Below are 72089 nucleotides of genomic sequence, written 5' to 3'. Positions count from 1 at the left end.
CCCCCTGAAGTAATCTTGGGGGAAACCCAGCCAGCGTGCGTAAGCTGCACTACGATACAGCTGACAGGAGGAGAAATCACCAGGAAGCAGCAACTGGTTTTGGAGCATGGAAGGCAGCGTCCCAGCCAGAAAACCTTGGCACTAGGCTTTGGACTAGGAGTGGAGGAGCTGATCAAGGCTTCCTGAGATGGTGCAAGCATGGGGATGCAGGCATGACCCTCGGGGGCAATCTCAACCCAGCCAGTGCACACAGGCTACACACCCCTCTGGAATCTCAGATAAAACAGTCATCACCAAGCAAGAAAAGTAACTGTCTATATTGCCTGGAGCTACTCTCTCCTATCTATCTGATCCCTCTCCTCCCTGCCCCAGGTGGCTTCATTAACATTGGAATTTTCTGGGCCAGGGAGTGAAGTGCTTTGTGGGGTTTTTTTTTTTTTTTCCTAACCCATTCTCCGGGCCTGAGAGAAGCAGCAACTAACAACCCAGGGGGAAAAAATCCTTCCCTGACTTCCCTAACCTGGAATAAAAATACAGAACCAGCTCCAGCCAAGCATATGAGATCCACAGTCTGGCTTTCATCCCTACAGGGAACAAGGTGGCTATTATAATGCAAAGACATTCTGATAGAGATATGACTGTAGTTGTTTTAGTGGAGCAGTGGAAAGACAAGTTTTCGAGGTCTGATAGCTCTGTAGCTATTAAACAGAACTCTCACTGATCCACAGCAGGGAACTGAGGGATGAAGCTTCACCCACACCACCTAGCCACCTGCTAAAGGGTTCTGAGGATAGTGACTCCCAGCAACATTTAGGGGTACAAGCATTGGGTGCCTAAGGTACACCTGCAGAGCCCAACCACCAAAGTGCTCTAGGAATAGAGACACTCCTACCTGCTGGCACATGGGGAAAAGCTGTCAGCATCCTGCCTTCCTTGGAGTGTAACCCCTGCTGCTACTAGAATCTGGTGCACACAACTATCACCACTAATCCTCTAATAGGTGACAGCCTACACCACACACATGGTGACCCAAACTCAGAACACCTAAGCTGATTCTATTCAAGAATAGTGAATGGGCTCTTAGGTTTATATATCAGGTAACAGCTCAAACCAGCTGGTAATAGGACATAAGTGATTCAAAGGCTACAACAATCAAGACTGCACAATCTAGTAGCCCATACAGGTATATTGAAACAAAACAAAACAAGAAGATAAGACTCAGTGAGCAAATATAAAATAAATCATTACAATATCTTATAGATGGCTGAGAGACAGCAGTTGATATCAAATCACATAAAGAAGCAGACCATGATTGCTTCTATAAATCCCCAAATTAAAGAATCAAAATCTTTCCCAAATGAAGATACAATCCTGGAGTTGCCAGATGCAGAATATAAAAAAAGAATATATAGAATGCTTCAAGACATCGGGAATGACCTCAGAAATGAAATGAGACAATGTACAGAAAAAGCCAAGGAACACACTGATAAAGAAGTTGAAGAACTCAAAAAGATTATTCAAGGACATAGTGGAAAAATTAATAAGCTGCAAGAATCCATAGAGAGACAGCATTCAGAAATCCAAAAGATTAACAGTAAAATTACAGAATTAGGCATCTCAATAGGAAGTCAGAGGAGCAGAATTGAGGAATTGGGTGCAGAGTGGGGGATTTGGAGGAAAAGGCAATTGACACCAATATAGTTAAAGAAAAATCAGATAAAAGAACTTTTTAAAAAATGAAGAAACCCTAAGAATCATGTGGGACTCTATAAGAAGAATAACTTGTGTGTGATTCGGAGTTCCAGAAAAGGGAGGGATAACAGAAAATACAGAGAGAATATTTGAAGATCTGTTGGCATAAAACATCCCTGGCATCGTGAAAGATGAAAGGATATCTATCCAAGATGCTTATCGAACCCCATACAAGATTGATCCAAAAAGAAAATCACCAAGACATATTATCATCAAACTTGCCAAAACCAAAGATGAAGAGGAAATTTTAAAAGCAGCCAGGGATAAAAGAAAAGTCACCTACAAAGGAGAATCAATAAGAATAAGTTCAGACTACTCAGCAGAAACCATGCAGATAAGAAGGCAATGGGATAACATATATATAGAGCACTAAAGGAGAAAAACTGCCAGCCAAAGATCATATATCCAGCAAAACTCTCTCTCAAAGATGAAGATGAAATTAAAACATTTACAGATAAACACAAGCTTAGAGAATTTGCAAAACCAAACCAAAGCTACAAGAATTACTAAAGGAAATTGGTCAGAAAATCAATAATATCAGATATCAACACAAAAAAAGGTCACAGAACAGAACATCCTGATATCAACTCAAATAGGGAAATCACAAAAACAAAATAAGATTAATTTAAAAAAGAAAAAAATTCTCAAAACAAGGAATCATTGAAGTCATTATGTAAAAGATTACAATAATCAAAAAAGAGGGACTAAATACAGGAGGCAGAGATCTTCCATATGGAGAGGAAAACAAGGCAATATTGGTTGATACAAGTTAGGTTTTTACTTAGAAAAATAGGGGTAAATATTATGGTAACCACAAAGAGATCTAACAATTCCATATTTCAAAATAAAAACCAAGAAAAATGTACCACTCAGAACAACTAAAATTCAACTACAATGAAAAAGAGGAACACACAATTTACAAAGAAAAACTTCTCAGGACAAAAAGTAAGTGGAAAAATGAAAATGTCAACAACACACAAAAAAAGGGATCAAAATGACAGCACTAAACTCACACTTATCTATAATTACGCTGAATGTAAATGGACTAAATGCACCAGTATAGAGACAGAGAGTCTCAGACTGGAAAAAGAAACACTATCCTTCTATACGGTGCCTACAAGAGACACACCTTAGACTTATAGACACAAACAAACTAAAACTCAAAGGATGGAAAAAAAATATCAAACAAACAACAATCAAAGAAGAGCAGGAGTGGCAATATTAATTTCTGAGAAAATAGACTTTAAAGTTAAATCCACCACAAAGGATAAAGAAGGACACTACATAATGATTAAAGGGACAATTGACCAGGAAGATATGCCATATTAAATATTTATGAACCCAATGACAGGGCCACAAGATACATAAAACAAACTTTAACATAATTGAAAATTGAGATAGACACCTCCACAATTATAGTAGGAGACTTCAACACACCACTTTCGGAGAAGTATAGGACTTCCAGTAAGAAGCTCAATAGAGACATGGAAGATCTAATCGCTACAATCAACCAGCTTGACCTCATAGGCTTATACAGAACACTCCACCCAACAGCTGCAAAGTATACTTTTTTTTTCTAGTGCACATGGAACACTGTCTAGAATAGATCACATACTAGGTCATAAAACAAACCTTTGCAGAATCCAAAACATTGAAATATTACAAAGCATCTTGTCAGAACATAAGGCCATAAAGGTAGAAATCAATAACAGAAAAATCAGGAAAAAAAAATCAAATACTTGGAAACTGAAGAATACCCTGCTCAAAAAAGACTCAGTCATAGAAGACATTAAGGAGGGAATGAAGAAATCCATAGAATGTAACGAGAATGAAAAGTCTGTCTACCAAAACCTCTGGGACACAGCAAAAGCTGTGCTCAGAGGTCAATTTATATCGACAAATGCACACATACATAAAGAAGAAAGACCCCAAATCAGAGAACTGTCCCTACAACTTGAACAAATAGAAAGTGAGCAAATAAAGAATCTGTCAGGCACCAGAGGAAAACAACAAAAATTAGAGCAGAATTAAATGAATTAGAGAACAGAAAAACAATTGAAAGAATTAACAAAGCCAAAAGCTGGTTCTTTGAAAAAATTAACAAAATTGATAAACCATTGCCAGACTGACCAAAGAAATACAGGAAAGGAAACCAATAACCCGAATAAGAAATGAGATGGGCCATATTACAACAGACACAACTGAAATTAAAAGGATCATATCAGATTACTACAAAAAATTGTACTCTAACAAATTTGAAAACCTAGAAGAAACGGATGAATTCTTACAAAAACACTACCTACCTAAACTAACACAATCAGAAGTGGAACAACTAAATAGACCCATAGGAAAAAAAGAGACTGAAAAGGAAATCAAAAAACTCCAAAAAAAAAAAGCCCTGGCCCGGACGGCTTCACTGCAGAGTTCTACCAAACTTTCAGAGAAGAGTTAACACCACTACTACTAAAGGTATTTCAAAGCATAGAAAATGATGGAATACTATCTAACTCATTCTATGAAGCCACCATATCCCTGATACCAAAACCAGGTAAAGACATCACAAAAAAAGAAAATTACAGACTTATATCCCTTATGAACATAGATGCAAAAATCCTCAACAAAATTCTAGTCAATAGAATTCAACAACATATCAAAAAATAACCCACCATGACGAAGTGGGATTTATACCAGGTATTTTTTTTTTTAATGTAAGGTTGGTTCAATATTAGAAAAACAATTGATGTAATCCACCATATAAATAAAACAAAAGCAAAAACCACATGATCTTATCAATTGATGCAGAAAAGGCATTTGACAAAGTCCAACACCCATTCATGATAAAAACTCTCCGCAAAATAGGAATTGAAGGAAAATTCCTCAACATAATAAAGGGCATTTATACAAAGCCAACAGCCAACATCATCTTAAATGGAGAGAGCCTGAAAGCATTTCCCTTGAGAACTGGCACCAGACAAGTATGCCCTTTATCACCGCTCTTATTCAACATTTGTGCTGGAGGTCCTAGCCAGACCAATTAGACTAGACAAAGAAATAAAGGGCATCCAGATTGGCAAGGTAGAAGTCAAAGTATCTCTATTTGCAGATGACATGATCTTATACACAGAAAACCCTAAGGAACCCTCCAGAAAACTACTGAAACTAAAAGAAGAGTTTGGTAGAGTTTCAGGTTACAAGATAAACATACAAAAATCACTTGGATTCCTCTACATCAACAGAAAGGGCATCAAAGAGGAAATCACCAAATCAATACCATTCACAGTAGCCTCTAATAAGATAAAATACTTACGAATAAATCTTATCTAAGATGAAAAAGACCTATACAAAGAAAACTATAAAGTACTACTGCAAGAAACTAAAAGGGACCTACATAAGTGGAAAAACATACCTTGCTCATGGATAGGAATACTCAACATAGTAAAAATGTCTATTCTTACAAAAGCCATCTATATATACAATGCACTTCCCATCCAAATTCCAATGACATTTTTTTATGTGATGGAGAAACAAATCACCAACTTCATATGGCAGGGAAAGAAGTCCCAGATAAGTAAAGATAAGTAAAGCATTACTGAAAAAGAAGAACAAAATGGGAGGTCTCACTCTACTTGATTTTAGAACATATTATACAGCTACGGTAGTCAAAACAGCCTGGTACTGGTACAACAACAGGCACATAGACCAATGGAACAGAACTGAGAACCCAGATATAAACCCATCCACATATGAGCAGCTGATATTTGACAAAGGCCCAGGGTTAGTTAATTGGGGAAAAGATAGTCTTTTTAACAAATGGTGCTGGCATAACTGGATATCCATTTGTAAAAAAATGAAACAGGACCCATACCTCACACCATGCACAAAAACTAACTCCAAATGGATCAAAGTCCTAAACATAAAGTCTAAAATGATAAAGATCATGGAAAAAAAAATAGGGACACCGTTAGGAGCCCTAATACAAGGCATAAACAGAATACAAAACATTACCAAAAATGACGAAGAGAAACCAGATAACTGGGAGCTCCTAAAAATCAAACACCTGTGCTCATCTAAAGACTTCACCAAAAGAGTGAAAAGACCACCTACAGACTGGGAAAGAATTTTCAGCTATGACATCGCCAACCAGTGCCTGATGTCTAAAATCTATATGATTCTGTTAAAACTCAACCACAAAAAGACAAACAACCCAATTAAAAATTGGGTAAAGGATATGAACAGGCACTTCACTAAAGAAGACATAACAGATACATGAGGAAGTGCTCTCGATCATTAGCCATTAGAGAAATGCAAATTAAAACTACAATGAGATTCCATCTCATTCTAGCAAGGCTGGCATTATTTCAAAAAACAAAATAATAAATGTTGGAGAGGCTGTGGAGAGACTGGAACACTTATACACTGCTGGTGGGAATATAAATGGTACAACCACTTTGGAAATCAATTTGTCACTTCCTTAAAAAGCTAGAAATGGAACTACCATATGATCCAGCAATCCCAGTCCTTGGAATATATCCTAGAGAAACAAGAGCCTTTACACGAACAAATATATGCACACCCATGTTTACTGCAGCACTGTTTACAATAGCAAAAACATGAAAGCAACCAAGGTGCCCGTGAACGGATGAATGGATAAATAAATTATGGTATATTCACACAATGGAATACTATGCATTGATAAAGAACAGTTAGGAATCTGTGAAACATTTCATAACATGAAGGAACTTGGAAGGCATTATGCTGAGTGAAATTAGTCAGTTGCAAAAGGACAAATATTGTATAAGCCCACTATTATAAGATCTTGAGAAATAGTTTAAACTGATAAGGACACATTGTTTTGTGGTTACCAGAGGGGGTGGAGGGGGGTGGGAGAGTGTTATTTACTGATTAGATAGTAGATAAGAACTACCTTAGGTGAAAAGAAGGACAACACTCAATACAGGGGAGGTTGGCTCACCTGGACTGTACCAAAAGCAAAGAAGTTTCCGGGATAAACTGAATACTTCAAAGATCAGTGGAGCAAGGGCGGGGGTTTGGGGACTATGGCTTCAGGCAACATCTAAGTCAATTGGCAAAATAAATTCTATTAAGAAAACTTTCTGCATCCCACTTTGAAGAGTGGCGCCAGGGGTCTTAAATGTTAGGCAGAGCAAATAGGCTAGACAAAGAAATAAAGGGCATCCAGATTGGCAAGGAAGAACTAAAAGTATCTCTCTTTGCAGATGACATGATCTTATACACAGAAAACCCTAAGGAATCTTTCAGAAAACTACTGAAACTAATAGAAGAGTTCAGCAGAGTATCGGGATAGCAGATAAACATACAAAAATCAGCTGGATTCCTCTACACCAACAAAAAGAACATTGAAGAGGAAATCACCAAATCAATACCATTTACAGTAGCCCCCAAGAAGATAAAATGCTTAGGAATAAATCTTACCAGAGATGTAAACTACTTATACAAAGAAAACTACAAAACACTTCTGCAAGAAACAAAAAGAGACCTACATAAGTGGAAAAACATACCTTGCTCATGGAAAGGAATACTTAGCAGTATAAAAATGTCTATTCTACCAAAAGCAATCTATGCATTTAATGCAATTCTGATTCAAATTCCAATGACATTTTTTAATGAGATGGAGAAACAAATCACCAACTTGACAGGGAAGGGCTAAGAGGCCCGGATAAGTAAAGATTACTGAAAAAGAAGAACACAGTGGGTGGCCTCACTCTGCCTGATTTTAGAACCTAGTATACTGCCACAGCAGTGAAAATATCCTGGTACTGGTACAACAACAGATACTTAGACCAGTGGAACAGAATTGAGAATCCGGAGATAAATCCATCCACATATGAGCAGTTGATATTTAACAAAGGACCCAAGTCATTAATTGGGGGAAAGACAGTCTTTTTAACAAATGATGCTGGCATAACTGGATATCCATCTGCAAAAAAATGAAACAGGACCCATATCTCACTCCATGCAGAAAAACCAACTCGAAATGGATCAAAGACCTAAATATAAAATCTAAAAGGATAATGATCATGGAAGAAAAAATAGAGACAATGTTAGGAGCCCTAATACATGGCATAAACAGTGTAGAAAACATTACTAACAATGCAGAAGAAAAACTAGATAACTGGGAGCTCCTAAAAATCAAACACCTATGCTCATGCAAAGACTTCATCAAAAGAGTAAAAAGATTATCTACGGCCTGGGAAAAAGTTTTTAGCTATGACATTTCCAATCAGCACCTGATCTCTACTACAAAAAGAAAATAACCTAATTAAAAAATGGGCAAAAGTTATGAACAGACATTCACTAAAGAAGACATTCAGGTAGCTAACAGATACGCGAGAAAAAGCTCATGATCATTAACTATTAGAGAAATGTAAATTAAAACTACAATGAGATTTCATCTCACTCCAACAAGTCTGGCATTAATCCAAAAAACACAAAATATTAAATGTTGTAGAGACCTTGGAGAGACTGGAACACTTCTACACTGCTGATGGGAATGTAAAATGGTACAACCACTTTGGAAATCGATTTGGTGCTTCCTTAAAAAGATAGAGAACTACTATAGGATCCAGCAATCCCACTCCTTGGAATATATCCTACAGAAGTAAGAGCCTTTACACCAACAGATATATGCACATCCGTGTTCACTGCAGCACTGTTTACAACAGCAAAAAGATTGAAGCAGCCATGGTGCCCATTAATGGATGAATGGATGAATAAATTATGGTCTATTCACACAATGGAATACTCAGCATTGATAAAGAACAGTGATGAATCTGTGAACCATTTCATAACATGGAGGAATCTGGAAGGCATTATGCTGAGTGAAGTTACTCAGTTGCAAAAGAACAAATATTGTATAAGACTGATAGTATAAGAACTCGATAAATAGTTTTAACAGAGAAGAAAATATTCTTTGATGGTTACGAGGCGGGGAGGGAGGGAAGGTGGGAAAGAGGCATTCACTAATTAGATAGTAGATAAGAACTACCTTAGGTGACAGGAAAGACAACACACAATACTGGCAAGGTCAGCACAACTGGACTAAACCAAAAGCAAATAAGTTTCCTGAATAAACTGAATGTTTCAAAGTCCAGAGTAACAGGGGCGGGGGTTTGGGACTATGGTCTCAGGGGACATATAAGTCAATTGGCATAATAAAATCTATTAAGAAAATATTCTGCATCCCACTTTGGAGAGTGGCATCTGGGTCTTAAGTGCTAGCAAGTGGCCATCTAAGATGCATCAACTGGTCTCAACCCTCCTGGATCAAAAGAAAATGAAGAACACCAAGGACACAAGGCAATTATGAGCCCAAGCGACAGAAAGAGCCACATAAACTGGAGACTACATCAGCCTGAGACCAGAAGAACTAGGTGGTGCCTGGCTACAATCAATGACTATCCTGAGAGGGAATACAACAGTGAACCTCTGAGGGAGCAGGAGAGCAGTGGGATGCAGATCCCAAATTCTCATAAAAAGACCAGACTTAATGGTCTGACTGAGACTGGAAGGACTCTGGTGGTCATGGCCCCCACACCTTCCGTTGGCCCAGAACAGGAATCATTCCCAAAACCAACTTTTCAGACAGGGATTGGACTGAACAATGGGTTAGAGAGGGGTACTGGTGAGGAGTGAGCTTCTTGGATCAGGTGGACACTTGAGACTATGTTGGCATCTCCTGCCTGGAGGGGAGATGAGAGGGTAGAGGGGGTTAGAAGCTGGTGAAATGGACACGAAAAGAGAAAGTGGAGGGAAGGAGCAGACTGTCTCATTAGGGGGAGAGCAATTGGGAGTATGTAGCAAGGCATACATAAGTTTTTGTATGAGAGACTGATTTGATTTTAAAGTTTCACTTAAAGTACAATAAAAATTTAAAAAACAAAAAACAAAAAAAACAGGCTTCAGGAGTTGAATTAATACCAGTTGAAATGTTTCAAAAAACGAATGCAGCCTTGGAGGTTCTCACTGGTCTATGTTAAGAAATTTGGAAGACTGCTTCCCAGCCAACCAATCGGGAGAGATCTATGTTTGTGCCCATTCCAAAGAACGGTTTTTCAATAGAATGTGGAAATTATCAAACAGTATCATTAATATCAAACACAAGTAAAATTTTTCTGAAGATCATTCAACAGCATTTGCAGCAGTACATCGACAAGAAACTGCCAGAAGTTCAAGCCGGATTCAGAAGACGACATGGAATGAGGGTATCATTGCTGATGTCAGATGGTCCTGGCTGAAAGCAAAGAATACCTGAAATATGTTTATCTGTGCTTTATTGACTATAAATGCAAAGTCATTTGACTGTGTGAATCATAACAAATTACGAATAACATTGCAAAGAATGGAAATTCCAGAACACTTAACTGTGCTCCTAAGAAACCTGTATATAGATCAAGAGGCAATTGTTGGGACAGAACAAGGGAATACTGCATGGTTTAAAGTCAGGAAGGTGTGCTTCAGGGATGTATCCTTTCCCCATACTTATTCAATCTGTAAACTGAGCAAATAATCCAAAAGCTGGACTATATGAAGAAGAATTTGGCATCAGGATTAGAGGAAGACTCATTAACAACCTGTGATATGCAGATGACAAAACCTTGTTTCCTGAGAGTGAAGAGGACTTGAAGTACTTACTGATGAATATCAAAGACTACAGCCTTCAGTATGTATTGCACATCACCATAAAGAAAATAAAAATCCTCACAACTAGACCAAAAAGCAACATTATGATAAATAGAGAAAAGGATGAAGTTGTCAAGGATTTCATTTGACTTGGATCCACAATCATCACCAGTGGAAGAACAGTCAAGATGTCAAACAACATATTACATTGGGCAAATGCGTTGCAAAAGAAATGTTGAAAAGCAAAGATGTCACTTTGAGGACTAAGGTGAACCTGACCCACACCTTGATATTTTCAATCACCTCATATGCACATGAAAGCTAGACAATGAATAAGGAAGACTGAAGAAGAATTGATGTCTTTGAATTATGATGTTGGTGAAGAATATTGAATATAACATGGACTGCCAAAGAGTGAACAAATCTGTCTTGGAAAAAGTACAATCAGAACGCTCCTTAGAAGCAAGGATGGCAAGACTTCATCTTAAGTGGTTTGGACATGTTATCAGAAGAGGCCAGTCTTTGGAGAGGGACATCGTGCTTGGTAAAGTAGAAGGGCAGCAAAAAAGAGGAAGACCCTTAAGGAGATGGACTGACAAAGTGGCTGCAACAATGGGCTGAAGAGTAACAATGATTGTGAGGGTGGCACTGGACTGGGCAATTTCATTCTGTTGTCTATAGGGTCACTAGGAGTTGGAACCAACTTGACAGCACCTAACAACAACAAAAGTTTGTTTCTTATCATCAGTGAGTCAGGATCCTCTGTTTGTTGTTTTCTTAATTATTTGGGGGTGTATTCATGAATATTGTAAATTGTTTAAGGAGAAAAATCAAATGATACAGTCACAAAATCTAAATTTTAAATATTTCAAGAATGGCCATGAGTCAAAACCTTTTTTAATAGCAATAACCTATCTATGGAGAGTGGATTCAAGAGTACCTTTGGAAGTTATTTGCAACACATCACAGTTGTCTACTAACAGCATTGCCATCCTGAGCAGGAAGATAACTGCCTTATAGGGGGGACACATGTCACAGACACACTAAAAATGTATGAAAAAACCTTTGAGCAGCAATAAAATTATTCTTCTCAAAACTAGAACTTGAACAAGTTAGAAAAAGTGCCTTGCTGTCGATTCGGTTTCAAGTCATGACAACCCCATATGTTACAGAGTAGAATTGCTCCATAGGGTTTTCTTGGCCAATGTAATCTTTATGGAAGTAGAGTGCCAGGCCTTTCTTCCATGGCACTGCTGGGTGGATTCAAATGGATTTGAATCACCAACCTTCAGATTAGTAGTTGAGTGCAAATAAATAAGCATTTAATTATGATCAAAATAACAGATTAAAAAGGACAATTATTCCAATCAAATTCACATCTCAGAGACAACAAATGCAACTATGGCCTGTCTTTTGTAAGGATAAGAATGTTACATTCCAAAGATGATCAAATTGTATGACTTGCAAATTTGGAGGTCATCGTGTATTTCTGACATTTTGAGAGTGCTTTTATCAAAACACATTCTGACTCAAATTAATCACATGAAATGCCACTGGATGAACATGGCACAAACTTTAGTGTTTTATTCTATGCATTTTTATGGAGAAAGAAAATATAGAAACTCATTTTTAAATACTATGTATTTTGTTTCTGTTTTTACATATTGTACCACAATAAATATTATCAAGTCAGCTTTGTCAATTAAAGTGTCTATGACTGAGAACACTTAGGTTCTCAATTAGCAGGCCACCAAATATACTTACACACAGCAGATATCCAATTATAGAACTGCAGAACAAAACTAAATGAAGAAAAACAATCCACAGTATTCAACAAAGACAAATATTAGAAAAGAGAACAGTGGCATGGTATTCAAATCAGTAAAATCAGGAATGCATGAGGGACATTAATACCAACCTTAAAAAAATAAAACAAATTATAAGGGAATATTATAAAAAATGATTTTTTAACCAGTTGTGTAAACTAGATTGATAGACAAATTCCTAAGAGGCCACAAAGTACTGATGATTTTACACAGTGGGTTACCTATACTCATCTCTAAACATGAGAATGTATCAAACATATTTTCAAAATTCTTGGCCCACTCAAAAACAACTTAGCCATCTTTCCTGCCCATAAATAAAACAGAAAACACAGAATAAGAAGGAGATGAAGTAAATGAGAGTGTGGTCTCCTGAGAGGGGATTGGAAGAGGCAACAGAAATTCAAACTGTAAAGAAAAATAGAATCTACTCATCCTATAAATTTAGGAGTCACTAGAACATAATTCATGAAAATTGGTAGGGTTGTAGTCTGTATTAAGTTATTTCTCAGGAGGATAAGATTAAGTAGAGGCAACAAAGCAACCAGGACCTGGGCTGAAACATGCATGACCTGGCTCTAAGCTAATACGTGACCTGGTTCTAACCTGGCAGTCACGTGGGTCATGTGAAAGCAATCTAAAGCTTTCAGACAAGAAAGAATGAGGGAGAAGAGAAGAAAGGAAAAAAAAAAAGCAATAGAAATTCTGACATAAAGTCCTCTTATACCTAAAAAAAGTCAAGGTACAAAATAAAAAATAAAACCCAGCAATTTAAGAGAGCCCATTCACTCAACAAAGAGGAATTTGCTACTTTCATGTTAAAATAATTGAGAAATCAACTATAGAGGAAATGACTTTGAGAAATAGAATAAATTATGGAAAGAAAAAATAAGTATTGCAAGAGAGTGCTAGGAATTCACCCATAATTTACCACACAGAAATAAGGAGACTGGCATATTATACAAGATGCTAAAAGACATTGAGTTTTAGATAAAAAATATCAACATATGATTTGAAAGAAAACAACAAAAACATATGGAAAAGAATTAGGAAGCATGAGGGAGACAAAATCTTTAAAAACATGACTGAGAATTTTCCTGCATTTAAGAACAAAAAGAGTCTTCACTTAAAGAATATATATGAAGTGCTAAATAAAAAAAAATGAAATCATGTGTTCGTAAAAATTCATAAAAACATACAAAAATCATAGGATAGCAAAGATGAAGAGAAAAACATTAAACAACTGACAGGATGGCAGATTATACACAATGGAATGTCTCTTGGCAACAACAACATATCTTTAGCAATAATAATTGACTGAAAGTCATAAATATTTTGAAAGTGCTAAGGGAAAATACTGGCAATCTGTTATTTTAAAATGGAGAGCAAAATAATACTTCTAAAGATATTCACAAATTAAGACAGTTACCACCCTCATGTCTTCCAGAAATAAATACTAAAAGATGTATTTAAGCAAGTAGAAATGTGAATGCAGAGGAAATAGATGTAAGAACCAATGAGAAGCCCAGATATTGATAGAATGATAAAATTATCCATCTATTGATTATAAAGATAAATGATTATGACTGAATTTGGTTTTTGGAAAAAGTATAAATAAAATGTTAGGTACCTATGTTATGTAAGAAAAAGATATAAACAAAACAGTTCTGGTTCCACTTTGGTGGCTGATGCTGGGGCTGATGCTGAGAATTTCAGAAGTACTTGTTTAAAATAAAGAGGAGAAATAAACACTGACAAAAACAAAACAGGTGTCAGAAACATGATTTTACAAAAATAAATTTAAAAGTCAAAACTATTATTTGGATAAAGAGAGAAATTATGTAAGGATGAAAGAAATACTCCACTAAGAAGATATAAAACACTCTCAGAATTATAAGAAATAATAAAATTCACAATAATACTGAGAGATTTTAATATACTCTTCTCAAAAACTGACATATTAAGAAGACAAAAATTTACTAAGGATAGATAAATATCGTACACCATAACAGATTACTAAATAGTCGTTAGTGATAAATTTAAGGCTTCAAATTCATTTATTTTAAAAGTAAATTAAGTCTATTCTACTAAGAGCGATTTATAGATACAATGCAATTCCGATCCAAATTCCAACGACATTTTTTAATTAGAAACAAATCATCAACTTCATATGGAAGTGAGAGAGGCCCCGGATAAGTAAAGCATTGCTGAAAAAGAAGAACAAAGTGGGAGGCCTCACTCTACATGATTTTAGAACCTATTATACTGCCACAGTGGTAAAAACAGCTTGGTACTGGTACAACAGATACATAGACCAATGGAACAGAACTGAGAATCCAGATATAAATCGATCCACATATGAGCAGCTGATATTTGACAAAGGCCCAAATCAGTTAATTGGGGGAAAATACAGTCTTTTTAACAAATGGTGCTGACATAACTGGATATCCATCTGCAAAAAAAATGAAACAAGACTCATACCTCACACCATGCAGAAAAACTAACTCAAAATGGATCAAAGACCTAAACATAAAGTGTAAAATGATGACGATCATGGGAGAAAGCCTTCCCCTGGAGATGATACCCTGATTGTGGACTTCTAACCTACTAGACTGAGAGAATAAATTTCTCATTGTTAAAGCCATCCACTTGTGGTATCTCTGTTATAGCAATACTATATAAGTAAGACAGCCACTTTGGATATTTCATATAAATTCAATCATGCATTGTGTGGCCTTTTGTATCTGGAGTCTTTCACTTACCACAATGTTACAGAGTCCATCTATGTTGTATTGTGGATGTAATACTTCCTTTTTTATGGCTGAAAAATATTGTATTGTATGGATATACCACATTTTCTTTATCCAATCACTTATTGATGGACTTTTGGGGTGTTTCCATATTTTGGCTATTACGAAAGATGCTGCTATGAATATTCACGTACAAGTTTTTGAACATATATTTTTAGCTCTCGGTAATATATCTATGTTTTACATTGAGGTCTTTGATCCATTTTGAGTTAATTTTTATATATTGTGTGAGGCTTAAGTCCAACTTCATTGTCTTACAGACATCCGGTAATCCCAGCACCACATTTTTCTTTCCTCATTGAATTTTCTTGGCACACGTGTGAAATATAAATGGACTATAAGTGTGAGGATATTTTTCTGGACTCTTAGTTGAATTCCATTGATCTGTATGTTTTCTTATGCCACTACCGTATTTTCTTGATGTTGATAACCTTGAGTAAATTTTAAAATTGGGCAGTGTGAGCTCTACGAATTTGCTTGTTTTTTATTTTGATCGAGCTTTAAGTGAAAATTTGCAAATCAAATCAGTCTCTCATACAAAAATTTATACACACCTTGCTATATACTCCTAATTGCTCTTCCCCTAATGAGACAGTCTGCTCCTTCCCTCCATTCTCTCTTTTCGTGTCCATTCCTCCAGCTTCTGACCCCTCTGCCCTCTCATCTCCTCTCCAGATAGGAGATGCCAACAAGTCTCAAGTGTCTACTTGATCCAAGAAGCTCATTCTTTACTAGCATCTTTTTCTATCCCATTGTACAGTCCAATCCCTGTCTGGAGGGTTGGCTTTGGGAATGATTCCTGTCTTGGGCTAACAGAAAGTTTGGGAGCCATGACCACTGAGGTCTTCCTAGTCTCAGTCAGACTACTAAGTCTGGTCTTTTTATGAGAATTTGGGTCTCAATCCACTGCCCTCCTGCTCCCTCAGGGGTTTGCTGTTGTGTTCCCTATCAGGTCAGTCATCGGTTGTAGATGGGCAGTTCTTCTGGTCTCAGGCTGATGTAGTCTCCGTTTTCTGTGGCCCTTTCTATCTCTTGGGCTTATAATTACCTTGTGTCCTTGGTGTTCTTCATTCTCCTTACTCCAGGTGGGTTGAGATCAATTGATGCATCTGAGATGGCCACTTGCTAGCGCTTAAGACCCCAGACCCCACTCTCCAAAGTGGGATGCGGAATATTTTCTTAATAATTTTATTATGCCAATTGACTCAGATGTCTCCTGAAACCATGGTCCCCTAAACCCCGCCCCTGCTACGTTGGTCTTTGAAGCATTCAGTTTATTCAGCAAACTTCTTTGCTTTTGGTTTAGTCCAGTTGTGCCCGACATCTCCTGTATTGTGTGTTGTCTTTCCCTTCACTTAAATAGTTCTTATCTACTACCTAATTAGTGAATACTCCTCTCCCTCCCTCCCTCCCTACCTCTCCACTCTCTTAACCATCAAAGAATATTTTCTTCTTTGTTTAAACTTTTTCTCCAGGACTTATAATAGTGGTCCTACACAATATTTGTCCTATTGCAACTGACTATTTTCACTCAACATAAAGCCTTCCAGATTCCTCAATGTTATGAAATGGTTCACGGATTCATCACTGTTCTTTATCTATGCTTAGTATTGCATTGTGTGAATACACCATAAATTATTTATCCATTCATCCGTTGATGGGCACCTTGGTTGCTTCCATCTTTTTGCTATTGTAAACAGTGCTGCAGTGAACATGGGTGTGCATATTATCTGTTGGTGTAAAGGCTCTTATTTCTCTAGGATATATTCCAAGGAGTGGGATTGCTGGATCCTATAGTAGTTCTATTTCTAGCTTTTTAAGGAAGCACCAAATTGATTTCCAAAGTGGTTGAACCATTTTACATTCCCACCAGCAGTGTAGAGGTGTTCCAGTCTCTCCACAACATCTCCAACATTTATTATCATGTGTTTTTTGGATTAATGCCAGCCTTGTTGGAGTGAGATGGAATCTCATTGTAGTTTTGATTTACATTTTTCCAATGGCTAATGATCGTGAGCATTTCCTCATGTATCTGTTAGCTACCTGAATGTCTTGTTTAGTGAAGTGTCTGTTCATATCTTTTGCCCATTTTTTAATTGGGTTATTTTTCTTTTTGTAGTTGAGTTTTTGCAGTATCACATAGATTTTAGAGATCAGGCACTGATTGGAAATGTCATAGCTAAAACCTTTTTCCCAGTCTGTAGGTAATCTTTTTATTCTTTTGGTGAAGTCTTTGGATGAGCTTAAGTGTTTGATTTTTAGGAGCTCCCAGTTATCTGGTTTTTCTTCTGCATTGTTAGTAATGTTTTCTACACTGTTTTTGCTGTGTATTAGGGCTCCTAACGTTGTCCCTATTTTTTCTTCCATGATCTTCATCATTTTAGATTTTATATTTAGGTCTTGAGTCCATTTTGAGTTCCTTTTTGTCCATGATGTGAGGTACGGGTCTTGTTTCATTTGTTGTACCACTACCAGGCTGTTTTGACTACTCTGGTGGTATAATAGGTTCTAAAACCAGGTAGAGTGAGACCTCACACTTTGTTCTTCTTTTTCAGTAACGCTTTACTTACCCGGGCCTCTTTCCCTGCCATAGGAAGTTGGTGATTTGTTTCTCCATCTCATTAAAGAATGTCATTGAAATTTGGATAAGAATTGCATTAAGTCTGTAGATCACTTTTGGTAGAAATGACATTTTTACAATGTTAACTCTTCCTGTCCATGACCAAGGTATGTTTTTCCACTTATGTAGGTCTCTTAGTTTCTTGCAGAAGTGTTTTGTAGCTTTCTTTGTATAAGGCTTTTACATCTTGGTAAGATTTATTCCTAAATATTTTATCTTCTTGGAGGCTACTGTAAATGGCATTGATTTGATGATTGCCTCTTCGAAGTTCTTTTTGTTGGTGTGGAGGAATCCAACTGATTTTTGTGTGTTTGTCTTGTATCCCAATACTCTGCTGAACTCTTGTATTAGTTTCAGTAGTTTTCTGGAGGATTCCTTAGGGTTTTCTGTGTATAAGATCATGTCACCTGCAAATAGAGATACTTTGACTTCTACCTTGCCAATCTGGATGCCCTTTATTTCTTTATCTATCCTAATTGCTCTGGCTAGGACCTCCAGCACAATGTTGAATAAGAGTGGTGTTAAAGGGCATCCTTGTCTGGGTCCCGATCTCAAGGGAAATGCTTTCAGGCTCTCTCCACTTAGGATGATGTTGGCTATTGGCTTTGTAAAAAAAAAAAAAAAAATACATATATATATATTTTTTAATAAATGCCCTTTATTATATTGAGGAATTTTCCTTCTATTCCTATTTAGCTGAAAGCATGTCCCTCTTCCCTAGAGCGTATAGGTGGCTTGGTTCTGCAGATGGACCATGGGCACCTGATGGTTTGGTTTGTTAGGACTGGGAGGTACCAGTTATCTTTGGACCCCTTTCACAGGTGCCTGGGTAACCTGAGTGGAGCCACCAGTTCTGAGGCCCCTGACGTGGATAGGTGAGGACCCTGTTTAATAGGCAAAGTGGTGTCAAACACCCCGGTTAGTGGAGCTGGCTAATTATCTTTTCCCCCGTTTGCTAATTTATTCCTCCTCCAAGGCTGGAAGGATGGCTCTAGGCCCTCAGTAGGGCCTATCTCAGGCCCAGGAAAATCAACAGCCAGTGAAGCCAGCTTGGGGGTGGGGGGCACGGTAAAATATACACAAGTACTTAGTTTTGCTGAGAACGCCATTCTTCTGTGGTTCTGGAGGTGTGTGTAGGCTGTGTGGCTTTCGGCTCCTCCCTGAGGAAACCGCAGCCGAATGCCAGTATCAGCCTGCCACAGCAGCTACTGGGAATGATGCCTGAGGGCTCCCAGCGATTCAGGTCCAGTAACTCCTCTCCACTTCCTCCCCCTGCAGGTCAGTTCATTTTCTAACTTTGCCTTTGATGTTCAGGGCTTCTTGATTGTCGTAAACATACTCATTTCACTTTCTTTTGGTCTTTGTTGTAAGAGGGCTTGCTGGAAGTGTCTGTGTATTCTGCCGTCTTAGTCCCGCCTCCTGCTTTTCTTTATAAATATTGCATCTTTTGGATTTCATACTTTCCAATTTTCATTTTAAGATCAGATTGCCAATTTCTGCATACAGGGAAGATGAAATTATGATTGAGATTGTGCTGAATCAAGAGCTTAAAGAGAAACTCAAGTTTTTAGGAGAACTTATAATGTGATAGAGGTGATGTTATAAATCATTCGGTGATGAACTAGTGCATAAGCACGTTAAGATTACATCATGGCATATACATGTGAAAATGCCAAATGAATCAGAGACCCAGTTGTGTGGCGGATGAGAGAACTTTAAGTCTTTTAAGAAAGAATGAGGGAATACCTTTAGGGCCCAGGATATGAAAAACAGAGCCATAAGGGGGATTGTATAAAAATTGACTAAAATGTACCATTAAAAATTTCAAAGATAATGCGCAGACTAAGAGATAATACATGCATCACTGGTCACAGCATATTAATATCCATGATATCTAAAACAACTGCCACATATTAATGAGGAAATGACAAATGAAACTATTCAAAAATATCAAAAACATAAATACACAAGAGAAAACCTAAATTTGCCTAAAAGCACGTGAAAAGATTTCCACTTTGAGTATTTCCAAATACAATTTGGATACGAAAAGGTATTTGATAACCATCATATAGAAAAATCTAAGTCTGAAAATACCAGTACAGGAGGATATGAGGGGAAATTATTTTCTCTTATATCCAGTTTATGGTGTAGTCATTTTAGATGAAAATCTAGAGATACTTTGAGGTGCTATAATAAGAAGAATATGAGATACAAAGGAAGGGCTGAATTGAATGGAAGCTGTATGCGTTTATTAAATACTACAAACAATTACCAAAACTAAGTAACCTTACTGTTTTTCTGAGTTAGATTTAGTCCAACGAAGGACAACCATTGTTCGACTAGAGTGTAATTTCTTTGCATGAAATTCTACATTATGATGTGTGTGTATTTAATATTTTAAAATGAGGTAAAAGCTGTACTAATTCAATAACAAGCCTATAAGAATTTTTTTCTCCATTCTTGGGGGAACAGGGAAGAAGCTTCTGGCCTAATTTCTAGTACATTATGAACATTACAGGTGTATTTGTTGAATGAATAAATTTCTGTTGTCCTCTGTCATCTCTATCCTTCCAACAAATAAAGCAATACGTCTTTATAAATATCTTTGTGTATCCAGAAAAAAATGTATTTGACCAAGACTTGAAGCAAAAACCTCTAGAAGAGAAAAAGCAAACGTGGAGATAAAAAAGAAAGCAATGGAGATGTTTCTTTCTAAACTTAAATTTAATGTTTTAGGAAAAAATTAAGGCAGATGTGATTTCCTTTCTCATTACAAAAGAAAAAAAAAATGCTTTCTCCACTGAAAAAGGCATAAATATGGCACTGTGAATACAAAGAAGAATAATCAAATGCACTGCCTTTGTCTTCAAGAGAAGTTTCAAGGGATTATGTCAGAAGAAATAAATGCTTCCATTGATTCCCCACAGGCCAACCAACAGCTGTCTAATAGTTTCTGTTCATTCCTTTCATGATATGTGTCAACAGCAACAACAAGTTCAAACATGATCACTCTTCCTAATTCTTCACCAACAAAAAAGCCACTGACTAGATGCAAAAGAATGCATGCTAGCATTTTTCTGAATAAGAGTCTTTGCCCAAAATCATGCAAACATTGCCTCTACTTATGGCATGGCATAGATGAAAATCTGAGCCATCATAACAGCTTCCATACAAAGTGAATTGATGCTGAAAAGGAAGTGTGACAAAATATGCTGTGTCATGAGTAAACTACGTCTGACTGATGATTGGATGTTATAGCCTTTATAATAAAACACGATATGGAAGGCAGTAAACTCTGTCTTTGGTCTTTAGAAATTGACAACCCATTGCCTGCCTACTATGAAGTCTGAAACTGACAGGTGTGGTTTTTTTCCGTAAGTCAATCATAAATGTTATAAAAGCTTACAGAGTGATAGTCTCAATTGTATTCAGATACAGCAAGTAATTGTTTCATTTTAAAAACCACTTGCCAAGCCTTTTCTATTTGTAGAGAGTTTTTACTACCCGTACGCAACTTTAACCTCCATCCTGTTTTATATTACTTCCGGAAGGTGCAGAGTCCATAAAAACCAAACCAAACCAGTTGCTATCAAGTCAGCTCTGATTCATGGTGACCCCATGAACGGTGCTCCATGCGGTTTTCAATGTTTGATTTTTTGAAAATAGATCACCAGGCCTTTCTTCCAAGGTGCCTCTGGTTGGATTCAAACTGACAATATTTCAGTGGCTAGCTGAGTGGTTAATCATTTGTTCCCCCCAGGGACTCTACTCCCCTTTTAATTCCCAAATGAAATATGAAAATTAATGAAATCAGACAGACTGAACAATATCAGAATAATGAAGTAAGCTTTCTCATGAAACAACAACTTCCCCCACACTGGAACATTTGAACAGTGGCTGGTGACCACCTATTAGAGATGCTGTCAATGCTATTTGTTCCTAGAGTGAAAAGCCAGACTAGATGCCAGCTAAATTCTAACGCTGTAATTAAAAGCAATTACTTAAAGGAGTCACTTGATTTTTTCTTTCCCTTTTTTCCCCTTAAGAATGTTTTCCTGATTGTAGCTATTTTCACATATTTTACAAGAATTCTTTGAGGATTTATGTAACTTAACATTTATTGAATACTCTTTAGGTTCCTAACACTTTATGTCACTAAGTATCATTGATTTTTCTTCTTTAATCTATATAGAATGCAGAATCGAGGAAGAAGGAAGAGTGCCATGTGACAGGTTTCTAACAGGTGTTTGTTGAAAGGTGCTACTCAGTAGTTAAGGTAGAAAACCAAGGTGAAGAGAAGAATGAGCTGGACCTTGACATGCTGATGGGCATCAGGAAAAGGTGTCAATGTGAAGGGGAACTTTAGAGGAGCGCTTGACATTGTAGGGTCAAGTCATCTGAATAAAAACCCTCTTGCGAAATGTCAGCCGTATGGTAATCAACAGGCTCAATAAAAAGAAAAGGGGATGTAGAAAGACCTATTCATAACCTTGACAGGAGCACAGCCTTCATAATTTGGTTTTTGGGAGCTTCATTGACATGGAAAGCTCACATAACTCTTTATTGAGCATACCTAGGCTGTTTCTTGCTGTGATGGAAATCAGAGTTGGGGGCAAGGAGGAAATGATGTGTTGTGAAAGAGGCAATAGAGCAGTTATGGAAAATAAAGGCATAAGATTCTTTTAGCATGCATTAAGCTAGGTTTACTAAAAAGCTGTTTTCTTAGTCATTCTTCGTGGGACATCGTTATCCCAGCTACCCATTCTGAAGTTGGCATGGGATTCTTTGGCTCCTGTCCACCTTGGGAAAATGACCATGGTTAATATTGTGCCCTGGAATTTATAAACTATCATCTTTCTATTTACTTATTTAGGTGGCAATCCCATTTATATTATTAAAGAAAAATGCGAGATGGCATTATTGTTTTACCCAGATATCAAACAAATTTGTGGTGCCTTCTAATTTGTGAAATTAAAAACTAGAATTATTCAACTTTAACTATATAATGACTACCCCTGACAACATAGAAAAAAACCTTAAAACTTTAATTTTTCTGGTGAATATTAAATCTTATGCTCTGATGCTACAAGATGAGTTCTTTCATAACAGGTTTTATTTATCTCATAAGCAGATATTTCTGTTTGTAGTTGTTGTTAGGTGCCGTCAAGTTGTTGTTAGGTGCCATCAAGTCAGTTCTGACTCATAGCAACCCTATGCACAACAGAATGAAACCGTGCCCAGTCCTGCGCCATCCTTACAATCGTTGTTATGCTTGAGATTATTGTTACAGCCACTGTATCAATCCACCTCATTAAGGGTCTTCCTCTTTTCCACTGACACTGTACTTTGCCAAGCATGATGTTCTTCTCAAAGGACTGATCCCTCCCGACAACATGTCCAAAGTACGTAAGACATAGCCTTGCCATCCTTGCTTCTAAGGAGCGTTCTGGTTGCACTTCCTCCAAGACAGATTTGTTCGTTCTTCTGGCAGTCCATGGTATCTTCAATATTCTTCACAAACACCACAATTCAAAGGCGTCAACTCTTCTTCAGTCTTCCTTATTCATTGTCCAGCTTTCACATGCATATGATGCGATTGCAAAACACAGGTAAACATCCTTCTGGTATTCTCTGCTTTAAGCCGGGGTCCATCTGACATCAGCAGTGATATCCCTGGTTCCATGTCCTCTTCTGAAACTAGCCTGAATTTCTGGGAGTTCTGTCTATATACTGCTGCAGCCACTTGTGAATGATCTTCAGCAAAATTTTGCTTGCCTGTGATATTAATGGTATTGTATAATTTCCACATTTGGTTGGATCACCTTTCTTGGGAATAGGCATAAATATGGATCTTTTCCAGTCAGTTGGCCAGGAAGCTGTCTTCCATATTTCTGGGCATAGATGAGTGAGCACCTCCAGCGCTGCATCCATTTGTTGAAACATCTCAATTGATATTCTGTCAATCCGTGGAGCCTTGTTTTTTGCCAATGCCTTCAGAGCAGCTTGGAATTCTTCAGTGCCATCGGTTCCTGATCATATACTACCTCTTGAAATGGCCGAACATCCAGATGGAACACATAGGAATCAAACTGACTACATCTATGGAAAGAGATGATGGAAAAGCTCAATATCATCAGTCAGAACAAGGCGAGGGGCTGACTGTGGAACAGACCATCAATTGCTCATATGCAACTTCAAGCTGAAACTTAAGAAAATCAGAGGAAGTCCACTAGAGCTAAAATATGACCTTGAGTATATCCCACCTGAATTTAGAGACCACCTCAAGAATAGATTTGATGCATTGAACACTCGTGACCAAAGGCCAGATGAGTTGTGCAATGACCTCGAGGACATCATACGGAAGAAAGCAAGAGGTCATTGAAAAGAGAGTAAAGAAAGAAAAGACCAAAGTGGATGTCAGAGGAGATACTGAAACTTGCTCACGAACATCGAGCAGCTAATGCAAAAGGAAGAAATGATGAAGTAAGAGAACCGAACAGAAGATTTCAAAGGACTGCTCAAGAAGACAAAGTAAAGTATTATAATGACACATGGAAAGAGCTGGAGATAGAAAACCAAAAGGGAAGAACATGCTCCATGTTTCTCAAGCTGAAAGAATTGAGGAAAAAATTCAAGCCTTGAGTTACAGTAGTGAAATAGTTGTTTGTGTTTACCCAGATAGAACTTAGAGCAAAGTTCTAATTCTGGTGACTTTGATTTTTCTGTGACTTCACTATGGAGTAGGCTTGAACATATGTTTCAAATTTTTTTTCCCTGAAGTCTCCTGAGATGATCACCTATCATTCCTCTTTTCCTATCAAGTTTAAAAAGAATAATTGTATCGATCAGCTTGACCATAGAAGGCAGCACATTTAACTGCATGTTCAATTTTTTTTTTTTTCAATGCAAGTTTCCTCTGTCTAAATTCTCCTACAAATGAATTCAGTGTTGTAAAAGGTTATCCATCCAAATTATTTGCCACCTGTAATGGTGGAGTTTTTTGTTGTCGTTGTTTTTACATTTTTTATTCCAAGCCAAAAAATTCCAAATTATTTACTTCAATAATTACTACTGTTTATGTAGCACCTTTTCTATATGTTCATCATCTCAGTAGCTCTTCTTTTAATAATCCTGGATTGCAAACATCTTTCTAAATGTTACTACACTCTGGAGAGTAGAAGTAAAATCCAAATACAATGCCACCTAATTTGGCAGAAACACAAACTGAAAATCCACAAAAGGAAATGCAGCCTTTATAAAGTTCTCCTTTTTCAAATAAATAAACTTTTTATTTTGGAATAGTTTTATATTTCAAGAAATATTGTGTAGAGAGCACAGAGAGGTCCCATGTAGCCCACAACTAAACCCATTGCTGTCAAGTCGATTCCTACTCATAGCAACCCTATAGGACAGAGTAGAATCGTCGCCATAGAGCCTCCAAGGAGCAGCTGGTGGATTCGAACTGCCTACCTTTTGGTTAGCAGCTGAGCTCTTAACCACGGAGCCACCAGCGCCCCAGGTCACACCTAGTTTTCTCTACTATTAACATCTTGTATAGTACATTTGTCATAGAAGAATCACTAGGTGGTGGTGCAAGTGGATAAGCACTTGGATGCTAAATGAAAGGTTGATGGTTCAGGTCCACCCAGAAGTGCCTGAGAGGAAAGGCCTGGTGATCTATTCCCCCCCACCAAAAAAAAAAAAAAACAGCCACTGAAAACTGTAAGCTCTACTCTGACACACATGAGATTGACTTGACAGCAATTGGTTTGCCTGGACTGAAAACATTTATCACAATTAATGAACCAATACTTAATGCCTTACTATTAAATAAAGTCTATGATTTATTTAGATTCATTAGTGTGGTGGGCAGACTAATGCTCTCCAAATATGTATATATTCTAATTTCTAGAACTTCTGAGTATGTAAGTTTACATGGCAAAGAGGAATACATGTTGTAGGTGGAATTATGGTTGCTAAGCAGCTAATCTTATAATAGAGAGATTCTCCTGGATTATCCTGGTGGGTCCAAAATAAGCTCAAGGGCCCTTAAATGTGAAAAGGGACACAAAAGAGGAGGTCAGTGTGATGTTATATGAGGGCTTGGCCAGCTGCTGCTGGGTTTGAAGATAGGAAGACGATCAGGAGCCAAGGAAAGTTGGCAGCATCTAGAAGCTGGAAAGGACAAGGAAACAGATTCTTCCCTTGAACCTACAGAAAGGAATGCAACCCTGCCAACAGCTTGATTTTAGCCCAGTGAGACCCATTTTGGACAACTACAGAACTAAGAAAATGAATTTTTGTTGTTTTTAAGCCACAGAGTTTGTAGTAGTTTGTTATAGTATCTTTAGAAAACTAATACTTTATTTATTTATTTTTATGAATGGCCTTTTTGTGTTGAGGATTGCATATTATATTTAGATGTCACGTGCCCTTAGGCTCCTCTTGCTATGACAGTTTCTCAGACTTTGTTTTGGATGACCTTGACAGTCTTGAGGAATACTGGAAACTTAGTACAAATTCAATAACATTGAGAGGAAAAATGAGTGGAAATAATGCAAGAATAGCCTGAGAAAAGGAAGAACAATTGGAAGTCTAGGAAATACTAGCTTTGCAAATGTGCAGAGAATGACACTCAGAGATCAATTTAAATTTACCCGGTGTCTAGCCTTGATGAGTCAGAATTGACTCAACGGCAACAGGTTTGGTTTTTTGTTTGTTCATTTAATGTAATATATTTTGCATATGTTAGGAGATATTTTAAATATTTTAAAATTTGGCCAACAATTTTGTCCATTGATGATTATTAATTCCAAGTAAATTCATTTTATTTACCCAGAAGTCCTGGTTATGAGCCCTTCTGGAATATTATTGGACATCCTCAAATTACCCAAAAAACGGTTTAGTGCTGACTACCAAGTCACTTGACTTTCAGAACTCCTGCCCTCACCCTCTTGCTCAACAACAACAAAATAATTACCTTTACAGTGTATCTTTAGCTTATTAATCCTATTTTAGTACCATTTCTCAATGGTCAGTATATCTATCTTTGGAGTATTTATGCTGAATTCATATCCAGTACTACTGGCCAATGAAAATGATCTTATGAGGTTAATATACACAGCCTTATTATTGTCATAAAAAAATTAATTCAAAATATAGCAAAAGCTAAACATTTGTCATAAATTAATTCTTATGGTGACATAGAAGCTTTCTGTTTATCCTAATGTTTACATTCCAGAATTTGATTATCAGCTAATAATGGATGATGGCATTTGGTGCAAAAAAGTGAAAAACATCTTCCCTAGAATGTAAAATCTGCTGATGAAATTCATTTGAGTTAAAAGTATATATAGATATTGACATTTTAAATGCTAAATGATTCAATACAACAAATATGAATTGAGTTCCTACTCCAAATGGGATTACGGCGGGGGGAAAACCACAGACAAACAAGACGTATGTAGCTCCTATAATCTCAGGATATGAAAAATAATGAGGAGATAGTCAATGCATGAGAAATTCTAAGGCAAACTGTGAAAAGTGTTATAATAGAGCAAAAGAAAAATGACCCTATTGATAACAGGGAGCTAGAAATCAATTCCTTTGTGGAAGAGAAAAACACACTGATCCTTATCCCCAGAGGAGAATACAAAATCAATTTTTTATCTTTGAATGATTTTCAGTCTTTTTTAGATTGATCTACATTTCCTCTTTTAATCTTATAACTAAAGCACTGAGATAAAATTACAGTTAACTACTATCCTCACTTCTTATGTCAGATGATAAGGCAATGAAAGAGGCAGAGAAAACAAAAATATTTGATATACACACATTCACATCAAAATAAAGAAGAAATAATCACTACTATTATAGTCTTCATTTTTTTTTTTTATTATAGTCTTCATTTTAGTGACTGGTCATGGGATCATAGCTGGTATTTATAACTACCTTCTTCCTTCTTCCACTACCTATTTCGTATTCCCTTTGCCTTAAACAAGTAGCCCAGTTGTTTGTGACTCTTTGCCTGGTGAGGTGACCCAAACACTCTTTCCTGAAGGGTCTGGGCCATTAGCAGTCCTGCCATAATTGTTTGTATTTGTTTGGCTTAGTATTATTTAGTTTTTCATTGTTTCAAATCCAATCACAGAATATGAAATGAATAAGAAAGACCTTAGAGCATCTCCTGCATTCCAGACATGCTTTTCCTTATCCTCATCGCATATCAGAAACTCAATTTTTATTTGATAGAATCAGTTATTCCAGTTTTGTTGATTCAGTGGCATGAGGAGTCTTAAGTAGCTAGATGGCAGGCTCAAACTTCCAGTCAAGTGGAATCATTGCTGTCCCCTGATAGAAGAAACTTCCCTTTGCAATTAAGACTTCTAGACTACCACATTCTAAAGTCCTTTGAGCAAGAAGCAGTATTTTGTCAGTGGATCACTAGGGATAATATTGAAAGGTGCCACTCGATTGTCCATCTCTTTATTCCTAGACCGTGTATCCCGGTTAGGGGAGAAAGAGCATTGTATTTTGAATGATGATTTAGAGCATATACCACATCCTGAAGGACATGACTCAAGCCCTGAAGGCGGTGCCACCTAAAGCTCAGTATAATTGAGTGAGTATTCAAAAGGCTATTGCATCATTCTAAGAAGCCAGTGCTTCAAGGTGATGGGGACATGGTAAGAACAGTAAATTTCAGGAGCATGGGCCCATTGCTGCACTTAATTTGCTGTGAAATTTATTCTTCTTTAACAGCAATGCTGTGTGGAATAGCATGCCAGTGGATAAGGCATTCTTTAATTTTCCAGATGTTAAGTTTAGCAGGAACATTGTAGTCAAGGAAGGCAACTCCACATTCACAGTAAATATCTTTTCCTATGAGAGTAAAGCATTGTCTCTTTCATGATGCAAACAGTTCATTATAATCAACTTTCCTTGAGGTAACTGGTTATTCCCTCTGGGGAATGGTGGCATATTGGGAGCTCCAAATTGGTCTTTGCTGTTGGCACTTTGGGTGGGCACTCTGCAGAACTTGAAGCCAAGTTGGCTTGGTGAGTGAAAGTCCATGACGCTGAGCCTATGCATAATCTTTATTCCTGCATTTATGACTACTTTATTCAATAGGCCATTCCACAATGGCAGGGATGACTGGGGAAAGGGACTAACTGACATCTAGAGAATGGTTCATCCTATCCTCCTGATTATTAAAATCCTCCTCTGCTGATGTCAGCTTTTGACAACCAACCGTTCACATGGGACAAAAATACCTTCACTTTCTATGTCTTTCAGAGAGCTCGATCCACATACTTTCTACCACGCTTCCTCATTACCAATTTTCCAATCATATTTCTTCCAAGTCTCTGATCATCCAGCCAAACTACTTGTTACAGCTCATGAATTGACCCATACTTCTGGTGATCTCTCCTTCCAGGAAAAATGACCAGTCAAGAGCACTGCTCAAAATTCTGCCCACCAAGAAGATTTCTCTTTGCCACTGTTTTTTAGAGCCATCCCAAAGTGGGGCTGTAAGGCTGCAGCTGTTCACTTTTGAATGGTGTCAGCATATTGTGCAGAAACACCTGTAAGCCAAGGTTGTGTTTATTCACCTTAATTCACCTGGTCATAAACAAATTCCCATGAGCCCATAAATGCAAGCTGAGAGAGAGCAAGTGAGAGAGAGAGAAAGGCACTGTACCAGGAGCAGGGGCCACAGGGACCTGAACCACTTGCTCATGCAACTTACTTTTACCTTCAGGGTCTGCTTGAGCCTAATTCTTATGTATACAACTTACATCTGATGATTAATGCTTCTGCCCATCCTCAATTTTATTGTTACATAGATCAGCCAAAACTCACTTAATGATGAGCAGCTCTGGTTGCATGGTTACTGAGAGAGAATGTAATCGAAGGAGCAAAAACCTTGTAAAAGAAAGAAGGCATAGGATCCAGGGCTTAGGTGGAGAGCGTGTCACTTAATCAGGTCAGAAGAAGTTTCTTCCAAGTGACCAGAGAAAACAGTTAGAGCGTACGTCTGTATTATGGGGTTTTGATTGCGAAAAGATGAGGGAGTTTCATTTTATCTGCTCCTATTTTCTCAACAAAGTTTGAGAACATGTCAAAACTTTTCAAAGTTCACCTTCCAAAATTTAATTCAGATAACTACTTTACCAAAAAGCCATCGCTGCCCCCTGGCCTGGCTTAGGTAACTGTCTTATTGATTCCAAAAAATAAAAAAACCAAACCCAGTGCCGTGGAGTCGATTCCGACTCACAGCGACCCTATAGGACAGAGTAGAACTGCCCCATAGAGTTTCCAAGGAGCGCCTGGCAGATTCTAACTGCCGACCCTTTGGTTAGCAGCTGCAGCACTAACCACTGGGCCACCAGGGTTTCCTATTGATTCCAGGGCAGCCTATTTTCATCTCTTTTATAGCTGGGACCACATTATAATGTAATATTTTGTCTGTCTCCCTATGTGAATATGTTATCCCTTGAGGGTGAGGGCTATGCTTTGTATCTTTATATTTCCAGCACTTTCCATAATATTTCGTGGTTATCCATGTTTGTTAAATGAGTAAATAAATTGATAATGTAGAGCAAACAGTACATATGGGATTATGCACTCTGCCACACTGAGTTCACATACATAGGCCCCCCCAGATGAATTTCAGGAGTACTGACACTTGCTCATCTAATTACAGAATTACTTTTTTGTGAGTTATGAGCCATTGTGAAGACTTGCCAAAAGGCCAGACATCAGCAAAAATTGGCCTGCTTCTTACCATGCTTTACGAAAATAATATTCATGTCACGGTAAACAAAACAAAAAGCATATCAAAAATCCTTTAGTAAAGTTTCAATAGGGGAACAAGATCTGGGTACCCAAAGCAAATCAACTTTAAATTAAGACTATATATTTTATAACTTTCATGTTTTTAATTAATTTTTGTTATTTAAATTCAGAAATTTGTTTTATTAAACTTTTATGGAAATCCCTAGAGTTGATATCCTGTTTTTGGTTTCATTGTGTTTACTAAAGGAATGAAAATTTGGTCAAAGGGTTTTTATATATTTTAGTAATCTTTGAATTGTTGAAATGGAAATCTTACATAAATTTATCAATGATTCTTTATGTAATGGAATCCCAATTCTTATACTGGTCTATTATTTTCTCTTGAGGAAATCAGCTGATAAAGTTTTTAGAGTTTTTAAAAACACATCAAGTGCAAGACATTTTTCATTAAATTTCATATAAATATGTTTTTGTCCAATAAGGCAAAATATTTTTAAAAATCTTATATGTAGACTCAAATGCCATTCACTTAAGGATCTATATAGTCTGAGAAAAGTTAATTTTGTATGGATATCTATATCATCGATATAGTACATTTTTACTTTTTCTACAGTTATAGTAACAAGTACATGCATGAAAGAATTAAACGTTTAATTTTGAAAATTACTTAAGCATTGTTAATTATCTGCACTCAAGATTTAATGCTTCAATGTCAGTGAATATTATTTTTGTAATGCATGGGATATGGGTTTAAAATTTTCATATGAGAATTAAAGGTAGTCACATACTGTGATTTCTTTTGTGTTATAGTGAGTACACAACTGTTTTAGGAACAAAATGACATCTTTGTTCTTTTACAAAGCTTACCTTTAACTGCACATCTCTAGAGCCGCAGCAGTATATCGACAGGGAACTGCCAGAAATTCAGGCTGGCTTCAGAAGAGGACGTGGAACCAGGGATATCATTGCTTATGTCAGATGGATCCTGGCTGAAAGCAGAGAACACGAGAAGGATGTTCACCTGTGTTTTATTGACTATGCAAAGGCATTCAACTGTGTGGATCATAACAAACTATGGATAACGCTGCGAAGAAAGGGAATTCCAGAACACTTAATTGTGCTCATGAGAAACCTTTACATAGATCAAGAGGCAGTTATTCGGACAGAAAGAGGTGATACTGATTGGTTTAAAGTCAGGAAAGGTGTGCATCAGGGTTGTATTCTTTCACCATACCTATTTAATCTGTATGCTGAACAAATAATCCGAGAAGCTGGACTATATGAAGAAAAATGGGGCATCAGGATTGGAGGAAGACTCATTAACAACCTGTGCTATGCAGATGACACAACCTTGCTTGCTGGAAGTGAAGAGGACTTGAAGCAATTACTAATGACGATAAAAGACCACAGCCTTCAGTATGGATTACACCTCAACGTAAAGAAAACAAAAATCCTCACAACTGGACCAATGAGCAACATCGTGATAAACGGAGAAAACATTGAAGTTGTCAAGGATTTCATTTTACTTGGATCCACAATCAACAGCCATGGAAGCAGCAGTCAAGAAATCAAAAGACGCATTGCATTGGGCAAATCTGCTGCAAAGGACCTCTTCAAAGTGTTGAAGAGCAAAGATGTCACCGTGAAGACTAAGGTGGGCCTGACCCAAGCCGTGGTATTTTCAATCACATCATATGCATTTGAAAGCTGGACAATGAATAAGGAAGACCGAACAAGAGTTGACGCCTTTGAATTGTGGTGTTAGCAAAGCGTATTGAATATACCATGGACTGCCAAAAGAACGAACAAATCTGCCTTGGAAGAAGTGTGGCCAGAATGCTCCTTAGAGGCAAGGATGGCGAGACTGCATCTTACATACTTTGGACATGTTGTCAGGAGGGATCAGTCCCTGGAGAAGGACATCATGCTTGGCAGAGTACAGTGTCATCGGATAATAGGAAGTCCCTGAACAAGGTGGATTGACACAGTGGCTGCAACAATGATCTCAAGCATAACAATGATTGTGAGGATGGCGCAGGACTGGGCAGTGTTTTGTTCTGTTGTGCATAGGGTGGCTAGGAGTCGGAACCGACTCGACGGCACCTAACAACAACAACAAAGAGCTAATAAGACCTGGTGGTGCAGTGGTTAAGTGCTATGGCTGCTAACCAAAAGGTCAGCGGTTCAAATCCACTAACCACTCCTTGGAAACCCTACTGGGCAGTTCTACTTTGTTCTATAGGCTCTCTATGAGTCAGAATTGACTTGAAGGCAGCAGGTTTGGGTTTCTTTTTTTTTTTATTTATTTAGAGCTAATGAGATAGAAACATGAGTTTATGGCAAAAATGCAGTAAGAAAATAATCTTTAATCTTTTTAGCAGGCAACACCTCAACTGTGAGTTTTATAAAGATTAATAAAGTACAGATATATAAATGGAAACTCAATTTAGTATGAGTTAAACATATCAACTTTTTTTTAAAAAAAATGGACAGCTGTTTCTTGGGAAACAAAATATATAGCTCTGTCAATTTAACTGTCTCTCTCTGTAAAATGGGGACAGTAATCATAAACTTCATATGATTCATTTAAGATTGAAAAATACAATATATTCATTAGCACAGTGCCTGGTCAAAGCAAGCACTCACCCAAGTTACCTACACAAGTCAAGGGAAGGGCCTATGAATGGTCCTTTTAGTGTAACCTGTAATTCGAGGTATCAGTTTTGCACCAAGCACTGTGATAGGTGCCATTGTCACAAAGAAGAAGATGTATCATTTTTTGAAATTTGTTGTTGTAGTTGTTGTTAGTTGCCATAGAGTCAATTCTGACTCTTGGCAACCCCACATGTGTGCAGTAGAACTGTTCCATACAGTTTTCAAGGCCGTGACCTTTTGAAAGCAGATCGCCAGGTTTGTCTTCTGAGGCGCATCTGGGTGGGTTCGAACTGCCAACCTCTCCGCTAGAAGTTGAGTGCTTACACGTTTCCACACCCAGGGACTTCATTTTGTGAAACAGATAGGTAAATAAATCTGGCATGCTAATGATATGGTAGAAAAAGATGAAAAGGGTTATGGGGCATGCAAGCAGCTGCTAAGGAAGGCTTGGGAAGCAGGGAGATTCTCAGAGACCATTTTCCTGGGATTAGATGCCAAAGAAAGAGAAGAGGGTCATCACTGCAGAAGGAGGATTCATAAAGAGATTTTCTGTTGATCTTATACATGCACAGGTTAGAAACCAGTTTTGACCCTGTTCGTCCAAACATATTGGGCACAACTAAGAGCTTTTCCACTGTGCCACAATCTGAAATACATTCTTCAATCCTATAATGCAGTGCTTCTCAAAGTGTGGTCTCTGGTCAGCATGCCCAGATTTTTTTCTTGTACTGGAGAGGAAGTGGGGCAATTAGTTGATTGGACATGGTGTACAGGATCAAAGATTCTTCCCAGATATAACAGTGATAAGGAAATTTATCCAGGTTAGCAAGAGCAATATGTTTTAGAAGATATGGCTGACATTGGATCTCTAATTTAACGTGGGAAAGGATCACCTAAGAGCTTGATAACAGTAAAGCTTCACTGAGCCACACAGCCAAACTACTGAAGCAAAATCTCTGGTACATTGTTAGCAAACTCTTCTTGATTCTTTCCTGTGTTAAATTAGAGAATCAGCGTTAGAGCAGTGACTTGTAACTCCCTTTGTGCTCCTGCTAATATGGATGACTTCCCTGTTCTTTGTTATTTCTTGGGAAAGATCTTTGGCCCTACCTGGTGTCCTCCTTCCTTTCAACATGAAATAGATTCCTGAACTACTATTCTGCTCAATAGGACCTAGATTTAAAAAAAAAACCCATTGCTATCAAGTCGATTCTGACTCATAGTGACCCTGTACATCTAGATTAGATCTTCTTAGGACCTAGACTGGATCTTCTACATGATTCCTTCATATTTCATTTAGTCAGATCATAATCGCTTTGATTCCCTAATGAATGACTATTACACTTATCACTCTGTATGCTTAGTTTGGCAAGGAGAACATCTATTAACTCATGTTGCAAATTAATACAATGTGACTAGGATAACAATAGATTTCAGAGAGAAAAGGATGATAGGATAATATGAATATATTCATAAAAGGGATTAGTTCTAAGAAAGAAAGAGAAAGACTCCCCAGATCCAAAGGTGTCAAAACATTAAAGGAAAAATAAGAACTGTTGGCAAAAGGCCGAATTTGGACCACAGGCCAACATTTGTTTTCTTCCTGCGTGTAATTCTCAGTTTGGTTTCAAGAAAAATCTCCCTTTGGTTCCTGTCAACCACATAGCTTTGATCAATGTTTTCTCATGGATGGACACAGGTTAAGCACTTTTGTCCAGAGTATCACAGAAGTGATCCTGTGTTCTTCCATTGCATCTTACCAGACAATACACAATGTTGATTTCTCCCAAACCTGGTGGCCTTACTTTAATCACTTGGTTAAGACAGAATCTGCCAGGTGTCCCCACTGTAAAGTTACATGTTTTTCCTTTGTAAATAATAAATATGTTATGAGGATATACTTTGAGACTATATAAAATCTTATTCCTAATCCCTTTCACCCATTATTTTAGCATCCTTTAGTATTTTTTTTGCATAAATTATTATTACAATGGTCACCAAATACTGATTTTCTGATTCTACCATTCTTTCTACATTTATTAACTGACATTCTACTGTAAGAAAGAGCATTCACCATTTGTTTCCCTATTTGTTTATTTATATTATTATTTATTTACTTGTTTATATGAGAGGACTAATGGATTCCTAGTTTATTCAGTATGACATTATATATTTCCTGTTCAGATTGTTTAACATTTGGCTGCTAGGAGCTCATTTAATCTAGCTTCTGAGTCTTTTTTTTTGTCATGTTCCCATAATTTTCTGAGCGCTTTTTAGTTTAAAATGGAAAAAAATTTTAATTTACCTCTAGGCACAACAAGATGTTCCCAACTCATTTTATAATTTCCAAGTTCCAGCCCTGGAATCAGCCATTTTTTTAAAGAAGTTCTAGATTATTTTAGTAGACAGTATATTTACAAACCACGGTCTATGCTGTAGATGTACTCATTGCTACTGGGCTATACGTGCATATATGCATTTATTTACATGTATACACATCCTCTCTCTGTTCATATTCATATTTCTATCTCTTTTTATTGAAAAATCATAGAATTACACCGAAAACCTCAAGTTCAGTGAAAACTACAGGGTTCATTGTGGATTTATTTCTTCAATGTGTACATCCCTTCTCCAAATTAAGAACTTTGGCTCCCATTTTCCTCAATATATTTTCTTATTTGCTTACATTGCCAGTTGAGTAGCCAGAAGGCCATCACTAGGTTGTGTGGGGCCGCCAAAAAATATTTTTGTGGAGCTCTTGTACATATAAATACAACTTGATTAAACATGATTTAGAAAATGCATGGGGTTATGTAAGGTATGTTGTTGTTTAGTTGCTACCGGATCTGTGCCATTGTTATTCATAAGATTTTCATTGGCTAATTTTCAGAAGTACGTTGCCAGGCCCTTCCTCCTAGTCAGGGACAGATTATCCAATAATCAAGGTATGCTCAGGCTTAGTTGTGCTTACTTACTAACCTGTAGTGAAATTGAACATGCAATCAAGATGCATTGATAACTACTGGTGATTGGAATGCGAAAATTGGAAACAAAGAAGAAGGATCAGTAGTTGGAAAATATGGCCTTGGTGAAAGAAAGAATGCCTGAGATCAAATGATAGAATTTTGCAAGATCAACGACTTCTTCATTGCAAATACCTTCTTTCACCAGCATAAACGGCGACTATACACATGGCCCTCGCCAGGTAGAAAACACAGAAATCAAATTGACTACATCTGTGGAAAGAAATGATGGAAAAGCTCAATATCATCAGTCAGAACAAGGCTAGGGGCCAACTGTGGAACAGGCCATTAATTGCTCATATGCAAGTTCAAGCTGAAACTGAAGAAAATAAGAGCAAGCCCATGAGAGCCAAAATATGACCTGAATTTAGAGATCATCTCAAGAGTAGATTTGATGCACTGAACGCTAGTGACTGAAGGACAGACGAGTTGTGGAATGACATCAAGGACATCATACACAAAGAAAGCAAGAGGTCATTGAAAAGACAGGAAAGAAAGAAAAGACCAAGATGGATGTCAGAGGAGACTCTGAAACTTGCTATCTCTTGAAAGCCAAGCAGCTGAAACAGAGGGCAGAACTGATGAAGTAAAAGGACTGAACAGAAGATTTCAAAGGGTGTCTCGAGAAGACAAAGTTAAGTATTATAATGACATATGCAAAGAACTGGGAATGGAAAACCAAAAGGGAAGAACACATTCGGCGTTCCTCAAGCTGAAAGAACTGAAGAAAAAATTCAAGCCTCGAGTTGCAATAGTGAGGGATTCCATGGGGACAATATTAAACTATGCAGGAAGCATGAAAAGAAGGTGGAAGGAATACACAGAGTCATTATACCAAAAAGAATTAGTTGATGTTCAACCATTTCAAGAGGTGGAGTGTGATCAGGAACCGATGGCACTGAAGGAAGAAGTCCAAGCTGCTCTGAAGGCATTGGTGAAAAAACAATGCTCCAGGAATTGATGGAATATCAATTGAGATGTTTCAACAAACAGATGCAGCGCTGGTGGTACTTACTCATCTATGCCAAGAAATATGGAAGACAGCTTCCTGGCCAACTGACTGGAAAAGATCCATATTTATGCCTATTCCCAAGAAAGGTGATCCAACCGAATGTGGAAACTATGGAACAATATCATTAATATCACACGCAAACAAAATTCTGCTGAAGATCATTCAAAAATGGCTGCAGCAGTATATTGACAGGGAACTAGCAGAAATTCAGGCTGGTTTCAAAAGATGACCTGGAACCAGGGATATCATTGCTGATGTCAGGTGGACCCTGGCTGAAAGTAGAGAATATCAGAAGGATGTTTATCTGTGTTTTATTGACTATGCAAAGGCATTTTACTGTGTGGATCATAACAAATTATAGATAACATTGCAAAGAATGGGAATTCCAGAACACTTAATTGTGCTCATGAAGAACTTTTACATAGATCAACAGGCAGTCGTTCAGACAGAACAAGGGGATAGTGATTGGTTTAAAGTCAGGAAAAGTGTGTGTCAGGGTTGTATTCTTTCACCATACCTATTCAATCTGTATGCTGAGCAAATAATTCCAGAAGCTGGACTATATGAAGAAGAACAGGGCATCAGGATTGGAGGAAGACTCATTAACAACCTGCGTTATGCAGATGACACAACCTTGCTTGCTGAAAGTGAAGAGGACTTGAAGCACTTACTAATGAAGATCAAAGGCCACAGCCTTCAGTATGGATTGCACCTCAACATAAAGAAAACAAAAATCCTCACAACTGGACCAATGAACAACATCATGATAAGCAGAAAATGATTGAAGTTGTCAAGGATTTCATTTTATTCTGATCCACAATCAACAGCCATGGAAGCAGTAGTCAAGAAATCAAAAGACGCATTGCATTGGGCAAATCTGCTGCAAAGAACTTCTTTACACTGTTGAAGAGCAAAGATGTCACCTTGAAGACTAAGGTGTGCCTGACCCAAGCCGTGGTATTTTCAATCACATCATGCATGTGAAAGCTGGCCAGTGAATAAGGAGGACCAAAGAAGAATTGATGCTTTCAAATTGTGGTGTTGGTGAAGAATATTGAATGTACCATGGACTGCCAAAAGAACGAACAAATCTGTCTTAGAAGAAGTACGGCCAGAATGCTCCTTAGAGGCAAGGATGGCGAGACTGCATCTTACATATTTGGACACGTTGTCAGGAGGGATGAGTCCCTGGAGAAGGACATCATGCTTGGCAGAGTACAGGGTCAGCGGAAAAGAGGAAGACCCTCAATGAGGTGGATTGACACAGTGGCTGCAACAATGATCTCAAGCATAACAACAATTGTAAGAATGGCTCAGGACCAGGCAGTGTTTTGTTCTGTTGTGCACGGAGTCTCTATGAGTTGGAACAGACTCGAAGGCACCTAACAACAACAACAACAGTGCACAATTTCACCTGTTTTTCATCATATCAAAAATCTTCAGATCTCCCTAATCTGCACTGCAGATTGGTAAGTCAACATAAGCCTGTGCAAAACTTGTTTACAAAGTAAACATGTGCAAAGTATCCATGCCTACTTTGCTTACTAGTGTTTCTTTGTGTGGCCTTTGTAGACACCGTCTTGTAACTCTCACCCCAGTGATTGTGTGGGACTGTGTGATAGAACTACTGTAGCTCACTAAGGGGATTGCTCAGTTTTGCCATCTCACTGGAGTTGATTTGACCCACCGCAGAGGTGGGAGAGAGAGGATCCCCCTATCACCAAGGAAGAATAGCCAGGAGCAGAAAGCATGTCCTGTGGACCTGGGACCCTTGCGCTGAGAAGCTCCTGGAACCAGAAGAACCAGAGAGAGAGAGAGCTGTAACACCAAAGACAGCAAGAAATGGTGGAAGAGACCCAGCAGCAGAGACCCAGCAGGAGGAGACAGTGTGGTGGGCTTCCTGGACCATGGATCCAGAAAGCTGAATGTCTTTGGGCAGAGGAAAAACAGGTACAGTAGAAGCATTTGTGTATTTGTTTATTGCCCAATCAGTGCATGTGAATATCCTTGGTAATGTCCAGGCACCATCTGTATATCTTGTTCTGGTCCAGGAACCACTCTTTCCTGTTCTTTATTGTCAAATGTACTGTTCCTGATTGATTCACAATCCCTACGGGGAAAAAGAAAACCCTGATGGCATAATGGTAAACGCTACGGTTGCTAACCAAGAGGTTGGCAGTTCGAATCCACCAGGCATCCCTGGGAAACTCTATGGGGAAGTTCTACTCTGTCCTATTGGGTTGCAATGAGTTGGAAATGACTCAACGGCAATGGGTTTGATTTTTTTGTTGTTGCTGTTGTTTAGGGGGGAAAAGTGGCAACGTTATTATTCCTTACAATGCTGTGTCTCTTTGCCTGTTTGTATTGAAACAATGCAGTTCCCTAACAACACTCATTGCTGATTACATTATTTCTCATGACACTGCATTATGCATTCTGTAACTCATAGATACTGGTTTCCAATGATTCTCTCAAAGTTTGTTATTGTGCTTTCTTGACAACTGTAATGCAAGTCTTACTCAGAGTATGGAGGAAAATATGAATGATGATTTATTTTCTGGTCATTTTACATTTACCATAAATAATTTTATAGTGTAAACATAGAACAACACATATTCCAACCCTTTCTTCTCTTGATTCTCTTGAACTCTGCAGGTTGTAATCACTGTGTATCAGTTTCCTGTGGGTCCTATAACAAATTAACACAGATTTGGTGGCTTGAAGAAACAGAAATTCATTCTCTTACAGTTATGAAGGTCAGAAGTCCGTAATCAGCTTCCCTGGACAAAAAAGCAAGATGTTAGCAGAGCTGCACTTCCTATGGAGGCTCTAGGGGAGAATCTATTCCTTGCCTTTTCTGAATTCTGGTGCCTTCTGGCATTCCTTGGCGTACGGCTGCATCACTACAATTTCTGCCTCTGTGATCACATTGCCTCCTCCTCTTCATTTCCTTTTTCTTTTCTTTTTTTTTTTAAATAACACTTGTGATGGCATTTAGGGCCCACCTGGATAATCCAAGATAATCTTTCTATCTCAAGGTCCATAACTTAATCACATATACAAAGACCCCTTTTCCATATATAGTGGCATTTACAGAATCCAGGAATTAGAACTTGGTATATAAAAAAAAAAAAAAAAAAAAAAAAAAAAAATTGGGGGAACCCTGGTGGTACAATGGTTAAGTGATTGGCTGCTAAGCAAAAGGTCAGCAGTTCAAACCCACTGGCTGCTCTTCAGAGGAAAAGACCTGATTATCTATTCCCATAGAGATTATAGCCTAGGAAACCCTATGAGGCAGTTCTACTCTGTGCTACAGGGTTGCTATGAGTTGGAATTGACTTGACAGCACACAACAACATTTTTTTTGGGGGGGGGGCATTTTTCTGCCTATCACACTACATTTCTAGAATGTGATGTCTTTAAGCATTAACTACATCCTTGTCTTCTACACACTGCACCACTGAAAGGAGAGGTGATGGGTCATGGATAGAGTGAAGACAGCAGTCCTGTTTTTGCACAAAGAATGTCTAACTTAGAAGAGCATGACATTACATCAATCAACAGAAGAGAGGACGTGAATTAGAAGGGCTCATCAAAGGTTATGAAAGCGCTTGAAGGAGAAAGTATGCGTCACTTCTGGAGAATGGCCTTACATGTGGCACAGAACCTTGAAGGAGTGCCAGTGTCAGTGGCTCACATGATATGTCTGCCAGCACAGTCACAGCAGCCCCCAGATGCTGTAAACTAGAAGCAGCACCACAGTAAGAATGCTGAAGGTCGAGAGCAGTGCACTGGCAGCACATTTTGCTGAAACCGGTAGACTGTCAGTAGCCCAGAGCCCTAAAATTCACTTGGCCCAAAGTGAGTGAGGGTCAGCAGGACTCAACATGTCACCTTCATTCTCCCACTTTGATCTGCCTCAAGCCATTTGAAAGAAACTATCACTGGCCAACGGCAGCTCTCCACTTGCCAACTGCCTTTCTGATGCCCCTGAGCTGCCTTTCTGCCTTTATATTACAATTTTTAACTATTTTAAATTTCTAATATCTGGGTTATTTTCAAAATTGCTATTATAAATACTTCTACGTTATATGGAATACTGAATATCATCTTACACAATTCTTGCAAACATCATTGATTATTTACATTCCTGGAAGTGCATATCTATATCAAAATAGGAACTTTGACGACTTAGGTGAATATTAAAGAGGGCTTGCAAGGTAGCTGAGTAACTCTGAGGTTTAATTCAAAATTGTACTTTGATATTTCTAAATTTACTATATATATATTTTATTTTATTTTCCACTATTTGTCATTCAAGAAAATATTTTCCTTTCTTTTGTTATGTAATTGTTTTACTTTTGCTTATTCATTTTTAGTGAAATTGTTTTTCTGCTTGATGTTTTTTAGAAATGTTAGTATTACTTGTATGACTTCAAATAACACAGGGAAGCATAAACCAAATGCCACCGAGCTGTAAACCTCGAGTCAAACATCTTTATACTCAGTGCTAGGTGAGCCATATAATAGCTTAAAACTGACAGGTGATCATATTTGTGAAAATCATACTAATTTCCAAACTAGAAATGAAAATAATTATTCTTAACAAAAATTACTTGGAGAAAACACAATAGCTTAGTGACCTACTTAGCTGATGGTTACATCTACTTATATAAAGAAAATATATATCTATGTTTACGTAATACACATAGAAGAAATGAACATAAAAACTTGAAATGTATTTTCAAACTTGCAATTTGATTTTTTTCTTTCTAGTTACAGATGCTGTAATAAATCTACACTTTATATATATCCTTGATTGATTTATCTGGTTCTTTTATTTATCAAAGCCAAATTATTCAACCGTAGAAGTGGTTTATTACTCATTTTTTTAAATGTCACAAATTATGTCTTTTTTATCACTAGCCAAAATTTGACAAATGTTTTTGATGCATTTTTTTTTTTGTCTACCACCCCTAGAGATGCTTTCTTTCTAGTCTCATTTGATTTAATATCTGGTTGAGATCGTATTTTTCTACTAACCTTTCAATTGTATTTTTTGAAATTTAGAATCTGCTCTCTTGACTTCAGTTCATCTTTTTTCTAGCTTCTTTTTAGAAATTATACACATCACTTCATAAATACATTTACACACCATTTAACTTATTTTCATTTGTTAATTGTGTTCTTTGGAAATTTACTAATCTGAGGTTAAAAAAATTTAACACTGGCTAGCTCGTTTAATTGAGTTCAGTATATTTCTTTCGTCACTTATACGATTTCTCACCTCTTTTAATTTTCCCTTTTCATCTTTATTAAAATTTCAAAATTTGACATTATTTTATATACACACATGCACACATAAAATCGCATAAACATATTTCTATGCTTTTAAACTGCTTAGTCATTAGACTTTGGGTCACTATTATTTTGAAATGCTCGCTGTCCTTCATTACTGATGCAAGTTGACACTTTACATTTGGTAAAAGTTTAACAAAATATCTATACACAGAAATGTAAAGAAAGATTTCCAATTTTTATAATCTGGCCAATTAAGTGAATTCCAAACTCTCTCAAACTCTGAAAACCTAGATTAAACTAAAAGAAGTGAGTGAACATGTAACTGACCTTGCAAAAAATAAAGTGAATTTCTCAGGTATCTAAACAGAAAAGAACTTCTAGTACTATAAATGTTGCATTTAATGAGGGAGAAGGTGTGTTTAAATGCACATAGAAAGGGTTTAAGAACAGTTACTTGAGTTCTAACACACAGGGCAGTGGTTAGGGTCCTCAGACAAGTAAGACAAAAGCCTGGAACATTTGATTTCCAATGAGAAAACTTAGCAACTTAGAGAGATAATAAGAAACTGGTTTTCTCCAATGGGTTCTCGGTGGGAAATGCATTCTCTTATGAGACACTGACATACAAAGCATTTCCCAAGTACTGGTTAGTGCTTAAATTTTAGTCAACTTAAGTGGAGTAGGAAAAATGAAATCTGTAAGACTAGATGTATCTGAGCACAGCACATTCTAAGGTGTAGGAAACTACTAAATTCCATTCAAACAAAATTCAGGATATATGAGAGTGTATTTAGTAATATACAGTCTCCTTTATTAACCTTGTTCTGTAGGAGGAGTGCCAAGGATTATATATGGAAAATAGTGAACCTCGTTTTATGTATTTAAGTCTTGCCTTAAATCCCTATTATGGGAATTCCGATTCTGGCCAAGATAGAGTAATAAAGAATAGCGTTACTCTCACACTTTAAACAACTAAAACAAACAAACAAAAAACAAATATATGCAACAATGATCTGCAAAATACTGGACATCATGTGATGAAGGACAGAAATCCTTGAGACATAGGAAACAACTGACAAGAGAGCTGTAAATGTCCCGATTCATTGCATTAAGTGACTTTCCAGGCTGTGGTACAGGGACAGGGAATCCAGACAGAGTTCGGTGGAGGATATGAAACTCAGAATCCAGGGAAACTAAGGCTGCTAGAGTTTTCAGGTCAAAACACCACAGAGGAAAGTGTTTCATAGAAAGAACCCCAGAGATCTGCAGAGAACTCTTCCAGTTTTCAGCTAAATAATGATTAGCATATGTCTATAAGGAAAGCACCTGTGGCTAGGAAAAGAACCACATGAAAGCATTAGAGAGAAGAGTAGATGACATAGTGCCTATTCCAACTAGTCCTCCTGGAAAGCCTCATGATTCACAGGCCATCACACAGAGTACAAAGAAGGATCTTGTCTCAGTAAAAAAAAAAAGCAGTGAATAATTACCCCCAGACTGAAAACTTTTCATGTTGCTCCTTCCAAATCTTAAAATCAAGACTTGACAAGATCAATTTAACTTCAAGTGATTTAATTCTACCTATCAATCATCTGTATCTATCTATCTATCTATCTATCTATCTATCTATCTATCTATCTATCTATCTATCTATCTATCTATCTATCTATCTATCATCTATCTATCTATCATCTAACTATCTATCTATCATCTATCTATCTATTTATCTATCTATCTATCTATCTATCTATCTATCTATCTATCTATCTATCTATCTATCTATCATCTATCTGTCTGTCTGTCTATCTATCAATCATCTCTCATCTCTCTATCATCTATCTATCTCCACCATGTGCCTGTCAGTTTGTCCTACTGCTGTGGCTTGTCTTACTGTGATGCTGGAAGTTATGCCACCAGTATTTCAGATATCAGCAGGATCGCCCATAGTAGACAAGTTAGGGCAGAGATTCCAGACTAAGACTAGGAAGAAGAAGTGGTCTACTTCTGAAAAAAGTGACCAGGGAAAACCTTATGAATAGCAGGTGAATATTTGACATAGTGTCAGAAGATGAGCCCCTCAGGTTGGAAGGCATTCAAAATATGACTGGAGAAGAGTTGCTTCCTCAAAGTAGAGTTGACCTTAATGATGTAGATGGGGTAAACATTTCAGGACCTTCATTTGCTGATGTGGAATGACTCAAAATGAGAAGAAACAGTTACAAACATCCATTAATAATCGAAACGTGGAATGTTCAAAGTATGAATCAAGGAAAATTGGAAGTCATCCAAAAAGAAATGCCAATATTCTAAACATTAGTGAGCTGAAATGGACTAGTACTGGTCATTGTGAATCAAACAATCATATGGTCTACTATGCTAGGAATGACAAATTGAAGAGGAACGGCATCACATTCGTAGTCAAAAAGAACATCTCAATGTAAATTTTGAAATACAATACTGTCAGTGATAGGATAATATCCACATGCCTATAAGGAAGATCAGTTAATATGATTATTGTTCAAATTTATGCACCCGCCACTAATGCCAAAGTTGAGGAAATGGAAGTTTTTTTTTTTTTTACCAACTTCTGCAGTTTGAAGTAGATCAAACATGCAATCAAGATGCATTGATAAATACTAGTGATTGGTATGTAAAAGCTGGAAACAAAGAAGGGTCTGTAGTTGGAAAATATGGCCTTGGTGACAGAAACGATGCCTGAGATCACATGATAGAATTTTGCAAGATCAATAACTTATTCATTGCAAATAACTTTTTTTCAACAATATATATGGCAACTATACACATGGACCTCACTAGAAGGAAAACAGAGATAAATTGACTACATCTGTGGAAAGGACAACAGAAGAGCTCAATATCACCAGTTAGAAAAAGGTCAGGGGACAACTGCAGAACAAACTATCAATTGTGCATATACAAATTCGAGTTGAAGCTGAAGAAAAATTTTTAAAAAATCCTTAAGAACCAAAATAGTTTCTTGAGTATATCCCATCTGAATTTGGAGACCATCTCAAGAATCGATTTGATGCATTGAACACTAATGACTGAAGAACAGACAAGTTGTGTGATGACATCAAGGACATCATACACAAAGAAAACAAAAGGTAATTAAAAAGACGGGGAAGAAAGAAAAGGCCGAAAAGGATGTCAGGAGAGACTCTGGAACGGGGTCTAGAATACAGTAAATGGAAGAAATGATACAGTAAGAGAGCTGAACAGAAGAATTCAAAGGGCAGCTCGAGAAAGTAAAGTAGTATAATGAAATGTGAAAAGACCAGGAGTTAGAAAACCAAAAGGGAAGAACATGCTCAACATTTCTCAGGCTGAAAGAACTAAAGAAAAAATTCAAGCCTTGAGTTGTGATTGTGAAGGATTCTATGGGCAAAATATTGAATAATGCAGGATGCAACAAAGGAACATCGAAGGAATACATAGAGTCAATACGCAAAAAAGAATTTGTTGATATGTGTCCCTTTCATGACGTAGCATATGATCAAGAGCTGATGGTATTGAAGGAAAAAGTTCAAGCTGCACTGAAAGCATTAGTGTAAAACAAGGGTCCAGGAACTGACAGAATACCAACTGAAATGTTTCAGCAAATGAGTGCAGCACTAGAGGCACTCACTTATCTATGCCAAGAAATTTGGAAGACAGTTACCTGGCTAACCGACTGGAAGAGATCCATATTTGTGCCCATTCCAAAGAAAGGTGATCCAACTGAATACAGAAATTATTGAACAATATCATTAATAACACACACAAGTAAAATTTTACTGAAGATCATTCAAAAGCAGTTGCAGCAGTATATTGACAGAGAACTGCCAGAAATTCAAGCTGGATTCAGAAGAAGACATGGAACAAGGGATATCTTTGATGATGTCAGATAGATTTTGGCTGAAAGGAGAGACTATCAGAAAGATGTTTACCTCTGTTTTATTGACTATGCAAAGACATTCAACTGCTTGGATCGTAACAAATTATGGATAACATTGAGAAGAATGGGAATTCAAGAACACTTAATTGTACTCATATGGAGCCTGTGCCAAGAGGCAGTCATTCGATCATAACAAGAGGATACTGTGTGGTTTAAAATCATGAAAGGTGTGCATCAGGGTTGTATCCTTTTACCGTATTTACTCAATCTGTATGCTGAGAAAATAATCCAAGAATCTGGACAATGTGAAGAAGAATGTGGCATCAAGATTGGTGGAAGACTCATTAACAACCTGTGATATTCAGATGACACAACCATGCTTGCTGAGTGCAAACCTGTACTTGAAGCACTTACTGATGAAGATCAAAGACTACAGCCTTCAGTATAGATTACACCCTAACATAAAGAAAACAAAAATCCTTGCAACCTGACCAATATGCAACGTCATGATAAATGGAGAAAATTTTGACTTTGTCAAATATTTCATTTTACTTGGATGCACAATCAACACCCATGGAAGCAGCAGTCAAGAAATCAAGCAGCATATTACATTGGACAAATCTGCTGCAAAAGACCTCTTTAAATTGTTGAAAAATGAAGATGTCACTTTGAGGACTAAGGTGTGCCTGACCCAAGCTATGATATTTTCAATCGCATCATATGCATGTGAAAGCTGGACAATGAATAAGGGAGGCCAAAGAATTGATGCCATTGGATTATGCGTGGCACAGAATATTGAATGTACGATGGACTGCCGGAGTAGTGAATAAGTCTGTCTTGGAAGAAGCAGAGCCAGAGTGCTCCTTGGAAAGAAGGATGGTGAGGCTTGTCTCACATATTTCGGACATTTTATTTGGAGGGATCAGTCCCCGGAGAAGGGCATCATGCTTGGTAATGTAGAAAGTCGTTTAGAAACAGGCTGCAACAATGGGCTTAAACATAACAGGGATTGTGAGGATGGTCTTGGAGTGGGCAGGGTTTTTGTTGAAAATAGGGTCATTATGAGTCAGAACCAACTCAACAGCACCTAACAACAGCAGCTACATCCATCCTTCATCTATCTATCTATCTATCTATCTATCTGTCTGTCTGTCTGTCTGTCTGTCTGTCTGCCTGCCTGCCTGCCTGCCTGCCTGCCTGCCTGTCTGCCTGTCTATCTATCATCTATCTATCTATCTATCTATCTGTCTGTCTGTCTGTCTGTCTGTCTATCTGTCTATCTATCTGTCTATCTGTCTATCATCTATCAATCTATCTATCTATCTATCTATCATCTATCTATCTATCCTCTATCTGCCTAACAAAACCAAAGAACAGACACAGATATTAGATTTAAAGATACATTATAAAAGTTCTTATAACTATATAATATATACTCAAAAATTTTTAGAAATGGGAGATACAAAAATGACTCAAAGTAGACTTCAATAAATGAAAAGTATAATGTTTGAAATAAAAAATACAAAGAATCAGATTAATGGCAGATCAGGCTTTGAGTAAGAAAAGATTAATAAACTTGAAGACATCAATTTATGTAATAAATTATTTCAAATTTTATTTAAAAATATTTTTGAAAAATTAATTTATGATTTATGCCAGATAGCAATATTTTGCTCTTATTTGCCCTTGTCTTAAGATATCTTTAATGATGTTACTTATTGGAATGTTGTTTCATGTTTACAGCTATATCATATTTTCCTTATTTTAGTTTGATTATTTTGCCACTTTAAATAATGCTTAAATAAATATTCTTGTATATTGCTATTATGGCCTAACCCTGCTTATTTATTTAGTGTAGAAAAAATCCTGATTACAGTGTCATTTCCTACTTCTAAAACTCAATGGATTCTTTGGAGAAACACTCTTAATCTACAGTAAGCTGGAAAATTGTAGACACTACATCTATCTAATTCTTCTGTATTCTTTCCATCTGGCATTGGTGCCAGGAGCATAGAGGGTATTTAATTTTATATATATATATATATATATATTTCCCCAAGATCATGAGTTTTTGCAGTGAGTGACATCTGGGTCAAGTACAGTTGTACTACCTGTTGACCTAGGGCATTTTTTTAATCTAGAGATGGAGATTTAGGTTGTCTAAATAATAAATATTTTCTCACACTAAAAGCAATAACCATAGCCTGAAATTTAATCAATCAATGGATATCAGCTACAACCAATAAGTAAAAACGAAAACTCAGCTAAAAATGTAAGAAAGTCACAGGTTTCTGTTATCTTCATTTTATGAATACCAGGGATTAAAATTACAAAAACCAAACTCTTACATATTTTTATAACAGTTATATATTAGAAAAAATATAACACATTTTTATGACTAGTGTATGCAGGTATGAAATCTAAAAGCAATTATTAATGGTGTTCATTTTACCTACATAATTAATTAAGAACTATATAGAAAAAATTTTTTTTTTTTTTTATATATGGGGCATGGCTTCAATCTACTGTTGTTGTTGTTAGGTGCTGTCGAGTTGGTTCCAACTCATAAAGACCCTATGCACAACAGAACGAAACACTGCCCTGTCGTGCACCATCCCCACAATCGTTCTTATGCTTGAGATCATTGTTGCAGCCACTGTGTCAACCCACCTCCTTGAGGGTCTTCCTCTTTTCTGGTGACCCTATACTCTGCCAAGCATGATGTCCTTCTCCCGGGACTGATCCCTCCTGACAACATGTCCAAAGTATGTAAGATGCAGTCTCGCCATCCTCGCCTCTAAGGAGCATTCTGGCCACACTTCTTCCAAGAGAGATTTGTTCATTCTTTTGGCAGTCCATGGTATATTCAATATTCTTCACCAATACCACAATTCGAAAGCATCAATTCTTCTTTGGTCTTCCTTATTCGTTGTCCAGCTTTCACATGCATATGGTGTGATTGAAAATACCATGGCTTGGGTCAGGCACACCTTAGTCTTCAAGGTGACATCTTTGCTCTTCAACACTTTAAAGAGGTCCTTTGCAGCAGATTTACCCAATGCAATGCATCTTAATTTCTTGACTGCTGCTTCCATGGGTGTTGATTATGGATGCAAGTGAAGTGAAATCCTTGACAATGTCAATGTTTCCTCCATTTATCATGATGTTGCTCTACTGCACTAGATTATGTAATTAACACTTAACGAGGCTACTTCTCTACAGAAACAGCTAAAAAAAGAATTGTAATTCAATACTACATGTATTGAAAATGTTTTGTAGATAAAAAAGTGCTAAATAATTTCAACAGTCTAGCTGTTTATTACTGATCTTAAAAGTTAAAACAAAAACATTCCCAGTTTACTTCTTGGGTAACTGCTAACATGCATGGCTGAGAAATATTGAGATCATCTATATTAATACAAATTCTATCATCTATCTTCTTTAATGGAATCTCAGTTGTAATGAGAAGAGGCATAAATATGGATGTGTGGGGTGTTTCTTATAGTTTTGAGTTGCTAATGTAATAAAAATATGGCTGCCTTTTCCACTGACAGGTACATGTCAACACCTAATTGAGAAGGACTGTATTTAGACATTAGCTTATAGAAGAGTTGTGATAATGTGATTATGCTGCCTGTGTCCAACATATTAAAAAGCAAGAGGATAGGAAGGATGGTGGAACTTGGAATTGAGATAATTATGCCCTAATATTGGCTTTGTCCTGAAAGCAGTGAGACCTTTGATAAATGTCTTCACTTTGGTTGATCTTGATTTCATCATCTGTAAAGTAATGGGTTTAAACTAGATAATGGAGAAAGTATATTTCAGCTGTTAACATGCTATGAATATATGTGACCGAATAACAAAAAAGTTTATATTCTTTTGTTTTTTGGGGGGGGTTCTAAAAAAAGTATTAGACAGGCGGGGCCAAGATGGCTGACTAGGTAGAAGCTACCTCTGATCCCTCTTGCAACAAAGACTCAGAAAAACAAGTGAATCGATCACATACATGACAATCCACAAACCCTGACCATCAAACACAGATCTAAAGAGTTGACCCGAGTGACAGAGGAGTGAAAAGCTGTGCCCTGAAGCAGTGACAGCCTCTGGAACCCGCATCCCGCGCCACAGCCTTGAGCCCTCACGGTTCCCTCGTGCCGAGTGGCGGGGTTGATTGAGGCTTGCTGAGGTGGGGCAGGCACAGGACACAGCCGTAACCCCTAGCCCCCTGGGGTAACCTCAATAGAGACTCAGCCAGAGCAAGAAGGCTGCACACTGACACGGCTAACGAGAGAACAAGCAACCACGGGGAAGCAGTGACTGTATTTGGAGCCTGGAGCCAGCATCCCAGTAAGAAAACCTTGGTGTCAGGCTTTGGACTGGACGCAGGGGAGCTGAGCACGGCATCCTGAGACAGTGCAAACACGGGATGCAGCCCTAGCCCCCTGAAGTGACCTTGGGAGATGCCCAGCCAGTGCATGCAGGTAGCACAACAACTCAGCTGACAGGAGGAGAAGTCACTGGGAGGCAGTGTCTAGTTTTGGAGCCTGGAGTGCGGCATCCCAGCTGGGGAACCTTGGGGCTGGGCTTTGGACTGGGAGTGGAGGAGCTGACCATGGCTTCTGAGACAGCACAAGCATGGACAAGGGCCTGACCCTCAGGGGCAATCTCAACCCAGCCAGCGCACACAGGCTACACGTCCCTCGGGAATCTCAGATAAAACAGTCATCACCAAGCAAGATAAGTAAATTTGTCTATATTGCTGGGTGCCACTCTCTCCTATCTATCTGATCCCTCCCCTCCCTGCCCTAGGTGGCTTCATTAACATTGGATTTTCCTGGGCCAGGGAGTGAAGTGCTCTGCATTTTTTTTTCCTAACCCATTCTCCTGGACTGAGAGAAGCAGCTACTAAAAACCCAGGGAACAAAAATCCTTCCCTGACTTCCCTAACCTGGAATAAAAATACAGAACCAGCTCCAGCCAAGCGTATGAGATCCACAGTTTTTGGCTTTCATCCCTACAGTGAACAAGGTGGCTATTATAATGCAAAGGCAATTCTGATAGAGATCGGACTGTAATTAGGGGATTACTGGAAAGACAAGTTTTCCTGGTCTGATATCTCTACCTATTAAACAGAGCCCTCACTGATCCACAATGGGGAACTGAGGGCTAAAGCTCCACCCAAACCACCTAGCCACCTGCCAAAGGGGTCTGAGGATACTGACACCTACCAGTCTTTAGAGGTACATGCATTGGGTGCCTAAGGTACAGCTACAGAACCCTCCCACCAAAGTGCTTTAGGAATAGAGACACACCTACCTCACTGGCACGTGGGGGAATGCTGTCAGCATCCTGCCCCCCCTGCAGTGTGACGCCCTGCTGCTACTAGAATCTGGTGCACACAACTATCACCACTAATCCTCTAATAGGTGACAGTCTACACCACACACATGGTGACCCAAACTCAGAACACCTAAGCTGTGTCTATTCAAGAATAGTGAATGGACTCTTAGGCTTATATATCGGGTAACAGCCCAAACGAGCTGGTAATAGGACATAAGTGATTCAAAGGCTACAACAATCAAGACTGCACAATCTAGTAGCCCACCTGCATATATTGAAAGAAATCAAAACAAGATAAGACTCGGTGAGCAAATATAAATGAAACCATTACAATATCTTATAGATGGCTCAGAGACAGCAGTCGATATCAAAACAAATAAAGAAGCAGACCATGATTGCTTCTACAACTCCCCAAATTAAAGAATCAAAATCTTTCCCAAATGAAGATACAATCCTGGAATTGTCAGATGCAGAATATAAAAAACTAATATACAGAATGCTTCAAGACATCAGGGATGACCTCAGAAATGAAATAAGGCAACCTACAGAAAAAGCCAAGGAACACACTGATAAAGAAGTTGAAGAACTCAAAAAGATGATTCAAGAACATAGAGGAAAAATTAATAAGCTGCAAGAATCCATAGAGAGACAGCATTCAGAAATCCAAAAGATTAACAGTAAAATTACAAAATTAGACAACTCAATAGGTCAGAGAAGCAGAATCAAGCAATTGGAATACAGACTGGGGAAGTTGGAGGATAAGGCAATTGACACCAATATAAAAATAGCTGAAGAAAAATCAGATAAAAGAATTAAAAAAAATGAAGAAACCCTAAGAATCATGTGAGACTCTATCAAAAAGAATAACTTGAATGTGATTGGAGTTCCGGAACAGGGACGGATAACAGAATATACAGAGAGAATAGTTGAAGATCTCTTGGCAGAAAACTTCCCTGGCATCATGAAAGACGAAAGGATATCTATCCAAGATGCTCATCGAACCCCATTTAAGATTGATCCAAAAAGAAAATCACCAAGACATATTATCATCAAACTTGCCAAAACCAAAGATAAAGAGAAAATTTTAAAAGCAGACAGGGATAAAAGAAAGGTCTCCTACAAGGGAGAATCAATAAGTTCAGACTACTCAGCAGAAACCATGCAGTCAAGAAGGCAATGGGATGACATACATAGAGCACTGAAGGAAAAAAAACTGCCCGCCAAGGATCATATATCCAGCAAAACTCTCTCTCAAATATGAAGGTGAAATTAAGACATTTACAGATAAACACAAGCTTAGAGAATTTGCAAAAGCCAAATCAAAGCTATTGGAATTACCAAAGGAAATTGGTCAGAAAATCAATAATATCAGATATCAACACAAAAAAAGGTCACAGAACAGAACATCCTGATATCAACACAAACAGGGAAATCATAAAAACAAATTAAGATTAATTTTAAAAAGAAAAAAATGCTCAAAACAAGGAATCATTGAAGTCAATATGTAAAAGATTACAATAATCAAAAAGAGGGACTAAATACAGGTGGCATAGATATTCCATATGGAGAGGAAAATGAGGCAATATAGCACGATACAAGTAAGGTTTTAACTTAGAAAAATAGGGGTAAATATTAAGGTAAACACGAAGAGGTCTAACAATTCCATAACTCAAAATAAAAACCAAGAAAGACACAATGACTTAGCAAACAAAAATTCAACTACTATAAAAATGAGGAACACACAATTTAGGAAGAAAAAGTCTCAGCACAAAAAAGTAACTGAAAAAATGAAATTGTCAACAACACACAAAAAAAGGCATCAAAATGGCAGCACTAAACTCATACTTATCTATAATTATGCTGAATGTAAATGGACTAAATGCACCAATAAAGAGACAGAGGGCCTCAGACTGGATAAAAAAACACTACCTGTCTATATGCTGCCTACAAGAGGCACACCTTAGACTTAGAGACACAAACAAACTAAAACTCAAAGGATGGAAAAAAATATATCAAGCAAACAATAAGCAAAAAAGAGCAGGAGTAGCAACATTAATTTCTGAAAAAATAGACTTTAAAGTTAAACCCACTACAAAGGATAAAGAAGGACACTACATAATGATTAAAGGGACAATTTGCCAGGAAGACATAACCATATTAAATATTTATGCACCCAATGAAAGGGCTGCAAGATACATAAAACAAACTTTAAGAGAGCTGAAAAGTGAGATAGACACCTCCACAATTATAGTAGGAGACTTCAACACACCACTTTCAGAGAAGGACAGGACTTCCAGTAAGAAGCTCACTAGAGACACGGAAGACCTAATTGCTACAATCAACCAACTTGACTCATAGACTTATACAGAACACTCCACCCAACAGCCGCAAAGGACACTTTTTTTTCTAGTGCACATGGAACATTCTCTAGAATAGATCACATATTAGGTCATAAAACAAACCTTTGCAGAATCCAAAACATTGAAATATTACAAAGCATCTTCTCAGACTACAAGGCCATAAAAGTAGAAATCAATAACAGAAAAATTAGGGAAAAGAAATCAAATACTTGGAAACTGAACAATACCTACCCTGCTCAAAAAAGACTCAGTCATAGAAGACATTAAGGAGGGAATAAGGAAATTCATAGAATGCAACGAGAATGAAAACACTTCCTATCAAAACCTCTGGGACACAGCAAAAGCAGTGCTCAGAGGTCAGTTTATATCAATAAATGCACACATACGTAAAGAAGAAAGAGCCAAATCAAAGAACTGTCCCTACAACTTGAACAAATACAAAGAGAGCAACAAAAGAATCTATCAGGCACCAGAAGAAAAGAAATGATAAAAATTAGAGCTGAACTAAAAAATTAGAACAGAAAAACAATTGAAAGAATTAACAAAGCCAAAAGCTGGTTCTTTGAAAAAATTAACAAAATTGACAAGCCATTGGCCAGGCTGACTAAAGAAATACAGGAAAGGAAACCAATAACCAGCATAAGAAATGAGATGGGCCATATCACAACAGACCCAAGTGAAATTAAAAGAATCATGTCAGATTATTACAAGAAATTGTACTCTAACAAATTTGCAAACCTAGAAGAAATGAATGGATTCCTTGAAAAACACTACCTACCTAAACTAACACAATCAGAAGTAAAACAACTAAATAGACCCATAGGAAAAAAAGAGATTGAAAAGGTAATCAAAAAACTCCCAACAAAAAAGAGCCCTGGCCCGGATGGCTTCAGTGCAGAGTTCTACCAAACTTTCAGAGAAGGGTTAACACCACTACTACTAAAGGTATTTCAAAGCATAGAAAATGATGGAATACTACCTAACTCATTCCATGAAGCCACCATATCCCTGATACCAAAACCAGGTAAAGACACCACAAAAACAGAAAATTACAGACCTATATCCCTCATGAACATAGATGCAAAAATCCTCAACAAAATTCTAGCCAATAGAATTCAACAACGTATCAAAAAATAACCTACCACAACCAAGTGGGATTTATGCCAGGTATGCAAGGCTGGTTTAATATTAGAAAAACCATTAATGTAACCCACCATATAAATAAAACAAAAGACAAAAACCACACGATCTTATCAATTGATGCAGAAAAGGCATTTGACAAAGTCCAACACCCATTCATGATAAAAACTCTCAGCAAAATAGGAATTGAACGAAAATTCCTCAACATAATAACCAGTAAACCCAGTTACAAAGCCAACAGCCAACATCATTCTAAATGTACAGAGCCTGAAAGCATTTCCCTTGAGAACGGGAACCAGACAAGGATGCCCTTTATCAGTGCTCTTATTCAACATTGTGCTAGAGGTCCTAGCCAGAGCAATTAGGCTATACAAAGAAATAAAGGACATCCAGATTGGCAAGGAAGAAGTAAAAGTATCTCTATTTTCAGATGACATGATCTTATACACAGAAAACCCTAAGGAACCCTCAAGAATACTACTGAAACTAATAGAAGAGTTCGGCAGAGTTTCAGATTACAAGATAAACATACAAAAATCAGTTGGATTCCTCTACATCAACAAAAAGAACATCGAAGAGGAAATCACCAAATCAATACCATTCACAGGAGCCCCCAAGAAGAGAAAAGACTTAGGAATAAATCTTACCAAAGATGTAAAAACCCTATTCAAAGAAAACTACCAAGTACTAGTGGAAGAAACTAAAAGGGACCTACTTAAGTGGAAAAACATACCTTGCTCATTGATAGGAAGACTTAACACAGTAAAAATGTCTATTCTGCCAAAAGACATCTGTACATACAATGCACTTCCGATTCAAATTCCAATGTCATTTTTCAATGTAATGGAGAAACAAATCACCAACTTCATATGGAAGGTAAAGAAGCCCCGGACAAGTAAAGCATTACTGAAAAAGAAGAAGAAAGTGGGAGGCCTCACTCTACCTGATTTTAGAACAGATTATACAGATACAGTTATCAAAACAGCCTGGTACTGGTACAACAACAGGCACATAGACCAATGGAACAGAATTGAGAACCCAGATATAAACCCATCCACATATGAGCAGCTGATATTTGACAAAGGCCCAGTGTCAGTTCATCCTCACACCATGCACAAAAACTAACTTCAAGTGGATCAAAGACCTAAACATAAAGACTAAAACGATAAAGATCATGGAAGAAAAAATATGGACAACGTTAGGAACCCTAATACAAGGCATAAACAGAATACAAAACATTACTAAAAAGGACGAGGAGAAACCAGATAACTGGGAGCTCCTAAAAATCAAACACCTATGCTCGTCTAAAGACTTCAACAAAAGAGTAAAAAGACCACCTACAGATTGGGAAAGAATTTTCAGCTATGACATCTCCGACCAGTGCCTGATCTCTAAAATCTATATGATGCTGTTAAAACCCAACCACAAAAAGACAAACAACCCAATTAGAAATTGGGCAAAGAATATGAACAGGCACTTCACTAAAGAAGCTATTCAGGCAGCTAACAGATACATGAGAAAATGCTCTCGATCATTAGCCATTAGAGAAATGCAAATTAAAACTGTGATGAGATTCCATCTCACTCCAACAAGGCTGGCATTAATCCAAAAAACACAAAATAGTAAATGTTGGAGAGGCTGCGGAGAGATTGGAACTCTTATACACTGCTGGTGGGAATGTAAAATGGTACAAACACTTTGGAAAGCTATCTGGCGTTTCCTCAAAAAGTTAGAAATAGAACTACCACACAACCCAGATATCCCACTCCTCGGAATATATCCTAGAGAAATAAGAGCCTTTACACAAACAGATATATGCACACCCATGTTTATTGCAGCACTGTTTACAATAGCAAAAAGCTGGAAGCAACCAAGGTGTCCATCAACGGATGAATGGTTAAATAAATTATGGTATATTCACACAATGGAATACTACACATCAGTAAAGAACAGTGATGAATCTGTGAAACATTTCATAACATGGAGGAACCTGGAAGGCATTATGCTGAGTGAAATTAGTCAGATGCAAAAGTACAAATATTGTATAAGACCACTATTATAAGTTCTTGAGAAATAGTTTAAACTGAGAAGAACACATTGTTTTGCAGTTATGAGAAGGGGGAGGGAGGGAGGGTGGGAGAGTGTTATTTGCTGATTAGATAGTAGATAAGAACTACTTTATGTGAAAGGAAGGACAACACTCAATGCAGGGGAGGTCAGCACAACTGGACTGGACCCAAGGCAAAGAAGTTTCTGGGATAAACTGAATGCTTCGAAGGTCAGCGGAGCAAGGGTGGGGGTTTGGGGACTATGGCTACAGGGGACATCTAAGTCAATTGCCAAAATAAATTCTATGAAGAAAACATTCTGCATCCCACTTTGAAGTGTGGCATCTGGGGTCTTAAATGCTAACAAGCGGCCATCTAAGATGCATCCGTTGGTCTCAACCCACCTGGATCAAAGGAGAATGAAGAACACCAAGGTCACAAGATAATTTTGAGCCCAAGAGACAGAAAGGGCCACATGAACTAGAGACTTACATCATCCTGAGACCAGAAGAACTAGATGGTGCCCAGCCACAACCGATGACTGCCCTGATAGGGAGCACGACGGAGAACCCCTGAGGGAGCAGGAGAGCAGTAGGATGCAGACCCCAAATTCTCATAAAAAGACCAGACTTAATGGCCTGACTGAGACTAGAAGAATCCTGGCGGTCATGGTCCCCAAACCTTCTGTTGGCCCAGGACAGGAACCATTCCTGAAGACAACTCATCAGACATGGAAGGGACTGGACAGTGGGTAGGAGAGAGATGCTGATGAGGAGTGAGCTACTTGTATCAGGTCGACACTTGAGACTGTCTTGACATCTCCTGTCTGGAGGGGAGATGGGAGGGTAGAGAGGGTTAGAAACTGGCAGAATGGTCACGAAAGGAGAGACTGGAAGGAGGGATCTGGCTGACTCATTAGGGAGAGAGTAAATGGGAGTATGTAGTAAGGTGTATATAAGTTTATATGTGAGAGACTGGCTTGATTTGTAAACTTTCACTTAAAGCACAATAAAAATTATTTAAAAATAAATAAATAAAATTAAAATAGCAAAAAAAAGTATTAGAGCATTAGAATTTATATATATATCTATCGAATAGGAAACAAATATCATCCTGATCATATAAATAAACATCATATCAAATTGTACGTATATTAGCTATATGTAACACGGAAACACTGGCGGCATAGTGTTTAAATGCTACAGCTGCTAGCCGAAAGGCTGGCAGTTTAAATCCACCAGGTACTCCTTGGAAACTTGATGGGGCAGTTCTACTTTGTCCTGCAGGGTCGCTATGAGTCAGAATAGACTTGATGGCAATGGGTATATATAATATAATAAAACTAATAAACTGGAAAGATCGTATGTGCTAGAATCTCAGGAGAGCTAGAAAGCTTGGTGGGCCTGGTGCTGCATCACTTAAATAATTTACCAGCTGTCCTCTGAGGATTAAAGTAAGAGCATCAACAAATCTCGGATAAAACCGAGACCAAGACCTGGTGCTTCGGAATTTACTTCACATCTCAATCTAACCCATTACTTCCTTAAATGACTGCGTTTTGGGCTACAAATTATTAGTTTTTACCCATATTGTTGATTACTTGGTACAGTGAGTTGATAAGTTTCCTGAAGAGTTTTGTGAATAGGTTAAAGGAGAAGCCAGATTAATTGAGGACAAGTGTTTGAAGGAGATAGGCATTGAACTCTTAACAGAACAGAAAGATGAAACGGGGTAAGCTAGGCAATATGGGCAAAATGCTGCTAGATAGGGGGAAGGATTTGTAAGAGAAGCAGGTGAGGCATAAGGTTAAGGGGAGACAAAAGAAAGGAGGGAGAATAGGTCCAGCTTCAGAGTTTTGAAGTAACCTTCAGAAGTTAGTGTTTGATCTAAGGGCAAAAGAGGCTCATTGAAATACAGAGATGATAGATTTAAGAGATTGGTGTAAAAGATGACTTAGCAGTAGTATGTTGCAAACTTGGATAGGGAAGGGAACCGGAATCTAGGAGGCCAACAAAGAGTAAATGTGTGTGTTTTATGTCTCAGTTGACTAGGGTACCTACCAAAAGTCTTTTTAGGCTAAATAAAGAAAAGACTAGTGAAATTAAAACCATGTCATAGAGAACAAGGTTATTAGATTTTACAAAAGTAAAGAATAGAGGAAATGACTGCATTTTGGTGTTAAAAAAAATCAGAAATTATCACCTAATTTGTGAGGGAAACTGAAATATACAGAAGGTAGTCATTTAGCTAGTTATTCTCACAGAAGCAAGTAGCAATAATTCTTCTGACATCAATTTAATTATATTTTTTACTACAACGTGACCCTTTTCTCAGAAATTGAATACTACCAAAGTGTTTGGATACATAAAGAGAAAGAAAATAGCATTGTGGTATTTCCTAAGGTATTATAAAATAAACAACGTGGAAGTAATTGGATGCACAAGCTTTATTTTATCCAAATCACCACAGAGATGGTAGACAGTATTCCATATATTATTCATTTCTTCATTCAGTGTATGCCTGCCTTGTACATTGTACTAGTTGCTGAAGTTACAACTGTGAGATATTGTTTCTGCCCTCAAGATATTCATTGACCTGTAGCGAAGAAATGTGACAACAATGTTAATAGAGGGTCGTAAGCTCCATGAAAGAAGTGTGCACAGGAAGGTATGTGAACCTAGAGAAAGGGCATCTAATTCAGTTTTGCTTAGTCAGACAAGCCTTTCTGGAGGAGATGATATTTGAAAATGAAGGGCAGGAATGATTTAATCCAATAGAGAAGGGGTGAAAGGGGTTTCTAAGCATATAAAACTGGTAAATTACCAAAAAAAAAAAGACCAGAAAAATCTCTAAAACTAAGTATTTTGGGGAAGTGGTGGAAGTGGAGGCTGGAAAAAAAAGACAATGATCAGATAATAAAAAGCTTCATATGCAATGCTACTGAGATTGTAATTCATATTACCAGTGTGTGAGGAGTTAATAAAGGGTAATAAGTAAGGAAGTGATGTGATCAAACCTGGGTTTTAGGGCACTCATTCACGCAGTAATGTAGAAAACTGTTCAGATTCTGGCTTGCTGGGTAGGAAGTTATTTCAAAAATCTAAGAGAAAGACAAAGAGAGCTTTAACTAGCGGAGATGTGGAGAGGAAGGGTAAGCTAGGGAGGAACGCGAGACTATTTAGGAAGAAATTTTCAAGACTTGATACCAACGAATATCAGTGGAAAGGGAGAGGTAGACACTCTTAGTGGACGGCAGTGCAATGAACGCACCGTCTGTGGCCCATAGTGCTTTAGTGGAACGATGGAGGGATAGTGGTTTAGTGGAAAGATGAACGGAATGGACAAATAATAAGATAATACTTAGTAGGTGCTAGGCATTGTGCTTGACACTTTGTAAAAGTTGTCTCTTTAATACTCATGATAATTTTTAATAAAGCAAGGCTCAAAAAGATTATATATATGATATATGGATTGTATATGATATATACATATATCATATATGTATACAAATTATATGTGTGTGTGTATATATATACACACAAACATATATATATATACCAAAATAGCGAAACCCATTGCTGCCAAGTTGATTCCAACTCATAGTGACCCTATAGGACAGAGTAGAACTGCCCCATATGGCTTCCAAGGAGCAGCTGGTGGATGCCAGCTGCTGACCTTTTGGTTAGCAGTCAAACTCTTAACCACTGTGCCACCAGGGCTCGTATACATATATAAAATGTATAACCAATTATATATATTCTGCCCAGTTTTCTACATATTTTAGAAGTATTTACAGGATTTGATCTCATACACTTGTGATTCAAAATTTCATGTTGTTTTTCTACATTATCACTCTGATTGAATCTCAGTAGGACTGCATCTGAGCTCTAGCTACTCTACATAGCAATTGTAATATTTTTTGGGGGGAAAAAACACTGAAAACTTCCAAAACTCAATGGCCACACCTGTAAAAAATGATTTTAATAGTACTTACTGACTTGACATTGATATGGATCCAATAAGATGCTTTTGTGAAGGTGTATTTATAAGTTACACTTTCACATAAGCACCTGTAAGGTGCTAAATGTTCATTAGTATTGTATCAACATTAGTATTAGAAACCATTGTGAAAAACTAAATTTCTTTTGTTAAGTCAGGTTTATCAAGATATATATATATATATATATATTAAAATTCCTCTTTTTTCTATGTAGATTTGATAAGTTTGACAAATATATGCAATCACTACCCACCACCACAATCAAGATGTAGAATATTTCATCTACAAAGAATCCTTATACCATTTATGGTCAGGCTCCTGCGCTCCTAGGAACCAGTGGTCTGATTTCTGTCCCTGTAGTTTTGCTTCTCCTAGAATACAATATAAATACAGTATTTAGCCATTTGTGTCTGGCTTCATTCATAATGTGTATGAGAATCACCAACATTGTTGCATATATAGGTAATTGTTTCTTTTTAATGCTGAGTAGTAATTCCATTGTGTGATGCACCACGGTTTTTTCAGCCATTCATTAGCTTATGAACATTTGAGTTGTTTTCAGATTTTGACTATTATGAATAAAGTTGCTATTAATAATCAAGTATAAGTCTTGTAAGAATATATGAGTTCTTTTATTCTTTTAATACCTAGGCTGTATGATAAGTGTTTAACATCATAAGAAACTGCTGAACTTCTCCGAAGTGCATTTCCAGCAGCAATGTATGAGACTTCCAATTGCTCTTCCATGAAAGGCTTGGCTACTGAGAAAAAATAAATTCTTCGTTGGATGGCTTTAGGGAGGTGGACTGCAATTTACAGTTTTCACAATCACAGTTAGATTTGAAAACGGTGCTTTAGGGAAGACATCACAATCAGGTTTATGACATTGGATTCCCAATAAACTTTGTCTTTTGTCTATCATTTTAATAATTAAAAATGGATCCATCTCTTCTTTTACCCTCCCCCATTCTCTTCAGTGTTGCTTTAGTTAGGATAACCAAGAGAGGTTTTTTCCCTAATGGAATCAATTTATACTTCGTTGTAACCTTGGGATATGTCTTGTAGTTAATGGTGCTTTTGTTTCAAGAAAGGATTCCAAGGTCCATTTATCAAAGTAAGTTTGGCCTAGACAGCTTATTTTATCTGAGAATCTAGTAAATGAGATCTTTGTAAAATGAGGAAATATTGAATTATCATTGAGAGGGTGCTGCCTGGAATTTCTAATCTTGAAAAAATGGGACTCTTCTCCAAACAGATAATGAAATAATAGAAAGAATACAGCCAAGGAAGCAATATGATAACTATTTTAGCTACGCTGAATGCACACAATTTAAGATTTCCAGACATTTCCCAAGCAGAGTTAAATTTTTGATGTGTATGTGCCATTACTATACTTCTAAAACGTGATATTTCTATAAAAATTAATAAATCACTCTTTCTCATTGTCGGCTTCAAAATCTTTCCATTTTTGCCCTCTGGTAAGGTGGTGCCCCTGAGTTTGCTTAAACACCATATCACACAATAAGTACTAACTGCATCTACATCTGTATTGGCACCTATATGTGGAGATATTTTCCCTTAGTTTACTTCAATCTGAATGAATATTATAAAATGAGAAAATAAAGACAAGATGTATCTTGGCCTCCATCTACAGCTTAATCACCATTCTTTAACTTAAATCTGTGTTGCATTCATTATTTACATATTATGACAATATAGTTACTACATTATTGTATATTTTGTGGAACTATTTGCTTTTGGGGGGTGGGTATTTGCTTTGTATATCCTTCACACTTTTCAACCTAAATTAACATTTCATCACCTTTTCTTTTCTAAAAGCAAAAATTCCTTGGATTTAAAAAGAAAATTTAAAATATAATAATGACATTATAAGTCAGAATTGTGGGTGATGCAGGTTTTGAGGAAGGAGAAGTGTGAGTGAAGACAAAATTGTAGGTTTGTTAGTCTTTGCACGGACAGTTACATTCTTAAAAAACACATATTTGAGATAAATCGAAGGTTTAAAATGCAAGAAATTTCACACCCATGAGTAGTCATTTCAGCTCTAAATACCGAAAATTAATATTTCTGTCAAGAAGCTGCCAGATAAGGGATTTAGGCAACACACTATTTTAAATTGATAGAAATATTTTTTCCATTAATCTTAATACTAATTTAAGATCCAAAAGGCCCTGAGGATTTGAATGAGCATTCAGCATAAAGTAAGTGTGAGTAAATATTTTTAGACCTGTACTATTTTCCTGATTTATCAGTGATTTCTATAAAATGCCAGTTTAACATGCGTATCCTCGCTGGTTGTCCATTCATTTCCTGAAACCTGCAAACTAGGGAAGGTTTGATTGTGTATTTCTTTTGGGCAAAATACACAGGATGCTATTTCACTGACTCAAACGGACTCAGAAAATTAGGTGACTTAAGTGGACTTTAGTTTTTCTCATTTAATTTTATGAAAAAATGCCAAGTAGTACTTATTAATCTAACAGCAGTTGATTAGTCTCCAAGGTGACATCTTTGTGTTCCAACACTTTAAAGCGGTCCTTTGCAGCAGATGTGCCCAATGCAATGTGTCTTTTGATTTCTCGACTGCTGTTCCCGTGGCTGTTGACTGTGGATCCCAGTAAAATGAAATCCTTGACAACTTCAATCTTTTCTCCGTTTATCCTGATGTTGCTCACTGGTCCAGTTGTGAGCATTTCTGTTTTCTTTATGTTGAGGTGTAATAAATACTGAAGGCTGTGGTCTTTGATCTTCCTCAATAAGTGCTTCAAGTCCTCTTCACTTTTCAGCAAGTAAGGTTGTGTCATCTGCATAATGCAGGCTGTTAATGAGTCTTCCTCCCATACTGATGCCGTGTTCTTCTTCATACAGTCCAGCTTCTCGGATTATTTGCTCAGCATACAGACTGAATGGGTACGGTGAAAGGACACAACCCTGATACACACCTTTCCTGATTTTAAACTACTCAGTGTCTGAACAGCTGCCTCTTGACCTATATACAGGTTCATCATGAGGACGATTAACTGTTCTGGAATTCCCATTCTTCGCAATGTTATCCTTAATTTGTTATGATCCACACAGTCGAATGACTTTGCATAGTCACTAAAACACAGGTAAACATCCTTCTGGTATTTTCTGCATTCAGCCAGGATCCATCTGACATTAGTAATGATATCCCTGGTCCCACCACCTCTTCTGAATCAGGCCTGAATTCTGGCAGTTCCCTGTCGATACACTGCTGCAGCCACTTTTGAGTGATCTTCAGAAAAATTTTGCTTGGATGTGACGTTAATGACATTTTTTCATAATTTCCACATTTGGTTGGATCACCTTTCTTGGGAATAGACATAAATATGGATCTTTTCCAGTTGGTTGGCCAGGAAACTGTCCTCCATATTTCTTGGCATAGACTAGTGACCACTTCCAGCGCTGCATCTGATTGTTGAAACATCTCAGTCACTCCGTCACTTTGTGGAGCCTTGTTTTTTGCCAGTGCCTTCAGTGCAGCTTGTACGACTTCCTTCAGTACCATCGGTTCCTGATCATATGCTACCTCTTAAAATGGTTAAACATTGACTAATTCTTCTTGATATAATGACTCTGCGTTTTCTTCCATCTACTTTTGAGGCTTCCTGTGTCGTTTAGTATCTTCCTGATAGAATCCTTCACTATTGCAACTTGAGGCTTGAATTTTTTTCTTCAGTTCTTTCTGCTTGAGAAACTCTGAGGGTGTTCTTCCCTTTTGGTTTTCTCTTTCCAGCTCTTCGCACGTCGTTATAATACTTTGTCTTCTCAAGCTGCCCTTTGAAATCTTCTGTTCATTTCTTTTACTTCATCATTTTCGTTTTGCGTTAGCTGTTTGACGTTCGAGAGCAAGTTTCAGAGTCTCCTCTGACATCCATCTTGGTCTTTTCTTTCTTTCCTGTCTTTTCAATGACCTCTTGCTTTCTTCATGTATGATGTTCCTGATGTCATTCCACAACTTGTCTGGTCTTCTGCCATTAGTGTTTAACGTGTCAAATTTATTCTCAAAATGAACTCTAAATTCTGGTGGGATATACTCAAGGTCATATTTTGGCTCTCGTGGACTTGCTCTGATTTTCTTGAGTTGCAGCTTGAACTTGCATATGAACAATTGATTGTCTGTTCTACAGCCGGCCCCTGACCTTGTTCTGACTGATGATATTGAGCTTTTCCATCGTCTCTTTCCACAGATGTAGTCAGTTTCATTCCTGTATGTTCCATCTGGCAAGGGCCATGTGTATAGTCATTGATTATGTTGCGAAAAAGGTATTTGCAATGAAAAAGTCGTTGGTCTTGCAAAATTCTATCATTCGATCTCTGGCATTGTTTCTATCACCAACACCGTATTTTCCAACTACGAATCCCTATTTCTTGTTTCCAACTTTTGCATTCCAGTCACCAGTAATTATCAATGCATCCTGATTGCAAGTTCGATCAATTTCAGACTGTAGCAGCTGACAAAAATCTTCAGTTTCTTCATCTTTGGCCTTAGTGGTTAGTGCATAAATTTGAATAACAGTTGTATTAACTGGTCTTCCTTGTAGGTGTATGGATATTATCCTATCACTGACAGCGTTGTACTTCAGCATAGATCTTGAAATGTCCTTTTTGACGATGAATGCAACACCATTCCTCTTCAAGTTGTCATTTCTGGCATAGTAGACTATATGATTATTCCATTCAAACTGGCCAATAACAGTCCATCTCAACTCACTAATGCCTAGGATATTGATGTTTATGCGTTCCATTTCATTTTTGACGATTTCCAACTTTCCTAGGTTCATACTTCATACATTCTAGGTTCCAATTATTAATGCATGTTTGCAGCTGTTTCTTCTCATTTTGAGTTGTACCACATCAGCAAATGAAGGTCCTGAAAGCTTTACTCCATTCACATCATTAAGTTCGACTATACTTTGAGGAGGCAGCTCTTCCCCTATCATCTTTTGAATGCCTTCTAACCTGGGGGGCTCATCTTCCAGCACTATATCAGACAATATTCCGCTGCTGTTCATAAGGTTTTCACTGGCTAATTCTTTTCAGAAGTAGACTGTCAGGTCCTTCTTCCTAGTCTGTCTTAGGCTGGAAGCTCAGCTGAAACCTGTCCTCCATGGATGACCCTGCTGGTATCTCAATACTGGTGGCATAGCTTCCAGCATCACAGCAACATGCAAGCCCCCACAGTACAACAAACTGACAGACACATGGAAGGTATAATTATTACTAGTATAAAAATATTAGAAACTCAATGTACTCTAAGCAGTGTACTGGGCATTTTGCATCCACTGTTTCATTTAATCCTTGCAGGAAACCTACAAGGTAGGGTTACCATCCCCATTTTATCTATGAGGAATTTGAATCTCAGAAATAGTCAATACCTGTCATACAGTTAGCATCGCACAGAGCACGGATCCAAACAAAAGTTGATTTGGCTCCAAAATCCATAATATTCCTTCTATACTATAATTGGTATGATTGGAATGGTCTATTTGTCTCCTGTATTTTTACACAAGTAATGTGCATGCTCTACTTTTGTTTGCCAACCACACCCTCCTTGAAGTATTTTTGTAAGTGCACTCTGCTAATTTTTTGTAGCAACATGTTAAAAAAAATTACATATTGTACTTACAAAAATACCTCTTGGGGGAGAGGACATGGACATGATTGGCAAAAAAAAATCATAGAACAGGCCTGTTATTTGCATAAAAATTTGATACTCTTTAGAGCTCGGCTTTGTACCATTTATTGACTCAAAAATTATTATGTGAGTGCCTCCAATGTGTCAAGAACTCTTCTGTGTGTTCAGGATACAAAACACAGATGCAAATAACAGACATAATCCCTGATCTATGGAGTGTTGAGTGAAGATATGTGGTACACAAATTGTTGTTATTATTGTTTGGTGCTGTGAAGTTGGTTCTGACTCATAGCAACCCTATGCACAACAGAACAAAATACTGCCCGATCCTGCACCATCCTCACAATCCTTGTTATGCTTGAGCCCATTGTTGCAGCCACAATCCATCTCGTTGAAGGTCTTCCTCTTTTTCACTGGCTCTCTACTTTACCAAGCATGATGTCCCTCTCCAGGGACTGGTCTCTTCCGGTAACATGTCCAAAGTGTGTGAGACGTAATCTCGCCATCCTTGCTTCTAAGGAGACTTCTGATTGTACTTCTTCGAAGACAGATTTGTTAGTTCTTCTGGCAGTCCATGATATATTCACTATTCTTCACCAGCACCACAATTGAAAGGCATCAATTCTTCTTGGGTGTTCCTTATTCATTGTCCAGCTTTCGTATGCATATGAGGCTATTGAAAACACCATGGTTTGGGTCAGGCTCACCTTAGTCCTCAAGGTGACATCTTGGCTCTTCAACACTTTAAAGAGGTCCTTTGCAGCAGATTTACCCAATGCAATGCGTCTTGATTTCTTGACTGCTGCTTCCATGGCTATTGATTGTGGATCCAAGGAAAATGAAATCTTTGACAACTTCAATCTTTTCTCCGTTTTTCATGATGTTGCTCATTGGTCTGGCTGTGAGGATTTTTGTTTTATGTTGAGGTGCAATCCATACTGAAGACTGTGGTCTCTGATCTTCATTAGTAAGTGCTTCACATCCTCTTCACTTTCAGCAAGCAAGGTTGTGTCAGCTGCATAATGCAGGTTGTTAATGAGTCTTCCTCCAATCCTGATGCCCCGCTCCTCTTCATATAGTCCAGCTTCTGGGATTATTTGCTCAGTATACAGATTGAATAGGTATGGTGAAATAATACAACCCTGATACACACCATTCCTGACTTTAAAACAATCAGTATCCCCTTATTCTGTTCAAACAACTGCCTCTTGATCTATACACAGGTTCCTCATACGCACAATTAAGTGTTCTAGAATTCACATTCTTTGCAATGTTACCTGTAATTTCTTATGATCCACACAGTCAAATGCCTTTGCATAATTGATAAAACACAGGTAAACATCTTTTTGTATTCTTTGCTTTCAGCCAGAATCCATCTGACATCAGCCTCATTCCACATCTTCTTCTGAATCTGGCTTGAATTTCTCTATCAATATATTGCTGCAGTCTCTTTTGAATTATCTTCAGCAAAATTTTACTTCTATGTGATATTAATAATATTAATTTCCACCTTCAGTTGGATCACCTTCCTTGGAAATAGGCAATATGTATCTCTTCCAGTCAGTTGGCCAGGCAACTGTCTTCTAAATTTCTTGGCATAGATGAGTGAGCACTCAAAGTGCTGCATTCCGTTTGCTGAAACATCTCAATTGGCATTCTGTCAATTCCTTGAGCCTCCTTTTCAGCAATGCCTTCACTGCTTCTTGGACACAAATTAGCATACAAATAAATAAATATAATTACCACTTGTATTATGCATTATTAAGGAAAACAATGGGTTTGATGTGAATATAATAAAGGGGGCTTGTTTAATTTGGGGGATGGTACTCTCAAAGGAGGTTTTTATTGAGGAACTTACATTAAAGATAAGACCTATGTGATGAGTTCACCAGATGAGGGATGGGAGCAGCAGGAGGATCAGCATATGCACAGGCTCAGCTCTGAAGAATGGGCTGGTCCTCAGTGAGCAAGACGTTATCAGGAGCTGGAGAATGTAGAACCTTGTGGATTTTGTTAAGAGCTTATACTTTTATCTCTCTTCATTTGTTTATTTAAATTCTACCTGGTCTTCTAGGCCTTACTGAGGTCTAACGTACTGCATGAGCCATTTCTACTTACTCATGCCTATGCTTATCTCTTTTATTTGATTCCTTGTGCACATATCATTGTATACTGCTAGCAAAAATGTTCACGTGCATGAGATTCTTGCTCTTTAAGAGCAAAAAAAAAAAAAATCATATATGCCTCATAATAAAAAATTTTTTTTTTTTATAGGTATGGGTAAATACCCTCTGAATTTAAATGTGAATTTTTTTTTAATTTATTGTGCTTTAAGTGAAAGTTTGCAAATCAAGTCAGTCTCTTACGTAAAAACTTTTATACACTTTGCTGTGTTCTCCTAGCTGCTCTCCCCCAGTAAGACAGCACACTCCTCCTCTCCATCCTGTATTCTCCGTATCCTTTCAGCCATCTCCTGTCCCCCTCTAGCTTCTCATCTCCCCGCCAGACAGGAGCTGCACACATAGTCTCATGTGTCTACTCAGGCCAAGAAGCTCACCCCTCACCAGTATCATTTTCTGTCTTATAGTCTAGCCCAATCCCTGTCTGAAGAGTAGCTTCGGAAGTGGTTACAGTCTTAGGCTAACAGAGGGTCCAGGGACCATGACCTCTTGGGTCCCTCTAGTCTCATTCAGACCATTAAGGCTGGTCTTTTTCATGAGAATTTGAGATCTTCATCCCACTGTTCTCCTGCTCCATCAGAGATTCACTGTTGTGCTCCATTTCAGGGCAGTCATCAGTGGTAGCTGGGCACCATCTAGTTCTTCCTGTCTCAGTCTGATGTAGTCTCTGGTTTACATGGCCTTTTCTGTCTCTTGGGGTCATTTTTACCTTATGTCTTTGGTGTTCTTCATTCTCCTTTGCTCCCGGTGAGTTGAGACCAACTGTTGCATCTTAGATGGTCACTTGCCAGCATTGAAGACCCCAGATGCCGCTCACCAAAGTGGGATGCAGAAAGTTTTCTTAATACATTTTCTTATGCCAATTGACCAAGATGTCCCCTGAAATCATGGTCCCCAGACCCCTGTCCCTGCTAATCTGGCCTTCAAAGCATTTGGTTGTATTCAGGGAGCTTCTTTGTTTTTGGTTTAGTCCAGTTGTGCTGACCTCTCCTGTATCATACGTTGTCTTTCCTTTCACCTAAAATAGTTCTTGTCTACTACCTAATTAGTGAATAGCCCTCTCCCTTCCTCCCTTCCCTCATAACCGTCAAAGAATGTTTTCTTCTGTGTTTGAACTTTTTCTTGAGGTGAATGTGAATTCTATGACAGGGCCTCTTAGGGGAAATCCAGATACGATATCAGTGGCTGCCTTCTGTGAATAGCTAAAGTGAAAATAGGTAGAATAAGTAATACTAAAATGCTATGTAAATGTAAAATACTACATTAAAGACTAATCTAAAGATAAATTTTATGGGGCAGTGAGAATTAGAAAAAAGATCTTAGTATCATATTCTTTTGAAGTTAATGTGTAGAGTATGCTTTAATGAAATCAAATCGATATTTCAAAAATAGAGAAATACATAAAATTTTAGATTTTACTTTATATGGGAGTGACTCTCAAGGAAAGGACAAAAACACAAATAAGTAACTTGTATAAAACTAAGGTGGTTTTCTTCACAAAATTGACTTTTGATATGAAAGTAGGTCATGGCTGTAGGAGCTTTTCGTAGAGGGAAAAACAACAGGAGATAAACTTAAAACTTCTTGGATTCTTTTGTTTCTCTGCCAAATTTTGTTTGACTGAAGAGTCTTAAGTTCACTCTGAAGTCTTTGTTAGACTTAAGAGTTGAGCATCTTTGGACAATTTGAGAACTAAGAAGACAGTTTGACAAATCTTTCTATGTCATGATTTCAGCAATGTTCAATATTCAAAGCACAAAGCCTGCCACTTGGAAAATAGACAAGTCTAAAGTTCATTAGAACCTATGCTTTAATATGGCAGAGATGATCCCTAAGGAGTACGTTCTAGATTATATATAGTTACTTCGACATCTATGAATATCACTTGAGTCAGTGGATTCTAATATTGACTTTGTTACCAATGTTTTGTTCACATCCTTTGTCAAAACTTGTGCCAGTGAATGTGCAGGGCACTGGGTATAAAGATGAGTAAGCACCATTACAATATGGGGAAATTTTTCAGTCTAGTAAAGAGAACTGACACATAAACAGATATATTTATCATAATGGAAAATGCAATGATTGAGATAGGTACAGGGTAAAATGGGAGTTTAGGATAAGGAATAATAGTAATAATTCTTTTCTGTTCCCATTTCCCTAGGACTTTTGAAATAGATAGAAGCATTCCAAACTGCCTGGAAACCTATGAATTAACAAAGTCCTAAAAGATTTAGGTATTATTGTCACCATGCATCATGTAGGAGGCCCTGGTTAAAGCAATTGACTGCTAACTGGAAGGTCGGAGGTTCAAAACCACCAGCTGCTCCACAGGAGAAAGATGTGGCAATCTTCTTCCATAGCAATTTATAGCTTTGGAAACCCTATGGGGTTGCTATGAGTCAGAATTGACTCAGTGGCAGTGAGCTTTTTTTTTTTTTAATCTGTCACATAGATAACATTTTTGATTTATGAAATATGTAAGGCATATGAGATAGATTATTCAAATTATGCAAAGTTAGGCTTATTTTATGCACTTATTCTTGAAGGTCTTCAGAGTTGAAAGGCAAAAAAAAATTATTCTTGTTTTTGATCTTGTCAGTTTTGTTTTATAATAAATATTTTATTCTCAAATTGTCATAGCAATATAAACAGAGAAATTTTAAAATTAAGTTCACTTGTTATTTTAAAATTAAATTCATTATTTAACAAGAGAAGCAATTTTATGACATACATATTGAATTGAGGTGTGTTCCCCAAAATATGTTTTGAAATCCTAAGCCCTAACCTGTAAATATGCTCTATATGACTTGACAGCAATGTGTTTTTTATACCAGTAAAAATGAGCCTGTTTAGAAAAAAAGCTATTTTTATTATGTTAATGAGGCCATATCAGTGTCAAGTGGGTCCTAAACCTAGTAACTTCTGAGTTATAAAAAACAAAATAGACACAGAGACACACAAGGGGGAAAAGGAAGACAAATGACAGAGACA

This window comes from Loxodonta africana, chromosome 7, assembly GCF_030014295.1.
Source record: "Loxodonta africana isolate mLoxAfr1 chromosome 7, mLoxAfr1.hap2, whole genome shotgun sequence".
Lineage (NCBI taxonomy): Eukaryota > Metazoa > Chordata > Mammalia > Proboscidea > Elephantidae > Loxodonta > Loxodonta africana.
Note: the sequence above shows the minus strand (reverse complement) of the source record.